The sequence below is a fragment of the Homalodisca vitripennis genome, chromosome 3, assembly GCF_021130785.1.
Source record: "Homalodisca vitripennis isolate AUS2020 chromosome 3, UT_GWSS_2.1, whole genome shotgun sequence".
NCBI lineage: Eukaryota > Metazoa > Arthropoda > Insecta > Hemiptera > Cicadellidae > Homalodisca > Homalodisca vitripennis.
This window is the reverse complement of record NC_060209.1, coordinates 148,610,773-148,682,861: the sequence shown is the minus strand read 5'-3', so window position 1 is coordinate 148,682,861 and position 72,089 is coordinate 148,610,773. Positions and strand designations below refer to the sequence as shown.

Below are 72,089 nucleotides of genomic sequence, written 5' to 3'. Positions count from 1 at the left end.
TATTGGAAATATTACATTGTTTTCATTTATCACTTTAGCCCTTTTTTTCATTAATATACAATAATAACATTATATGTCAAATTACAGAGCTTTGACTACCAACATGAATCATATGTGTAAAAAATCTCCCAAAATCTCAGACCGCCCCCCCCTCACAAAAATCCTGGATCCGCCCTTGGCTAGGAGCATGAACCAACATGAAAGGATTCTGTTGAGACAAAATAGATGAGTCATACAGGCTGTGTAAATATTAGTGCTTATAATGTCTCTTTTATAAATCTTTGTCATGTCTTAGTTCTGACCCCTTGCTCTATCAATAATTAATTGATTTTAGAAATAATTACAAAAAATAAGTAGATATATAAAATTTTAAACATTTCATAGTTGATACAAACACGATCAGTAGTACGGTAAATAATTTACAATTTATCTTCATAAAGGTTTTGTAAATACTTTTAAATTGAAAGTGACTTGAGTACTAAGTTTAATTGAGTATTTTTATTCTGATAACAACTTAATACAAGAAAAGTTAAAATTTAACTTTAATTTACTTTCAAACCAAATGTTTCAAATTGTGTATTCTTTTAGTTGGTCTGTAATTTTGTTACTCATAAATAATGTTGAATATCAGTCAAACATGTGAAAAAGCCATACATCTTTTTTGTTTATCTGTTAGCCTATGTATCTAGGAGTATGAAAAAAAATATGAACATTCTACCAGGTCTGAAACCTGAGATATTGCAATTTTAGTAAATCCCGACAACGGTTTTCAAATAAAAAAAAATTCTGATTATAATATTTTTATTATTTTTTGGAGTTGAGATAGGTTAGTGAATGTATTTTTTCTTTATTTTAAATATATTAATTAAATATTATGCAAAGTTTCATGGTGATATTTCAAATAGTTTTCATGATATTAATTTTTTATGCTACAAGTTACATTGCGAGACGCGAAATCAGAGGCCTAAAATCGCGTTAAATTAAGAAAATTAAAAAATTTGTAGAAAAAAACTATAAGAGATAGAGAAATAAAATTTTGTATTTACCAATAGGATATCAAATGCATCAATTGTGCCAAGTTTCATCAAAATCTAAAGAGGTGGGTGTCATGACCTGGTTGACTTGACATGGAATGACCCTTTACTTCATGGTGCAAATGTGGCGAGGGTGAAAACAAAACGGTTGGCAACTTTTTGTCTGGACTGTCCAAATAACCCAACGATGTGTCTTCAGTGTTTTAATAAGCATAAGGAATAGCTATAACAAAACTATTAAAAAATAACACCAAATATGTATTTATGAAAAACTTAATTATTCAATAAAACTCATTGCATTATATTGATTTTGTTTCTACCTTAAAAATGGGACGATTTAGCTATAATGACAGTTTTTTGTAAGAAGAGCCTTCCTAGATGCCACAACAATTTGAATGGTCTAACTATAATACTTTCTTTTACAGAATAATTAGAAATAGCATTATTGAGTGTGCCACCGGTGGTACACTACGCACTTTAGAAAAGTCTGCATGTACCACCGGTGGAGCACTACGTCATGAACGTGTTGATGCCTCGTGAGGACGTTAACAATTTCTCATTTGTCTACCAGAATGCTTCCATTATGAAGTTTCCTAACAGAAGACTGAGAGCCGCCCATTCCGCTAGAGCCTTAGTAATAAGGAAGGAGCTCACCTTTGACAAGTGTTGATTTTCATCCTTGGGCTTAAACACAAACAGGAGAGGTGGGGAGATTTTGGACATTCGTGTTTTTATCTACAATTTGTCTATTTTGATTCATCCTTTTCAGATTCTGAAGAAAAAATACGCTTCTTTTCCAGATCCATACTAAAACCCCTTTACAGCTATATTAGGTTTATGCAAATGAGGAGTCGCAATAGCCAATCAATATTTGAACCTGCGCATCGTAATTAAGGTGCAGACCGAAACATCGGGAACAAGTATCCTCGGGAACCTGTCAGCAATAACTTGGCAGGACACCCTACCCTTAGTTCTTCAGGGTCCAATTTTATCTCATTTAACAAAGTCGGGAATACACACACGACTCTATCTCACACGTCGCAACATAAAACTGTGATATTTCTGACTAATAATCACTTCCTGACCAGGGACCGAAGTGACTGGCACCAGGATACATACTACTGTTTACTTTGGAAGAGCAAATTCACATCAGCTACATCTTCTTAAAAGTGCAGCATTTCAAGCACTCCCCGGCAAACAACAGTACGATTCATTAAGGAGAGGAAGGAATTAGGACAAGATAGGATATGTGGTTGAGACAGAGGGAAGTGCTAGAATTACAAGTGTCTAGCACTAGATTGGGGTGAGAAAGGTTGCCGAACTTTTAACGTCTTCCTACGGTACGGGAAGAGGGTGGGTAAGAATGAGGATAATGATTAGGGAGAAAGAGGCAGTTTATCGTCATATCCAGGACGGTAGTCTGCAACTTAAGCCAAGTGATATCTAATTAGACATCTACTCTAGACTAGTTTCCATTCCCATTACTATTACATAATTACTTATGCAGACACCTACGCCAGGTGATATAATGTATATATCAAGTGTAAGCCACGTTCCAATCACATTGTAACTTTAGCCAGGTGATATAAATTTACATGTTTACTTTAAGCTAAATTCTAATCCCCTTATAACTTTATATTACTTACTCTGTAACCTAAGCTAGGTGATTTCTAATTATACATCTACTCTAGACCAGTTGCTACTCCCATTACTACCAATTATTACTTATAGATACCTAAGCCAGAAGATATAAATGTATATATCAACTAAGTTAAATTCCATACCCATTATACCTTTTTATTACTTCACATAACATAGCTATTGTAGGAAGGGTTGATTAAATTTATATTACTTACTCTGCAACTTAAGTCACGTGATATCTAATTAGACATATACTCTACACCAGTTGCTATTCCCATTACTACCAATTATTACTTAAATACAGACACTTAAGCCAAAAGATATAAATGTATATATCTACTGTAAACTACGTTCCAATCCCATTATAACATTATATTACTTTCTCTGCAACTTAAGCCAGGTGATATCTAATTAGACATCTACTCTAGACCAGTTGCTACTTCCATTACTACCAATTATTACTTATACAGACACCTAAGCCAAAAGATATAAATGTATATATCTATAGTAAGCTACGTTCCAATCCCATTATAACGTTATATTACTTACTCTGCAACCTAAGCCAGATGATATCTAATTAGACATCTACTCTAAACTAGTTGCTATTCCCATTACTATCAATTATTACTTATACAGACACCTAAGTTAGAACACATAAATGTATAAATCAACTATAGGCTACGTTCCAATCCTATTATAACGTTATATTACTCACTATGCAACCTAAGCCAGGTGATATTGAATTAAGCATCAACTTTAGACTATGGTTGCTTTTTTCATTACCCCCAAATATTATTTACACAGATACCTGGCCACGAGATATAAATGTATGTATCAACACTGTAAGCTACATTCCAAACCCATTATATTGTATTACTTGCTCTGCAATCTAAGCCAGGTGTTTCTTTTTTCCATAACACTTCCAGTGTGTACCAATTAACCGACATCTTAGATTTAGCATTATTTTTACAAGTGACAATAGGACATTACATATTAAAATAATTAAACTTAACATAAACGAACACTAAAAGTACAGTATGTACATCAATAAACTATATATACAGTTCTAATCAATAAAACTAAGGCTTTGGCTTAAATCACTAATCTTGTCATTATTTATTAGATGTTTATCATGAGAAGGCCTATCATACCTCCTAATAAGAAATAGGAGATAATTACCCACCGTAGTACCCACCAATTGTGTTTATAGTGAAAATATGAATTAACCCATTTAAAATTTTATTAGTTTATCAATGAATGTTAGTGCCACTGGAACAAGTTACTGGAACATAATACCTCAACATGTTATTTTGTAATATGATTAACAAAAGTAGCCTCGGAACAGGTTACTGGAACAGCGGCCACTAGACCTACACAATTACCATTTATTATTCAACTTTGTTTGAATTAATTTGGAACCATTATATCGAACTTAATTATGTTACAGACTAAGGCTATATTACAATGAAGTTATAATACTACTCGTAAAAAAAAATAAAAGCTTTTCACATTGTAGAAAATAAGAAAACTTTGTTTGTTAACTAAGTTTGAGCAGAGTAGTACTTAAAATTACTTAACAGGATAAACATGTCCGACAGCACATAAATCATTCAAATTGATGACTTATTATCGATCATTAGAGTGTTGGACACTTATCATACTGCTGCCGATAATTTGGTATCCTGATTTTATTGTGATGGTGGCAACTTATGGGGAGACTTTGATAAACGGCCTACACTTGTTCAATTGCTATTATCGAGCAATTCAATATATTATCCAACTTGGAATCTCGTACATAACATATTTAAAACAAATTTTACAATAACATTACAAATCAACAAAACCAACTATGGTCTAGACTTAGATATCAAAGAAACCATACAATATAAAATTGTATATTATACAATTTTCCCAGTTTGATATTAATAAGTAACTGCTTTCGTGAAATGGGAGGAAAGAATTCTCCTCATGAGTTACCAAAATCCAAACTCACATGAATCCACTTTTATCAAAGTCTACCCATTTAAAATAACAAATAATAATAATAATAATAATACTTTATTGTCATGGACATATATACATGTATTGACAATTGTCAGAATTGTTGAACGTTACATTGTTCTTAGTCATACTAGAGCAGTAAAAAAAACAAAACTTAGCGGTATAAAATAGTAACAATGCATGTATTGCGTGTAATGTAATAAATGTAACAATTTTAAAAACAACGTAAAATTGATAATAATAAACTAATTAATAAATAAGTATATAAATAGATAACATCACAAAAATTCAACAAAGTTAACAAAAAAATAAAGACTATTAGTAAGAACAGTTAACAAGAACAAAAATAAACTATTTAAAGAGTCAACAAAAGCAAAAAAGGTATTGATCAACGGACAATATATTACAGAGTTATGCCAGGGGTTGTTCTAGGAATTCCTCAATGTTATAAAAAGGATTTGCTAACAGCCAGTCATTGAGTTTTTTTAAAGAAAAACCTTACAACTATACAATTTAACAAAATAACTTAACTTATTATAGACTTTTTTGCACATGACAGAATGGCTATTTAACATTTTACTTAATCGGCATTGTTGAAAACTAATATTATCTTTATTACGTGTATTGTATGGATGTAGGTCTTCATTAAGTATCATTTCTGGTAATTTTTTTAAGGAGTAAGCAGCAAGTTCAAAAATGTAAAGATTGACGACAGTGTTAATTTTTTAAACTAATGAATATAGGCTTTGCAATGATCTAATGGGGCTGCTGAGCCATTAATTATTCTAATAACCCTCTTCTGCAATTTCAAAATCTCAACAATCCTTGGAGAGTTACCCCATACAAGCAAACAGTATTTCATTATTGACTGAAAGAAAGCGAAATATGCCATCCTAATATAATCTGTCGTTACACAATGTTTTCAGACGTCTCAATAGAAATATAACTCTAGACAATCTAGTTTTAATGTGGTCTATATGTGTTCCCCAGGTCAGCTGGTGATCAATAAAAATACCAAGAAACTTAACATTATTAACGGTGTCCAACTCTACAAGTTCCTGATTGTATGGCCTTAAGCTAAATATTACATTTTCAGTTTTACTTTTATTTAAGAGATAACCATTGGCTCGAAACCACACACACCTGCCTCTTCTAAAGAGCTCCTCACCAAATCATTCAGCTCTACAATATCATTTGAAACACATTCAAGAAAGTTGTGTGTCATCAGCATAAAGGAAAGTTCTACTAATAACATTTACAGGCAAATCATTAATACTTATTAAAAATAACAAAGGCCCCAAAAACCGAGCCCTGCGGCACTCCATATTTTAGGACAACTTCTTGAGACCATTCTCCATCGATAAAAACCACCTGCCTTCTATTTTCTAGATAGGACTTGAAAAGCCTCAATGAGCTACCCCGAAAACCATAAAAATTAAGTTTTTCTAATAGGGTCCGAGTGATCAACACAGTCGAAAGCTTTGCTCAGGTCACAAAACGTTACCTGAGCAAAGGCCCTGCTCTCAAAGGCCTGCAAAATTTCAAAAACCAAACTATCTATGGCATCAAGCGTGGCTTTACCCCTCCTAAAACCAAACTGAAATTTTTGGTCAAAAATGTTTTTCTCTTCCAAAAAAAGTAACAACTTGTTCATAAATTATAATTTCAATCAATTTGGATACAACAGGTACAATTGAGACTGGGCGATAACTTTCAGGTTTATCTCTCGGACCTTTCTTGTAGATAGGACAAACTCTGGAGATTTTAAGCTCTTCAGGAAAATTTCCTTCTTTAAGTAACAGTTTGACACATTTAGTAATAGGTTCGACAATAAGAGGGTAGTATTTGCTTTCAAAAGAGTATTAGACATGTAATAATAATCATTGCTGTAAGAATCACTCAAAATGTTTTGCGGCCTTAAGAAACATCATCTGTTGACACGAATTTCCACTCAAAATAAGCTAATATTACTTAAACTAACTGGGCAAACATTTTTAAGGAGAGCTTTAGTAGTAACAGCAGGTTTTTCGATGGCTTTTTTTTTTGCTTCAACAACTGCTTCTATACAATAATTGTTAAACATATTTGGTGAGATCAAGGGCTCTTGGCCCTTTTGCCATGTTACAGTTTTTCTTTATTAAGGACCAAGCTGCCTTACACTTGTTCTTGCTAGAATCTATTAGCTGACTGTTATAAGCTACTTTGGCAGCAGAAATGTTATTGGTGTACTCCTCTCTTTAGCACTTTCAGCTGATTTTTAACTGTATTACTACCAGTATTCTTGTACAAAAAATCAAGAGACAACAACCTATCCTTTTAAAGTTGCCAAGTCAGTTGTATACCAACTATTTCTCCCTTTCACACCATTTACTTCAAATTTAGGTCGTTTTAAAATCAAAAAATAATTCAAAATATTAATCAAAAATAGTAAAAAAAACATGTGAACATTGCTGCTCCATTACAAAAACACTGTGCAGAAAAACAGGGACCAGTTTAACAAGATTAAGTCTATCAGTTAAACAAGACATACTTTTTCTAGGCAGGACAAATTTGTAAGAGGAATTAGCCTTAAGTATACTATGTTGTTTAGATGAAGCTCCCTTTGCCATCGATCTATTTATGACCTTCAAATTAATAAGCATGCCATCATGGTCAGTAAACGGAAAATTTTTGACAACATTACAAATTTACATAGTCTAAACTACAATTTACAAAAACATTATCAAGACAGTTGTTACCTCTAGTAGGTGCAGAGTTCAAACAGTAGCAGTTAAATTGTCGAAGTAGATTAAGAAACTCAACTGCTGTGGTCTTTGTAGTAGTTACATCGAAATCAGCATTGAAGTCGCCACCTGCTATGACTGTGTAGTCATCCCATTTTGTCAGGTGTATAAAGGAGATCTTCCAATGTACTGAGAAAATGTTTAGGGTCAGACCCAGGCGAGCGGTAGATGCAGATGATGATAAGCTTGAAATTGTCCACAATTGCTGCCGCTGCTTCAAAGTTCAACTCGGAACAGAATGATCCTAAATCTAATTCTCTGGTTTCCAAGTTATTTTTCACAAAGATTGCCGCGCCACCTCTGATATGATCAGTTCTGCAATAATTTGCCGCACAATAATAATTCTCTGGGTGAGAATTCAAAAGTTCATCTTGACACAACCAATGTTCTGTGATACATATAAATGCGATCGGGGATAAGTCTAAGTTTAAGATTCACTATATAGTCCTCAAGAACGACAGTTTTTATTGTTAAGGCCCTGTATATTTAGGTACAAAAAAACCAAGCAAACAGTTATCATTATTTGATTTCACGAGGCTAGAGTCATCTAACCTCTGCGATTGCCTAAAAAAATTGCCTCTGAATTGCCTACGCAGTGGCACATACTCCTTAACGAGTATACCTTCTTCCCAGAACTCGGGATCCATGACTTGATCAAACTGTGAGTCCTTTACACCAATTTTAAAAAAGACTTGTATGTATCATATTTTGTCTCCAACTCTAAACAAACAAAGTCCTCGATTTTAGAGTCTTTCAAGTATGTTTCAATATTTTCCTTGGCAACACTTGTATCCAAACGAGAGACAAACACCCAAGATCTCTTACTAGCAATTTTTAGTTTACTACTACCCCCCTGTTTTTTATCCCAACAATAGGTCTAGCTGTAGCTTTTTTCTTGATAAGTAGTATCACCACTGTTATCTCTTTCTTGAGCATACTTCATAGCAGATTTTCTCCTTCGTGAGATATAAACCTCAAAATCCTTGTCACTTTCATTATTTTTTGAGACTGTATCATTTCCACACCCATCTTAGCGCCAAGAGCACTGTTTTTAACTACTCTGGAATAGGTTATGTTGTTTGAGCGCGGGGTAGCGGGTAGTATTGACAGCATCAGGTTTCGTCTGCTGGCTCCTGTCCGTGTGGCACAGAGTACTAGATGCAATAGAGCTTTCAATATTATTAGTTACGTTGTGATTAGTAGATCGACCTACACATGTTCGAGTGTCTATTACTTGAGAATTACCGTTTTATGCGCATAATCTCATTCAAAGTTACATGGTTTGTTTTAATTTCACGAAGTTCGCTGTTAAGTTTTTGATATTGGGAGGAAAGCATATTGATTCTCTCACACAGTAAAACATTGTTCTTGCTTTGATTTTCAAGTTCTGTTAGGACTACATTAATTATACTCGGCCAATCACAACCGTCGTCAACTTTCGATGACTTGCGGAAAAGCATATTCAGTTTACTGTTACATGCCTCGCAATACCATTTAACCTTATCGGCTATGTCATTGATCACAGCATATATTTCATTGTCAATGTCCACACAATCAGGGTGGTACCATAATTGACAAAAACCATCACAACCCCATAGCCATTTCATTGGAAACTGGCACATTGCACTTTCCACACAAAGATTCTTCTTCATTTTCTATAGTATTTGCCATACTGATTTTGGCCTCAAGATTATTACGACTACGCGTATTCATAGTTCAAATATGGTTGGCTGCCTGTATAAAGTATGAAGAAGGAAAACAAAAATTCTTCAGTATAGGTAATAAACCTACAGTGTATTATGAAGAAAAGTATTTTCCAAACAAATTAACTTTCTTGAAGTACAGATAAAAAATAATCCAATACACATAAATGTGTTTTATTCAATAAAAAGTAATTTTCTTCATAAGCAAAAATATATTGCCAATGGCGAGAATTGAACCAGGAACCTCAGACCCAAGAGCTATCTCACTAACCAACTGAGCTATCAAACCATACAGGATATTGCTGATAAGCTCTACTTGGCCACAATCAAATCAGTTGCTTTGCAGGTAGAAAAACTGTTATCAACAATAATGACCTCAGTTCAGCCTAGGCCCAACTCACCAAAGTGTAAATGTCAAAATCAGCTGTTAACTGTTGTTTACAAAATTTTATTTCACAAAACACTTTCAACTTTCTTTCAGTTTTAATTGAAAAAATTTATTATTTTCACAAAAATTACTTGTGTTGCAAAAATAGCTAGTAGAGGTTAGTTTCTAGGCTAATAATTTAAACCTTTCAAATAAAATGAACTCATGCTCAGTAGTAAAAGTTGATTGTTAAGAAGTTTACCAATCTTCCAATCTCGAGTTTAAACAAAAAAAAGCGATACCAATATTACAGAATAATAAAGTTTTAACCAAATTAAACAACCAGTCACCAAGACACTACATCACTAGACACCCAAATGTATCAATAACATTAATAAATATAACTATAGCCTAGACCTATAGGCCTACCGGTACATCAAAAATATGAATATGTTAAAATATTGATAGATTATGCAGATAGTAGTGGGCTTTTGAGGGCAGTAACCAAACCCTCACACAATTTCCTCATATTCACTGCCATTGTCAAATCCTCAACAAATAGTAACCTCTAGCTGTTTTTTTATCTTGTTCACAAGACAAATGACTGTAACTACTAAGTAGGAATCATATGGTTTGTAAAATAAATTGTAGTATACCTAGAATTATTCATTCAGATAAAAACAATCAAACCAGACAGAATAAAGAATTTAGGCCGCTTATTAAAGTCTACCCCAATTTACTACAATGCTGCTAATTTTGCTATTGTGTGGTTTGTGACCATGTGAAAATTCTTCCTACCAATTTTATAGGCCAAATATAGGCTACAATTTTCAGAATTGTTGTGGTTTTACATCGTTTTAAGTAAAGTGGCTGAACATTATTCCAAACGACCTTACATTACCCTAATCTAACACTACATTATAATACATAACATTCTACTTAGGCTTAATTCATAAATCAAACTTTCGTGACTTGCTTATACTACCTCGTGCACGTGCAAGATTGCGTAATAATGTGTTTTATGTCCAACCCATAATATGGATAAATTCTATACATATATCATTATACTTAATTTCACAATGGTAAACATTTATCAACACTTAACAGATACACACCACATCAAAAAACCTAATTCACTTTACTCAACGCGTTGTTCATTCCATAATTTTATTAGTTAGACTTAGATCCTTTAACTGCCATTATCCAATTTCAGTTTCAGAGTACAGGATTACCAATACCACATAGAATAGAACATACCCTAGTTTTCCCGCTAAGAAATAATTCCCCCACAAATCCGCAAACAACTAAATTTTCAACAAACTTGTATTAATATATGTTTCTCTTGTGGTTGAAGTTGTATTATAGTACATTAACAAAAACACCAATTTTATTGGAGGCTGGGTAAAACCAACGAGGAAGATGATTTACTTATTTCGAAAATCTGCTCCTAAGCTGAAAATAAAACTAAAATACTAGTACAGTTAATTATTGATTGTACATAAAACAAAAGCTTATTGAAAAACAACGCTTAAGAAGAATTGAGCATAATTCAAGAAATAATATTGATGAAAATGTCTAATAGATCTTCAAAACAATTGAAAAAAATGTTAAAAACATAAACAGTATGGTGGCGTATGAAAATTAACGCACAACTTTTCATAAATATTTCAAATTGAAATATTTATATATATATATATATATATATATATATATATATATATATATATATATATATATATATATATACCCACATAATTTATTGTTTTGAAAACAAATTAATAACAGTTTCAAACTTAATAGACCTTATAAAGGCTTATAACGGTTTAGCATTTGATATTTTGTATGCTGTTTTTTAGTATTAGAGAAAAACGGCTGAAGTTAATTAGGGCGAACATTTTAATACATACAATAGGCAGTAATTTTAGGCCTCTGTATCTATGAATTGGTCAGTTCTTACCCATGACTCGCTTAACCATATACTTATTCTTTGTTCTAGCAATTCTTTGTTTATAAACATTATAATAGTTTTTAAAAGTAAGTGGGACAATATTTATTTACTAACCTAATAATCTTCGTTAATCATATTAAGTAGTTAAACAGTGTTAAATGTTGAATTATGTAGGGTGCCTTAAGTTTTATTGCAAGTTAATCACAAATAGCTTTATGCCTACATACATTATAAGATTGATGAATTCTACCTCATGTGTTGTTTAAATACAAATCATGTATGCTACGACAAAGCTAGGAACTCTTTGTTTATAAAAATACGATAGTTTAACTAATATTAATGAAAGTATTGTAGTCAAACTATAAACGTGCCGCTTAAAAGAGATACAATTTACTATCAATAGCTATATTATTTTAGTCATATATTCAGTAATTACTAGCTAATTTTTGTTGCTGAAATGAACAACATTAATTAACTAGGTAATCACTAATAATGCAGGTTTTCTCAATTTTTACTATACACTATACTATTACTATTACTATACACTAAAACTGTAAAACATAAAATATTGCATAATATGTAAAGCAATTAAATATCACGAACAAATTACATAATAAATTTTACTTCTAGATTTGATCCTGAGATATCTCTCATTTGCTTCATCCTACAAACATCCGTACATGGTGATGTGTTTTATATATTTAACTATTGATTTTGACATTTAAAAATTAAAACAAGATTATATACAATAATAAACCCTTTAACGGTTTTGATATAGTTTTTTTTTTTTATTTCGTACGATGTATATTTCAAATTCCAAGAATTCATCATCACGTAAATTTTTTTATTTTCATTTCAACTGATATTTTCCAATTGTTCTTATGGCAGCACTACACCGAACACGACCCCTCAAGCAAAAATTAAATTCTATGCTTTGATGAATCTATTTCCGAAAAAAATTAAAATTTTTCATGAAAAAGGGAATTAGGTAATTGAATCCTTCCCCTTTTTTGTTAGTTACAGCAAAATTACCTGATATGCAATTAGTTGTATACTAACTGTCAGTGTAATAATTTTGTTTGGCAACAATATTGTATTTTTCGTTACGTTCTTTTTACTCTATGGTTACGTTCAGTTCCAGTTACGTTTCTTTCTTCCTCATCTGAATCTGAGTGTTGGTATAGATAGTGAGCAGTATTATTTATGTCAAATTTTCTAGTATAACAAATAGGATCTTACAATATTGTAGTCTTAGCAAAAATTTAAACTGAAAGGTCTAAATGGTGTAACATCAAAAATGGGCTGTTGTTTTAGCTGTAAAGAAGACAGTTCTTCTCAGGTATTCACTTGTTTCATTGTCTAACCTTGTTTTCACCGGTTGAATCTAGGTGACAATAGGGTTTTTTTTATAATTTAATATAGTGGATTTTAACTTGTAATTTATTGTAGGTAAAATATAGAATTAATCATGAAAATGCTAAATGTGCATGTATGCCTTCAGTGCTGAATTTTTGTAGAATGTTCCATCATTAGGCCTATATTATTTTTTAAATCACCCTAATAGTTATAACTTGAGCTTATTATGAGGGCATTGTAATAAGCAGCCAGGGAAACAATCAAATTATTATACCTGGATTATGAATTATAAATAATTTATGATTGGTCAGTTGCTGAACCCTAAAATGTTTACTCTATTTTCAGAAACCCAATTCCTCCTGGTCCCGCATATTGATTGACTAATTAAGATATAACTCAAAACTTAAACACCAGTAATTTATGTGGGCTCCAGCGTCCAGCTCTAGAGTGATTGATAATATCGAATCATCAATTAGAACAATTTAAGAGGAGACGTTAATAAGCGGCCTACACTATTTTTCCGTTGTTTTTATTGAACAATTCAACATATTATCCAACTTCGGTATTGAAAAATCGTAGACAATAAGAGTTATAATAAATTACCATAATAAGAAGAATCTCATAAATTACAATTATTTTAAAAACAGAAATTTAACATTAACATTAAAAAACAAACTGTGGCCTAGACTTAGATATCAAAGAAACCTTTCAATAATTATAACAGACAATAAGAGTTATAATAAATTACAGTAATAAGAAGAATCTCATAAATTACAATTTTAAAAACAAAAATTTAACATTAAAACATTACAAAACTAACTGTGGCCTAGACTTAGATATTAAAGAAACTGTTCAATAATTATAACTTGCCCAGCTTGATATCAATGCCAGCCAATTTGTGAAATGGAGGAAAGAATTCTCCCCATGGGTTTACCAGGAGCCAAATCAAGATGTTGAAGCCAATTAAACAGTCACTTGTGAGAAATATCTCACATATTTTCCTCATATTCATCGCTATTTTCAAAGTTTACAAATTTTAGTTACTTCTTGCTGTTTATTGTTTACATTCATATGCAAAGTTTAATATCGAATTATTCGTACGGATAAAAACAATCAAACCATTCGATAATAGCAATTGAATAACGAGTGTAGGCCGTTTATTAAAGTCTAACCCAATTTAAATGTCAGACATGTTTGTTTACCCTACTTAGTATAAAGAAGGTTGTATTATTTTATGTAATCTAAAATGCATACATCTCTTAGACATATAAAACTATAGCTTCACTATAATACAATCTTAAAAGCCTATAACGTAATTCAGTAGATATAGGGTTTCTTCAAGATTAGGGGTTAGAAACATTAAACTCTGTTTTATGAATGTTCAAAATGTTTGAAATTTCAAAACTTAACTAATACAGTGATGGGTTTTTGTAGTTATATATTGACAATAAAGTACAATTCAAAATGGTATAAAAATACAAATTTACTTTAGAATAAACTAATCTTTGGTAAATCTTAAGCTCAGCGACTACCGCTCCGATCGCCGTAATTTTTTGCATTCTAACACAGGTTAACGTAATTTCACCGAAAAAAATAGTCCCGATTATCGCCGTAGCCGTTTACTCCCCCCCCCCAAAAAAAAATTTTTTGAAAAAATTAAATTAAAAAAACCTGACTGACAGTGCATTTATTCGTTTTTTTGGTGTTATTAGTTCGTAGGGCACGTAATTTCACCGAAAAAAGTAGTCCCGATTATCGCCGTAGCCGTTTACTCCCCCCACCCAAAAAAAATTTTGGATAAAATAAAATTTGAAAAACCTGACTGACAATGCATTTATTCGTTTTTTTGGTGTTATTAGTTCGTAGGGTAGTAGTCCATGTACTAATTCTAGTATAAACTCGTCTTATCTTATCAGTAATAAACGCGCGTCGCATATCTTTTGCCTGTAATGAAACCTGCGTTAGTTCTGTCTGAGTGTTGTGTGTGTAAGCAGTTATGCGTGATCTGGGCTTGGACTTTGCAAGCTCGAGTTAATTTTTTTTCTAAAAGAGCAAGCAGCGCGAAGCGCTGCGCAGCGGGCAAGCATCGCGTGATCTGAATTTTGAATAGGCAAGCTAGGGTCTTTTTAGCGTGTGACAAGAACCATCGCAAGCCATGTCAATAACTTCACTAATTATTCCTTGTCCATGTGGGTTCGTTTGTGTACGTCTGGCGGTCAATCGAAGCCGTCCTATAGGTCACGTGACCCGTCCGGCCAATCGGAAACCTTCCTGTTTGTCACGTGGCTACTGTCAATTCATCAAAACGTCCATGGTCGGCCATTGTTTTTAGTTTGATAGTCGAAAATCTTGTTATTTATGTGTTTTGTATTGCCAACATTGTACTGCCGTAAAACTGGTTTTTATATGTTAGCGATAATCGGGACTATTTTTTTCGGTGAAATTACGTTAACCTGTGTTAGTACGAAAAACCTTACGGCGATCGGAGCGGTAGTCGCTGATCTTAATATTTACCTAATCTTTTTACAGTACATTTTACAGAATATTTAAAATTCAGATCTTTATTTACTAAAAAAGTAACCATTCCATCCCTACATGTTTCAATGCAAATTTGAAAGCTCATATAACACCACTGATATCACAGTTTCACCAAGATCGTTGTTTCTAAGAAATAGTGTGGGGAAGGTTTTTTTAAGAGGAAACAGTGCTTCCCCCCCTTCTCTCACCCCTCTCTCGTCACCACTGACCATCTGACTTTGGAAGATAGACTTTGACCTTAAACCTGTCTGACATTCCTTACTGGCCAAGATTGGAATTATTATTTATAATTTTATACTCAATATGGAGGTCCTTATGGAAAAATCTACTAGATTCTAATGAACAATTCATTAGCATCTATGTATGAAATTCTCACTAATGATTGAATTGATTCCAGACACTGAATATAACAACGGCTGCTTTTAAAAATAACTATTTATTAAACAAATTTAAACCATTTGTAAGTAAAAATTATGTTTAGTTCCAAAGTTTGAAAATAAATATCAAATTTCTAGTTTGGATATTTAAAACAATTCTGTTTCAAATTGGATGCTTTTTTTATAGTAGTTACAAAATCACATCTCAAAGTATAAAGGAAAGTCCACTATTCTCCATCCTAATAAATATAAGTCCTATTAAATGTTTGATTTTGGATATTTCCATAAAAATTATACAACCTGTATAAAGTTAACATTTATATAAACAAAGATGTTTGTTATTTACAAAATACTAACGAATTTGAAATAATTAATTAGCCAATAATAAACAATATTATCAAGTATGTAAATATGGTTGCTTAAAGCATTTTCATATTGAATAAAATTGAGTATTTTATTTTATAAAAAGAATTTAATTTCTTTTTGAATTGAATTGAAAAATTCAATTCAAAAAGAAATTTATTTCACTTTTTTTTACATAATACATACAAATAACAGTAAAGTACTAATACTAAAAAAAAATTAAGCACAGCATAATTATTCTAAACAATTAAGTACAATATCCTAAAAAAACTAAAATAATTAATAATAAAATAACATAATTTTGTAGTGAAATAAATTAGGTATATCCCAAAGGCAAGGCCCGTGTGGGATATCCATCACTTGAAAAAACACTTAAAAACAACACAGAAGACAACAGCTGCATTTGTGCTGACTAAAAAAATCAAAATACATCTTTTTTACGTAAAAAAATTTAAAGGACATTTAAAATAAACATTTATTATTTCTGCCTTAGACATTTTTGCTATTATTCATAACAAGTAAAATAAAACAATAAAATATATCTAAACATTTATTATAATGAGCTATACTTAGAATTGGATCAAATAAACAAAACTTAATTGATAAATGAGTTAACTGATAATATTTATATATGCAATCTAGTAGGAAACTAATTTTAGATAGACCTATATTAAAATGTAAAAATCATTTATCCCCTTTGTGAAAGAAAAAAGAATAAACTATTCAATAACGCTAAATAAATTTTCACAATCAGGAAACGTGAACAATAGTTTTTTTAGGCCAACTAAAAATTGTGAACTAGTTTCTTTTTTCTGAATTTTGAACGAAATTAAATTAAATAAGCGTGGTGCATTAAATGTATAAAACTTTTTATAAAGAGTTAAGTTAGGCTTCGGAACTTCCACTAGTAGATTTCTTAATTGGTAGGGCCTATCTGATATTTTCTCCAAATAAATTTGATGTACTTCTGATGTAAAATAGTTTTAAAATTTTAAAAATATATAGATTTCTAATGGGAAGAATTTTGAAATTAATAAAAAGTGGCCATGAATGTTCCGTTCTATGAGCATTGGATAGGATGCGGATGAAGGTTTTCTGGAGTACAATGATAGGATATAAAGTAGTAACATATGTACCTCCCCAACATGCCAAGCCATAGCTCAGTCTGGAACCTACTAAAGCGTGATATACTTTCACTAAAACTTTTGTAGGGCATATACTTCTTAGTAAATAAAATATTCTTACACTCTTTAACATTTCTGTTTTCAACTTTCCTACGTGGCTTTTCCAAGGGCTTAACCAGGCCTAAATACTTAATTTTTTTAACCTTACTAATTTTTAAACAATTTTTTGTAAGAAACTATATTCTTACACTCCAAAAATTGTAAAAAATTCTATAAATGGTGATAATTATGTGACTTTGTAGGGTGGAGAGGCAAATGAGCACACCCGCTTACTTGTGGATCCTGTCAGTAATAATGCATCCTCCATTCAGAGAGTCAACAGGTAAGGAAAACAGTGCATTGTAGTATATAATAATGTGATTCTGTAGAGTAGGGAGGCAAATGAGCACAATCTTACTTGTGGATCCTATCAGCAATAATTCTTCCTCCATTTAGAGAGTCAACAGGTAATGAAGAGTGTGCATTGTAGTGATTATAATATCATTTTGTTGGGTAGATACTATCCTGTAGAGCGCCGTGCAAAAACGGACTAATTTCCCTTTAGCGCTCATTTATTGAAAAAATCCAAAGTTAATTTTTACATTTTTTAAATATTTGTATCCTAGGTATGAATAGATGCTCCCGCTATAAATAAATGCAGCTGTGCGAAGCGACATCTGACCGGGGTGTTGAACTGCACTTTAGTCTGTGAAGATTACAAACGTGGAATAACACAACATAACCACTCCGGGTAACCATGACTAAATATACTGCAGTATCCTCATTTTCTATATCTCCTTCACCTTATAAATAAAGGTTTACACCATTCCCTTAAACAAAAAATTATTTGATATAATTTTTTGAAAAATTACAAATGTTCTTTCCTGAATTTTTAACATTTGATATTGTCATTTGGAAATGTTGACCGACCCATTCGGTGTCGTTCAGGCAACTGCCAAAGCGTGATCGGCATGTAAAGTATACTTATAAAAGCATTATTACTGGTCACAGACCTTTAAATTATACATCAATCAATGTATATTGTTTTTAATGTTTAGTGACCTTCGATTTTCTTAAATCCATTTTCTACTTGTCAGTCTGTGTGGTTCCCTACAGGTGATTTTATTCTTAACTTCTATGGAGTGTAGGTGTGTAAATAAATCAATTTTTTCTTTGTTCAGATGTTTTTTATTCTAATTTTTTATTTTTTATTCTAGTTGTAGTATTAAAAGTACACAGTTGATTATAGTACTCCAGAATAGGTGATCCTTGTAGATCAAGTGATATTCATGACATCATAATGAAATCTGACATGACCGACTCTGTTGAGTTTGAAACAGAAGTTGTTGCAATGCTATATTGTTGTCTTTTTTGTTAATTTTGAATTAAAAAACTGACTTCTATGATTTTATTATGATATAGATTAACCCTTCCAACGCGGCTAACGCCTATAGACGCGGAACTGCCGATGCTTTAAACGCGGATAACGTCTACAAATGCAAAAGCTTTACTTTTGAAATGGAGAAGAATTAGTTGTTAAAACTTCCGTAAGAGAACAGATCGATGTTCCTTTCGACTGTCGGGACTAGACAAAACGCTTTGTCACCGTTGGTGGACGTTGTAACGGTATCTACTCGGGTTGAAAGCAATCACCGCCATTTTTTGTAAGACCTGTGACGCGGCATATGCCTACAGACGCGTTCGTTTCATTCAGCTGTTTAACTACGTGTGTGTTGGTCGTATGTTGGTTATATTGTTAAACAAAGTGTTTTGAATCAGTCCGTTGTTATTCTAATAGTGTTTTAGTTTGTTTTACTAACATTTAGTATAATTTTTTGTTATAATGGCTAATCCAACTTTTATCATGTTACTACGAACAACGTAGTTTGAGCGCATTTTTGGTATATTATGTGTAATATTTTTTCCCTATTATTTGTTTTGTATTTTATACCAGTTTCACCATACATGTCCAGTTTATTTATTCTAAATAAATAAGGTTTATAACTACAATATTTGTTTCATTTCCCTTGTAGGCTATCGTATAAATAAGTTTGTGTTGAATTTCGTATTATTACATTTCAAAATTTTATACTGAACTTATTTATTTTTATGTACTAATTATACAGAAACTTCAGTTACAATTTACTTATTATAAATAACCTGTATAAATGTAATGTAATCTGTCAAATATTGTTCCTATGTACATTATCCTGCAATGCAGTTTATTCAAAATTTCAAATGTTTTCGTGCGTATAAAATTCTCAAAAATATGTAATATTACATGTTTATTATTTTTTCTTATAAAGGTAATACCAAGGAATATGAAACAAAAATTAGCATTGGGAAATTTAAAAAAAAATATTTTTTTATGTCTTAGCGTTTGACAGTAATTTATGTAAATTAGCGCTTTAAGGGTTAAGTAATATATTAGACATGTTAAATATAATACACGCTATAATTTTTTACTTAAACCTAAGTTCATTTTATTCTCTAATTTTTAACAGGAAAAATTATATTCAACACTTTATACATACATTACATATAATATTTTTCATGAAATTTACAAAGAAACCCTGTATCACTTACAAAAATTAGTACAAATTATAGAATTTCTGAAAGACACTTCCAGCGTTAATGAACAATACCCCCTACCTAAAATATTTAGCAAATTAAGTTTCTTGTATATCAGCTTATTTTGATAGATCGTTTGTATCAAGTAGTGGATTTAGTTTGGGTAAAAATAAATCGGCACAATCGTACTGAAAAGACACAGCCTACATATTTTAAATGAGCTCAGTAATATTTAAAGATGGCTACGTTTCACAACGAAATTGGTTCCAATCTAATAAATTAGTAGTTAGATATAAATTAAATTAACCCTTCCCACGCGCAAACGGATATATCCGTTAGGCTTAATTTTGACCGAAACGCGGTAAACGGATATATCCTTCAAAGTCTATTTTGTGTTATTTCATAAATTGTAGTTGCCGTGGAATCCGCTAGAGTTCAAGGGAATGTTGAATACTTGTTCAGAAAAACAGATGTTTCAGTTAGAACCTCATTGGCGTGTCGCAGTGGTAGGAGGGCGTGGCTTTGTCCCTCGTGGTGTGATTTAGCATCAGTCTGCGGCGAACCATTACGCGGTAAACGGATATATCCCGGCATGGCATATTTTAGTATTTAACGCTGTTTTGGCATATTTCCTTATTTACTGTTAGTGTTCCTGTTGTATTTAGCCTTATATTATCTTTTTATTTTGTTATTACTTTATTTGTTGTGTCGTTATAGGCCTATATTGTTCTATGCAATGGCGAAACCTGACAATTTTTTGTAAAATTTGAAAATTTGTTACAAAATATAGGGGTCTGATTATTTTGTGATTCTGTATTATTTTTTTATTCCTAATAGCCACCACTAACTAGAAAAAAAATTAAGAGTTGGTAATATGTACAAAAATTTTTTTTAGTTAATTACGCGTTATGAGTCAAAATTGAAAGATAAATTCTGTGTGAAGGGTTAAAATTCAGGTAATTAATTATTATTACTTTATAATTTAAATTTACCTAGGAATTATTTCTGTTTTAAGTGATGACTTCGAGTCCCAGTATCCTAATTCACTCCCAAAGAAGACTGATGAGCAGTCAGCCTTAAACAGGATTCTGCAGGAAGCTGCAACGTAAGTGTTTTGTTTGTATTAGGATATAATTACATTTTAGGATATATATTTAACCCTTTGCACACCAAGTAATTACGTATATGTTTTGCCCTAGCGCCACAGTACTGAATATTTTAATTTTTTGAAAACTGTAAAGCCATTTTTTTATTTGTTTAAGTAATTGATTTAAAGAATAAAAAACCATGAAATGCTTTTATGGGCATTTTTTAAAACGAAATATAGATATTTTTCTATTTTAAGTACCAGTAGGTATGAAATGAATGAAAACGTTATTTTGATAAAACTGTATAATTTTTACAAACGTATACCGGTACATGAACTAGATATGATGTGTGATAAGTAAATAAATACACATTTTTGAAAACAGTAAAAAGATATTTTACAAACTGTTTTCGGTTTTTTTTTTACGAATAATTGTCCAAAGTATGAAACGCCTAAAAAAACATGAATAGAAAGAAACAGCTGTTACTGATTGATATTCCTCAAACGTTCAGTTGGCACGTTGGCTAATGGCACTAGGCAGCAAAAGTGACTTTCTCTGCCATCTAGCGGCAAATTCGACAACTATTAAACTATTTAATGTTGTAAAATGTAGTTTGCGGTATAACTCGCTATGGGCGCTGTACGGACTTTTATGCATGCGAAGTAACTCGCTTATGGCGTGCAAAGGGTTAAGTATTCATTTACTATACACAAACATTTATTATTTCTTGTAATAATACATGAATTTGTGATGAAGGTCTTAACAAAATATTCTATAAAAAGAGTAGAAATTCTCAAAATATTGTGAACGGTATTACAAATGTTCACTATTATAGATTAATTAAGTGATATAACTACTTATTTTTGTATATTTCATAATTACTGGTGTTGGAAAAGTAATTGGCTGAGCTTTAGCAAAAACTGAGTTCGATGATGGTGCAGGCCACTCCATGAGATTTGGCTGAGCGTTAGTGAATTATTTTTACTTCGGTCCTATGGGTAACCCTGTTGGCAACAACAAAGAGCAGAATAAATACATTTGCAAGCAAACTGAATCTATTCATTTGATATTTCAGCATTTGACTTTTATTCTTAGAGTAAAAAAAATTACTGGTAAGGCAATGTTTAAACTTGGTGATAAGATTTGATCTCAGTGCACTCTTGTGTTGTAGTACCCTTCTCAGCTCACTGAAACTTCTAAATTTGAAAGAAGTTTGTTTTTGTTATACTTATTATTATTTATATTGATATTGTTAATATTAATATCTGTGTTGATTCTACATTTGTTAAACTTTTGTAAAAAGTGGCATTGTCCTAGAAAATAAATTAAATTAAATGAACACTGCTTTGAATTGTCATTTAACCCTTTGAATGCCAACGTTCGATTTTACCGGATGTCAAAAGTTATCTGAAAAGTGCCAACGTCCAATTTTACCGGATGTCAAAAGTTGAGTGAAAAGTGCCAACGTCTGGTTTTACGTTCGGGAAAATTCACTAAAAATCGAAAACAATATTTTAAAACTAATATTATATTCAAATTCAATTGTTTGTGAAGAACGGTTTTTTTCAAAATAAATTGTTATTGTACACTTCTGATCAATTGACTTTAACGTAAATCAATCTAGAACTCATATTTAAACATTTTTGGATTACATGGCTACCGGAAACAATGTGACATTAGTTTGTTAAATGTTGTTTAACTCACTCATTATTGAAGATAATGATATACATTTTTCAAGATTTATAGACAATTGAACACCCTTTCCAGTGATATGGACAAAGAAAAGGATATGATTTTTTTTGGTAATAATAATTAGGTTGAAAAATTAAATTTAACCCTTAAAGCGCCGTAAGCGCATATGCACGCGAGGATCGACTTTGCTCTAAACACTGTAAGCGCGTAGACGCGCAATATACTTGTTTTTATTATTTTGCACTGTTAGTTCAGAGTTTGTCCGCTAGACTGTGCGGGGTGTATGTTACAGTAGTGTAGCCACATCACGTGACAACCTTTGTGTTTATCGATCGATACTGGACTGGTTTTTGTTGAACAGCTGGCAGTTTGGTAGTACTGCTCAACGCCGCAAGCGCATTTATGCGTACGTCACTGCCTCGCCGGGCAGCTCTTGTGTTCTTCTTCATATCCTGTTGAAGCAGTGCGAATAGTTGATCGGTAAACTACTGTGTAGTTTTATGTGTTATATGAAAATCTTTTTATGAAAGTTATATATTTATAAACTTTTGAAATAAACAGTTTCTTGAATGGCGAATCCAGATGAGGCTTTGAGGCCTTTCACACCCTGCCCAACTTTTAGGATATGCATATTACCCAGTATTACATACCAAATGTATACTTTTTTATTTGTTAACCCTACATTTACTGTATAAAAGTCTTTTTTCCTCGTAGAAATATTTTTACTCCTTATATTTATAATTATGTATTTTGGCTCGTTGTTCCGAAATTTTACATTTATTTTTATTATTTACATTTAGGCTTGTTTTTACTCCAATAAGTGTTACAATCTTTTATTTATTTCTATAAACATCTGAAAACTATTTTGTAATTAGAAAAATAACACCCGTTAGAGGACTAAGAATTTGGAAAATATTTGGTTTTCATATTTATGGCATGTAAATTTAATTTTGTATAATAACTTTGTATTAAATATATAATATACTTATTTTCTAGTTCTATTCTAGTACATATAAGCACGCAATGTCATCATTTATATACATAATTAAAAAAAGGAAACAGTAACAGAGTTCTTTAAGCATTGGGTAAAATTTATAAAGGAGCTGGAACGCTAAATAGTAAATCAATTGTATTTTGGGCAATAAATATGATAAAAGATATTTTTTTACAGTTTCTGTTTTATTTTGTTACCTAAAAAAAATTTTTAAATTAGCGTTGAGAAAATCTAATTTTAATTTTTTTATAATAAATTATATATAATAAAAGCGCTAATCCAGAGTTAGGCTGAAACTGTTTGGCACTTTAAGGGTTAAATAAATTCTGGAATTTTTTGACGTAAGTCCATTTTTTATATTCCTAAATCTAATTTTAATATGGTAAATTTGTTATTTTATGTTAATTAGGCAGAGTTTTCAAAGAAATGTTACAAAAAAGTATGTTAAAAGCTTATTAAATAATCAAACTGTGAATTTTTTTACTGGAACCTTGCAAAATACCTTCAAAAGGGCTGGCACTTTTAGGTGTACCCACTAGAAAAATACCAGGCACTTTTCAGCACACCCACCCAATAAATACTTGGCACTCAAAGGGTTAATGAACGAAATTGGGAATGCATTAATATGGTAAGATATACCTGTTGACTTTAAATTTGACATGAAACTTGCTATTTGGGGATGAAAGGATTTGTATATTAGAAAGTTTGCAACATCAGCGAAGCCTGTTGTGCCACATGGTGAGGCATACTCCTACCTTGTAAAAATATACATTCACTGTACACTGCTACTATAACTCCTGGTATCTGACTAATGAACACCTAATGAGCTGTTAATAATTTGTATAATTTCGCTTTATCTCCGAGATGACAAAAACATTTTAATAAAGTTCAGAACTAATTTTGTGTTTAACTATGTTTTAAAAAGTAAGCCCTCCATCCCCAAAGTAAGACATTTCAAACTAAAATTACTCTTTACTGACAAAACTGTATGTGGAACATGTGTCAGAGTGTAGTACAGGTCTCAAAGTGCACATTTTGTAGAAGTATATTGTTTCCTTATTAAGTACTGTAGCTTGTCATCCAAACATGCATTTGGAGGTCCCTATAAAAATGTCATAATACATCATTGTATATCAAAGTATTTTGTACCATAACTATATTATTATAGTATTATACATATTATTTTATTTTGACTAAATCTGGATCAATTTATCTGTGCTGGTCATCCTCGTTTCCCGGCTTTTGGTTAACAATCAATCTTGTCAGTAGCAAGAGATTTCACCATGGATGTTGTGATAAATCTGTGACTCGGAGGCTGTTTATTGTACGTATTAAATCATATTGGCATTTATTATCTTGACTTCAAATAGCCAAAAACATATCGCAAATACTATAAACCCAAATTTTGTTGATAATTTTCCTTTGAAAATTACGCCACTTGTATCAATAGTGACTTGGGGTATAAAACAGATTGCTATATTTTTATATGTTGTAAAAGAGGATCAATAAAAATCTCTTTTAAATAGCATTATTTAAGTTGATGTTGACTTGTCATTTTCAAAAATTCTGTTTGTTCAATGTTACTGGAAATGGAACATATCCTTATGGCTCTGTTTTAAAGTACGAGTATGACTCAATTGATGGTAGCAGAATAAGCTCCATGGGTTTATGACTGTTTCTTTCAATTCAACAAGAGTCATATTTTTCCACTTTTTATGCTAGCAAATGTGGGTTTGTATTTGTTAGTCACTTAGTTGGTATACCAGTATGCCTTTGTGCATATATGAGTCATAATATATATATATATATATATATATATATATATATATATATATATATATATATATATATATATATATATATATACAGGGTGATTCATAAGAGGTGTGCAATATTTCAGGACTTGATACAGGTCATCAAAACAAGGAAAAAATCTCCATTGCACATGGGTCCGGAAACGTACCGTTTACTGTCTGTCTGTTTGTGTTTTTCTTGTAAACCATCATAAATAAGAAACTACAAGAGATAACGAGTTGAAATTTGGTACACTTACTTTAGGTATCTTTTTCTAAAATGGAACAAAATAAACTTAATTTTGCTCATTTTGTTAGAAAATGGTGGACAGATAAATTCTTTAAATAATCATAACTTGTAGGGCTTTTATTTAAAATAAAACTTTGAAATGAAAAAAATGTGCGCTATTTTCTTATAAAAACAACAATATCTTTTTTGCACCGATATTCATATTATTAACAAAACTGAGAATTTTTTTGTAAACCTATTACAAGTCTTTTTGCAAAAAGGCTGCTGAGTCTAGACTGGACAGTTATTATGAGTGGGCAGTGCATTCAAAAATTCAGAATTCAAATCAAAATTTTTTTGAACAAACATAACAAATAAAAAACACCTTTACTGTATATTTGTAAAATTCTTGTAACACCGGATCAGAAATATTGGGTTTTTAATCAGCTGCTAATTTAGAGGTCTGCTGTTTTAGTAATCAGCTGTTTTAGCAATCAGCTGTTTTTACAAGTTTTGTTGTAACAATGGTGTTTAATTATTTCAAATTGTCTCATAAGGATTTGCCTACAACATGGCCACCTTTGGAGACCTCTGGGGATTTCATACATGGTGTACTGATTACAGACTGGATCGAACCTGAGCAATAAAAGTTTAGAAAATATCTGTTATACAAATCAGGATAAGACACAAGGTTGGCTGATAATTACGACTCCCCCCAAAAAGGCTTCTAGCTAGCTACACCTTTAATGTCGCAGTCGTAAATGCATCAGATAATTTTTTTAAAAGACATAAAATACTAAACATTAATGAAATTTTATGATTCATTCCATGACGTTTTACCTCCATTGGCACTTTGAACTGGAATGCAGGTTTCCTTATGAAGACCTGATCAATTGTTTTTGGTTGTTTGCAGAACTACTGAAACTGTAAACTGCCAGGATTTATTTCCTAGTTCCGGGTTGTGTAATATAGGCTATTAGACTCAGGTGTTTGGCAATAGGTTATCCCTTAGAAGAAAAAGAATACAATGAAACATTACAATGGATGAGACTTAATTATGAAAGTGAGGCGTAGACAAGTCTATAGTATGAGGTAAAACACAAAGCCCCCACACTAAGCAGAGATCAAGATATATCTTGCTTTTAACCCTTGAGCTGGCGGTGTCTGCTCCTGTACTGGCTATATTTTTAGCCGTTTGTAAGAATTACATTAAACTGTTATATACTCTCTCCAAATTCTTCAGTTATACAACTTATGATATTTAATTGCTTTCAAAATATTCCAAATAACAATAATAAATTATAAATAATCATTAATATTTTTTTTATTTTCAAAAAGATTTCTGTGCTTGAATGCACTAGATATGAATTTTTTAAATACTTTATAACTTTGCACTATCTTATCATATATGTATAAAAGATTTATTAAAAATCCAAAATATACAAATGAAGCATTATTTTATCCTTTACGCAAAATAAATGTAGTTTTAGTGGCTTTACTTAAAAAGTATTAACTTTTTTAGCACTTTTTAGCGCAAAATCCACTAACATTGTATTTTCAGCATTTTGTACAATTTCTTTACAACACTGAAATTCAACCTATTTATGATTTATTATGCATCACTGTTTTCAGAAAAACTAAAGGAATAATAAAATTGGCATATTATTGTTATTATAGTTTTATTTTATTCACAAACAGTTTTATCTTGATAAGGCCTGATAGCCTGATAAAGATGCTGGTTCCAATTCAGCTTATAGTTCTCTCAAATAAAATAGATTATTCCTAAAATTAAGTATGACTTTATCAGCCATATTACTAATTACCAAAACAAAATATAAACTAAAAATAAATGAATTAGACAGACACCAACACACGACGACAGCAGACGTAACTAATAAGACAGTCGGCCTGGTCAACTGGTCACAGTCAAAACAGTTGCTTGCACGTTTCTTCTAGCCATACAAAGAGGGATAGAATTTGATTTATTGAGTATTAATATACCTCAATCGAAAGTTAGATTATTCTGCCATCAATTGATATTCAGTTTTAATCCGAAACATTGAAAATACGCAAATAATAAGCAATTTTCGAAACGTCTGTTTACTGTCATATATACGGCAGTGCCAGTACGTGAACGGCCTAACTGCGGTATATACAGCAGTTGCCAATTAGAGGGTTCATCTTTATTTGAAAATACTAAAATTGATCATTATTATTAAAGAAGCGCAATAGTGTCACTTGATTGTTTTTGTGTTTATAGGAATGTAATAGATGTTGCAGCGATGGGAACTCATAACTTGGAGCAACACGAGTATATGGAGCGTGTGAAACATTACTCGTTGAAACTACAAGGCGTGGCAGGCCGTTACACTCCTGCCCCCAAACAGTCGTGTCTGCTAGTCGACATCCCTGCTCCAGACAGACTTTTAGCTGTCACTCCTGTCCATGAGTCTGACATCCACCAGGTATGAGAATATACGAACCTGCTGTAGAGAAAAACAGTAGTAGGACAAGTTTTGTATTTAAATTAGGACTTCAAGTTATTATAACCCGTTATCTTGTCAGCTATAATCAGCTGATAAATTAAATTGTTCTTAAAAATACAATTAAGTTTGACAATGACAAATCTACTTAACCCTAGAAGTGTGGCAAGCTTATATGGTATACACTTTAAAATTCAAACAAGAATGTGTCAGGTAAATTTTGGCGCATATTGTTTGTGTGTGTTAAAAAATATTTATCTTTCTAATAGCCAAATTTTACATGTGTCAATGAAGCTGGAAGTTAAAAACTGTATTTTTCAACATATTTTATGCTCCTAGACATGTAACATACCGAATTTAAGGAATAAAATTTAAATCTGTTAGAACGTAGTTGTTCAAAAATAACAATGATCCAAATAAAATAAAATCTCTACTTACACCATTTTTTACTAATTGCTGTAACGGATCCATTGAGTGGAAATGTGTGAAACTCAGACGCTAACCTGACCTGGAATCCACATATTGACAGCCTCTGCAAGAAGCTAAACACTGCCATCTATGTAATAAAAAGAATAAAAGATGTAAGCAGTTGGGAAACAGCGAAAATCGCATACCATGCACTTATGGAAACCCACTTGAAGTACGGAATCATTGAATGGGGCAGCACTTTGGCAACAAACCTGAAGCAAGTGCTGAAAATACAAAAATCGGTTGTAAGATCTCTAACCAATCTGGATATATATCCAAGAACTCATTCCACACGTAGACAAGCTTGGACTTCCCAAGGTAACACGACCACATTGCCACAATACCCGGAATGTGTCTCTGATACCGCCAGTCAAACATCGAACTGCCCTTCATGACAAGAAACTCTCAACAATGCAAGCACGACATGACTTTACAATCAGCTCCCAGCTTCCCATGTATCATATGTGTAATCTGACGCATAACTGTTCTCAATATTTATGTTAATAAAGAGATTATGATTCTGAGTGTGATAGATTTCAAAACAATTCAGTATAGATTTTCATATAATAAATTTTATATTTAATAGAAATTATAAACAATTAGTATTAAAATAAGATATAATAATATTTTTTACAATTCCTTAGTATCGAGAAGTTATAGGTTTTTAAGTTAAACATTTATGGATTTGAGATGAGTTCTTATTTATAACTGACTTTTAAACTTTATGCTTGTGTTAATCTGATCTTCAGAAGTGCGGCTGGCAGCTAATTAGTATACTATTCAATCGTATTTGTCTTGCAACGCATTCGTTCAACTTTCCATACATTTGCAAGCATGTGCACATTCGTACAATTATTGATGCTATTTTCGCCCTGTTTGTTAGAGAAAAAGTCAGTAATAGTAGCCTGCTTACGTGATGTGACGTTGATAATATCCAATGAGCAATCCAATTCAGTTATAGATTTTACCATACCATCACTTAAACCACTTTAGAACACCAATTGGCTTCACGAGCCTCTTTTAAATTCGGGTCGGGCATTACACAATCTGGTTCATTGTCATCTTCGGCAGCCACATTTTTGTCCAGAACAGAGATCACAGAAGAAAATGGCGTCCGTCAACTCCCCACACATAGCCAAGTCGTCATCAAAAATAACAAAGTCTTCGAACTCTGCATCCTTCTCTAGCTCCAATGTTTCTTTGACTATTTCCCTACCCTCCGCAGTATCAATTTCTTGTGTAGGAGGCTGGACTGAATTGTCATCCTGAGTTGTGACAGTGAATCCACTCTTCTTGAAACAATTACAAATTGTAGTCTCTGTAACTAGACTCCACTCTTTTGTGATCATCCACATGACGTCCAAGACATTGATATTTGTAGGTAAACGGATTTCCATGTCTCTAAGGAACTGTTGTACGACCTATTTTCTATAACTTACTTTAAAACTTTGGATAATGCCCTGGTCAAGCGGTTGCAGTTTGGAGGTTGTGTTAGGAGGAAGGTACTCGTCCTTAATGTTACTTAGCCTATGAATGTCTCCATGAGCCGTGCAGTTATCAATGAGGATGAGAATTTTCTTCTTTTTCTTATTCATATCTTTGTTAACACTTTGAAGCCATGCACTGAAAGCGTCACAATTCATCCAAGCCTTTGTATTCGCCATGTAGTCTGTAGGAAGTTCATTCACGTTTTTAAAACAACGTGGTTTTTTTCGCTTTTCCAATTACTAAAGGCTTTAATTTATGAGTCCCTGTGCAGTTTGCTCCCAGCATAACTGTGAAACAATGTTTACTATTTTTCCACCATGGCATTTATCACCCTTACATGACAATGTTTTGTCAGGTAAACATTTTAAAAGCAATCCGGTTTCATCTGCGTTATAGATGTTTTCTGGTTCATATCCCTCGGTTAGCTCCGGAAGTTTATATTTCCACTCAGTACAAACACCATCATCGACTTTAGCACTTTCACCGCACACTTTTTGAAAAATAAGTTCATTTCATTTTTTAAAGTTTTGCAGCCATCCATTGCTAGCTCGGAAGTTCTCGTGTCCCGCTTTTTCTGTTGCGCTTTTTATTTAAGTATAGGTCCACTCATTGCAATATTTTTGTCTCGGCACTGCTTCAACCATTTAAGCACACACTCCTCTACGTCCTTCAGCTCACACAACTTTATCTTTCTGATTTTAGAACACAGTACACTCCGTCATCGAACTTCTCTTTCTTTTTCTTTAAATTGTAGCTAAAGTGCTGGGCGGAATACCAAATTCTTTCGCGATGTCCAATTTTTTTCGTCGGATTGTCTTCAACGCATTTGATAATTTTTCGTTTACACTCTACGCTTATAGCGTGCCGTTCTTTTTGTTAGTGGCGTCCATCGTCACTAAACTATTGTAACTTAATTCCGAAGCACCACACAATCCAAACTTTCCATGACAACTGAATAAACTCGTCTTGCAATTCAGACTGGAGTGGCTGTGACTAAGCTTTCATGTCGAGACATGATTGTTTGTTTTTTGTCCTTTGTTGCCGTTGTGACGTTTGTTTATGTTCATTATAACAAGGTGCAGTCGTGGAACATTCGTTATATAGATGTGAATTTCACTACAAGAGATTCTAACAACAAAAAATTCACTATACCGAGGGTGATTTATTTTTCCCAGGATTACTAAAAATTCGTTATATCGAGGTTGTGAGTATGCTTTATTTGTTATGTAGAGGTGAAATTTGCATTGATTATTATGGAGACTTCTAGGGGATTTAAAAAAATTTGTTATATCAAGGAATTTGTTATAATGAGGTTCGTTATATTGAGGTTTGACTGTATTCCTATACAAACATAACATGACAATACAAAAGCTGTTTACCAATTATGTCTTAGAGCCTTTGAATATTATTACACTATTTTATATAATCATTATTAAATATAATAATAATATTATTGAACTGTATTTGATTAAATATTCTGATAATTATTCGTAGTTCTTATTATGTATGATTATTTCTTATTGTTTTTATAAATAAGATCAAAAGAAGAAACGTTACATAGGCAGAAATTTCTTAGGATTTTTTTTTTTTTTTTTTTTTTTTTTTTTTTTTTTTTTTTTTTTTGTTAGCTGTAGGCTATTGTGAGTTTATATCTTATATTGGCTAATGTCAATATACTTGTAGAGTGCAAAATGTGTAAAGATAGTGTTGTCCTCATCGGCTGCTGCTTCAAGGTCACGTGCCAAATGGACTCCTCTCTCAACTGCACTCTCTGGTGGTCCCTACTGTAGAATATTATATTATATTATTTGCTGTTGATAATATAGAATGATGATGGCAAATGTTCGAAATCCTATTATCCTTTAAACCATCAATTGTCACTAACAATTTTTAATCAGAGAATCAATTCTTTTCTTGAAAAACGCCATCCGCCATTATTTTTGGAATTTAATCAGAGTCCCACTCATACATACAGAAGTTGGTCTAATTTGCCTTTTCATGATTACTTTTGAGATTTGACCAGGAAATTTTGAATTGAGGAATTAAGATCGATGAATGTATGAATCTCCAAAGAATTTGTACGTGTACAGTGAGTAAAATCAGTATTTTATTTTTATTTATTTTATAATAAGGGGAAGTAAGCAATGATTTCTTGAATTTTCTTTTTGTTAAAGATAAAATTAATATATTATGTTATATACAACGAACTATACTACTGAAACGCACACTGCCCATAAGCCGCATGTTGTGGTTTCCGGTCGCATACAGCTATGTGTTGCGGGCGTATTCACGGCCTCACAGGCACTTAAAATGGATGATAGAGCATCACGACTGTTTATGTTGAAACACGTATCGTCGTTTAACACAGGATTTTGCATTCTTGGCTACTCTTCATATTCAGTACGTCTGCTCTGAGCAACTCAACTAGTTTTTTAATGTTTTCTATTTAGTTGTCTATGTTGGTAATATTTGTTATTTTGTGAATAATTGCGCTGCGTACAAATGCACGTTGAAATAGACAAAAGGTCTGAATTGACATTAAGAGTTTGTAACCATTTTACTGGTAGTGTTTTCAAGGGACATTTAACTAATGACGAATTCACTGGAAGCCACGAGTTATTTTTGATTAAAACGGAGACTTAACTATTTAAAAAAAATAATATCTCACCACATTGCAAACAAGAAAACTTTGGACATGAAAAAAATCCAACTTAGGAATAAGGCAGAAATTGAACAAAACAATTTTATTTTCTAACAAGTAGATTAAATATGTCATGCTTATACATTCCATGTTGAATATTTTGAAAGAAAATACAGTAAATGAAATCGGGGTTTTCCACCTGGTACGTATTGTAATGTCTGTAGTCTTTGTTACCGACTTTATAAGAAAAATACCAAGTCAACATCTCAGTTATTTTGATATTGTAACAATATTCTGTTTTCTATAATAAAAAATAAAAAATCCACAATAAAAAGCAGCTACTAAAATTTGTAAAAATAAATCAATTGCTGAATCAATATTATTAAGTCTAGAACAGCGTTTTAAAGTGCTGTTAGATCATTACTATAATGCCTGCCATGTGGGCGGAGTGAGTTCTTACTCATTTTGAGCGCCTGCAGATCCAGGACGCAACCCCTGATTCCGGCCTGTTTCTGGGCCCATAGTGCGTTCCATTAGTATAATTTGTTGGTTATATTCTATGTAAATTGATTTAACTATGAGGTATTTATTATTAACCATGCCCATGATTTATGAGATAAGTTTTAATTTAACAGTACAAAAGAGAATCTCATGAAACAGAAACATATTATACCCTCAAACCTCCAAAGAAATTATTTACAATTTTAAACCCAAGTTTTAACTTTTCATTTTAAGTTGTGAATGTTTCCTGTTGTTTTATAACTTGCTCAACATGAAGATTTATTTTTTAACTACTTACCCAGTTTTTATTTGTTACAATTATGAGAGGAGTCACTTTGTAACTCAGAGGAAAATTTGACCTAGTGACAATGAATGGTAATTATTTTGAAAGTTACAATAAACTTTATTATTTTCCCAAGTACAATTTCAGTGAGTAAAATTTCATATTTTGGTCTACATATTCTGAATGATATACATCCATTGTAGATAATACCAATTTCTTCCCTTACCTCAATACCTCATGAAAATTATTTGGTTAGCAATCATCTAAATAAAAGGTATAACAGAAAAAAGCTGGTTTACTAAAGAAAAAATAAAATTGTGGCCAGATGTAGGATAGTGCTTACATTTGTGAGGTACATTAATTCCCTTCTACATTTTGAAAAATTTTCTCATGTGACTTATTTGTTGGTGTGGTTAATTCTTTGTTCATTACCTTTTAAGAGTCCTGAAACTTTGAAATAAATTATTTACTCCCATAACTGTAATACTTAACAAAATTAAACCTAGTAGTTGAGTATGTTTATTTAATATCAGTCACTCATATAACATGTTGATTGTGGTAGGACGCAGCTAGGGACTAACTCAACCATCTTATGTTAACCACAGACTGTCATTATCATGTTACAGATCATGTCAGTATGTGAGACGGCAACAGCAGCCTTGGCAGAACTCAAGGTGGAACACAAGGAGGAGTTGGTCGTACCCTTCAGGATTCCTTGAGAGTGAGAGACAAATATACAGAGTGTCTTCTATCTATTTTTATATAAGTGGTTTTATAGCTTCAACACTGAATCAACATTACCCAGCTTTCAGTGTACAGTATCCGGCTCTGTTTTAAACTATATTCTTTTTCCAGTTTCAGATTTTGCTTATTACTGTAAAGATTAATTTACATTTTGTATAATGGATAACCGATTGTATATAATGTATTTATTCCAAACAATTATGGAACAGAAGTAGAGAATGACAACAACTAGCGTATTGTGTATTTGCACATATGTTTAAAAAACTTTTGTCAGGCTAGACTGTTTAGTTTTGTATAAAATACCCGTTATGTTATTATTGTATAGTTAGTGAAAACATGCCTATTACTTAAGTTAGTAAACTATGGAAGAAAGTGCCCAATATTACATTATCATATATGCTATGATCGTAGCTTGTTTCCTGTGGTCTTGCCATATAAAGATTGTCCAGTTCCATATAACCTTGAAAATTTATTGAATTATTAGATTTATGTTTTATAGAATCTATTGAAATTATTTTATTTATAATTGATGTAATTTTATAATAAGATTTTCCAAGTTTTGATTTTTATTGAATGTGTGCAATTTTTATGCATTCTCACCTAAAATAGATTAAAACAATTTTTTAGAAATTTCCAATAAATTCATTCGTCCCCAAGTCTTGTGGGATGTTTAAATATTTTGTTGTGGATTACCACATTAAAAATTTTGAAAATATTCACAACAACAAAGGTGTTAAATATAATATCTCTAATTGGATCTGACAAAGTCTTCTTTGAGAACAAATTAAGCCCTAAAATTAAAAAACAAATTGTCAACCTGTTCCCAATATTTTTTTTTTTTTTTTTTTTTTTAAATAAAGTTATAGAAAAATGAAAAACCTTTAATTTAATTGTATCTACACCTTTTGTTGTATGAGTCCCAAAAGTTAATACGGTATGTTTGTTATAAGATATTGGAAATTATTATATGTTTGTTATTGTTGCCTGGTTATTGTTAGCAATCTTTTGTCATTAAAATACTTAATTTTCATAGTACCAGATTTTAGGATAGTATTTCCCAAATAATTCTATTAAACTATGTCATTTATCCATAATCTGTATATTAACATGTGATATTTTGTAGATGGACCTGCAGTTCTTTTTACAGGTATAACACTTCAATACTGTTTACTGTTTAAAAGTGCTCATGGGATTTCTCGTACACAATATTTATCTTACTGGAGTGTTCAGTTGGAATGAAAAATATCAAATGTGAAAATTAGGTTGTTTGTAATCACATTTGATGTAACGTATTGTACAATAGATAATTTATAATGTAATATTTTAATATAATTTTATAGACATTAAGTAGTTTTATATTTATATCAACTGTTATTGCCTTAACTAACTAATCGAAGTTAATTAATTGATCTTGGAGTTTTTAAATTTACTTATATAATATAATAGTGTTGTGCTGATTTGTTGTGAAGGAAAGTAGGTCAGAGTTTGGTTTTAACAATACCTCTTTATATTTATAGCCCAATAGTAAATAAACTGTACAACAGGAAAACTTAAAATATTATTTGTAATCCATAGTTCATGCAAATGTAAGCAAATTGTTATACTCAAATGAAACTTTAAAAAGCACAAAATATCAATTATGATAATGTATGTAATAGACTGTATGGGCATTAAAATTATGTTATCGTATTGCATGAATATTGTACAAAATTTATTTATCTCCTTAACAAAAACATTCATTTAACAAAAATATACAAAAAAATCTTCATAAGATGTATTCAAAATATTGTACTTACTTTACATTAGATTACTTTCTGATGTTTCAAAATTTTTATGTACAATTATATAGCAGGTTTGATTTGACCTAAAATACTTATTACTACAATTTCACTGAATTAATCTAATGTCCGCAGTCAATTTTGTATTCCTGTAAAAGGGCATTACTTTTCAATCCTTATTACTCACAAACTGTGGTGTTAGTTAAGTTTACCTGGTTTTTATTTATTTATTTATTGAATCATGTAAAATATGATATATCTCCATATAACACTAGAACAGCACACACAACTTAACAGGTATTAAGCAACAATGTTCCTGGCATGACCACAGTAATGTATTAACAATACATATATATTTGTATGAAGGTTCTTGGGGTTTCATATCACCATGTTTAAATCACCAGTTTTTTTTTTCAACCCCTAGATCAACAGTCCACTCTAGTCCTGTTATTTGTATATAAATATTCATAGTTATTAAGCATTTTGTATATTTGATTCATTCTCATTAAAAATGTGATATATTATTATATACAGTCTTTATCCACTCTTACTCCTGTTTTATAATTAGTTTCTATAAGTGATGTAGTTCTCATCACTAAGAACAAAAGTGATTTTTTTTGGAAATTGTGTTTTACGAACAAGGTGAAGTGGTTATATAATAAAAACTCAACACAGTAACACTTTCAAGTTTACATTACAAAACAGGTGTCTTTATGCATTTACTTATACTGAAATAATAATGAAGTTTGAGATAAGTGCATTAAAAAAAAACCTGAAATGTGTGCCAACTAATATATTAGATTTTTGTTATAGGTCAACGATAAAAAATCTTTTTACAGACCAACTTGGGCATAAAAAAAAGCTGTTATTTGTTTGGTATGATAAAAAAACCATTTTTGAAATCTATTTCTGCCTGTCATAGTAAACCAAGAACATATTCAGTACCTCACATCCAGTAGTAACTAGCAATATTGACAAAATAGATAAAATAAACATTTAATAAAATAAAGAAAATTATCCTCCATTATCAAACACCATCTCCCAATATTAAACCAATATTGTGTTCTATTCATCACATCAGCACATTAGATGGGCACTTACAAACCGCATCACTCAAAGATCTTGTTCAGTGGCTATAAAAATAGAATTTTGGATAAAATTCAATTGAAAGCATGCTACATTTATTTATACAAATATTCCATTTTCAGCTGGTATTTATGGTTTTAACTTGTAAAAATTATGGTTTTATTTGCAATTGTTTAGATTCACACTTGATCATTTCACTTTTGATGTTGGAGAGGCCTTATGTAATAAATTTAAAATTATTAGAAAATTGTGTAAACTTTTTTTCTACTACAATAGTTTTTCCACTAAGAAGTGCTTCTCCTTCAAGTAATTTTTATATCAGAAATATGCTGATGAAACTACAAAGTTTTATGGTAACATGTTTTGGGTAGTATCCTGGTAAGCCCAAGTAACCAAAGTGCTATATGATGATAATAGGTAACACTTGAAGGATAAGCTATAGCAATAGCCCCAAGAAAAAAGCATGGCTTGGCATGGTATTTGCCATGGGCAATAGACCCATGTTCTACTGCCTATTGGCCAACTATCTAAATATGAATAAGAAACTGAGCTTTAACATTTCAGACTATATACTCAAAAATAGTTATGAAAATGTAAACAAAACCTCTGTTATATGCTTGATTTATGGGTAACGGAGAAGCCTTTATTTTTGTTTTATATTTCAAATGCAAGAAATCCTAAAAAAGTATGTTGATATGATCATGTATCATTTTTATTTTAGGAACCATCAATAAATTATTACTACTAAAAAATCAATAACAATGCATTAGATACAATGTAATAAATAATAATAAGAATATACATCAACAAAGATTAATGGTAAATATGCATTACAAAATTTGTCTACTGATATAGGAAATGAAAAGCGTTCAATATGAATACAATAAAAATTCTTTTATGTAATATGCAGAGAAAACTAATAAATATTCAGCAGACAACAATAGCATTTTAGTACATAGTATCACATGCTATTGTGTAACATACTTCACTGAGGTTGTATGAACATTTCACGCCTATAGATAAATGTGTCACTTAGTCACATGTTATGATTGTACTGAGTTTGTTTAAAAATTTAATTATTCTGTAATTTCTCATTGCCATCATTGGTACCCATGAGAACAATAAAAATGTTCAGTAACCCGCAGCTAAATCCCATGGAGTGGCATACACTATCATTGAACTCAATGTTGCCTTGCGTAGAAATGGAGATTCATGCAACATTTTTAAGTTGTCTAAGGACCAGTTTGTTTTTTAAATATTGTGCTGACAGATAGACAAATGAATTGTTTTCATCTCCAACATGCTCCACTTACGCTCAACCAATAATAGCACAAAGATGCAATTTAGAAAAAAATATCATGGACATATAGAATAAGCAATAATAAGACTACACATATAGCTAAATATCAGTTGTAGTGACATAATCTCTAGTATGATAGAGCCAACTAACTGAGAAGGTTCTGTGAACTAGCCCATTTAGCAGTGCAAGGAAAAACCATCACTCACACAGCACCTTCATCTTGTGATGTAATCCTAATGTTGAGGTCAGATTGGAGTGATAAAACAGGTACTTTTCTGCAAATTGGGTTCTTTAAAATATTTAAAAACTAAATTACCTGTGTTATAACAGTGGATTAAACATTCTTTTGACCATCCAAGTAAATTGCCCTAGTATATTCAAGGTGTTGGCAAACAAAGGATTAATACAGAGACCTCAGTGCTAAGGGAACCTTAAGCATGGCCCCCATATATGATTACAGGCCCTTATCCCAATATCAATGACAGGATCCTCCTATTTTCACAGTCGCTTGTTAAAGTATAATTTTTCAAGTATGAGTATTTTCCACATGCCTGAACCAGAGATCCACTCTTGTAGGGGCCATGGCAATCATTGTCAAATTAATAACTATATTCCGATTCTGGGATCTGCTTCATCCACAACATTTTACGTTTTATTCATATTCACAAAGAAATATTTAGCTCTCTATATAGTACCTATTCCCACAGAAACAACAATATCTAAAAGACAATAGATTTTTGACAGGGAGAAACCACAAAGTTTAAACAGAGAGAGGAAAGTACATTTTAAAAACCGATTTGAAAGCAAGATTTGATTTCAATGCACAAAATCCTTAGTTATGCGATCTCGTGTCGTTACCGGAAGTGAGCACCTTTCCAGAGGTCTAATTATCTGCCACCAGATTTCCTTTATTCAAATCTAACCAGCATTGATGAGAATATTATAAACTATTATTTTATATAAATTTCCGAACGTTCCCTAACTATAAAACCAGGACCTAGACGATTTCCATTCACTGCTACCCGACCTACTCCTCACAATAGTTGCATAACGACTCCGACACAACTTACGCTCCCGCTTGCCTATCGTTGGCAAGAATATGACTACCAGAACGTGTCCTGAAGTATACCAGATAGTAGGAGGCTACCATTGTGAAAACCAATTGATCAGCCCAGCTGACTGTCGTGTTCGCAGCGACTGATAGCTAACGAGCCAAATTCAAATCTATAGTGGCACCTGCCGCATCTTCCCCTCTCTCCGAGGAGTTTGAAGGATTTTTGGTTAGCTATTACAAGTGGCATAACGGGTATGAGGAATATCATCTGGATAAGAGTGAATCGTTATAGTTAAATAGTCATACTCCCTAATCTAGAAAACAGTGCTTGCCATTTAAAAAATACTACCTGCAGATTATCTTGCGCAAGATGGCGGCAGGTGAAAGTTTAACTGACTGTGGCTCGTGCAATTCTAAAGTTAATTCAAGAAGTAAAGCGTTGCGGTGTGCAGGAAAGTGTAGTAAACCTTTCCATATAACGTGTGTGAATATTTCTGACACCGATTACAACAAATGTAAGGATATTATAGACATATCGTTGTGGTTCTGTGATGCATGTAGATTGTGGTTGGGAACTGTGAAGACCATGCCGGCGAGTAATCCTCAGCAAACTAATTTAGATATCTCAAGTGAGAAATTGTGTTGTGAGTGTTTTCCCTATATTAAAATTTTGACGGAAGAAGTTACTAACCTATCAACGAACCTTAAGGCTATGTCAGAGAATGTAGCATCAGTCAGTAGTGAGCAGACGAAAATGAAATCTGTGTTGAACACACATTCAGATATCATAAGTGATGTTATTCTCACTGAATCACCTAATCTGAACTTGGAACGAAAAAGCTACAAAGCAGCCCTTACTGCTGGTAATGGGCCTACTCCTGGTCCAAGCAATGAAAATTTATCTAGGCTCATAGTTGGTACTGATCTTGGTCTCAATGGGCCTAGGCCTGGACCACAGGGTATGCAGCATGTGAAAAGCTCTGGCTCTATGGAGTTGCCTGGGAGAAATGAATCAACTTCTAGCTACAGGCCTGGTGAAAGCTCTCTTGAAGATGTTATCAGGGAAGATTCCATAAAATCAGACACTATAGGCTCAGAAAATGATGGCTGGAAAAGTCAATCCAATAAGCGGAGAAATAAATTGCCTCGTACAAATAAACCAATCAGGTCGAGGAACAATGACAATTCCAATCACAAATCGATTCTGGCAGATAATAAAAAAACTTCCAATCCCTCTTTTGATGTTAAGCCTAGGCCTAAGCTACGCTCGAATTCCAACACAACAAAAAACATCGTAATTGGTGATAATGAAAACTCGGAACTTACAGCAGGTGACAAGAAGGCCTGGGTGTACTTGGGTCGCCTACGGAATGACACAACTACGGATGCGGTCAAGGAGTTTATTGACAAGACCTTTGTAGGGTCAAATCCTACAGTGGAGAAATTAGACAGCAAGGGGACAAATGCCAGCTTCAAAATTGGAGTAGAATACAGCATGAAAGACAATCTATTTGAAAGTACCATCTGGCCTAAGGGAGCCATAGTGAAGCGTTTTTTATTCAGAAGAATGAAGAGCGAAGCTGTACGGTAACCAATGCTGTATCCAACACTGAAGGTGAGAACGTGCATCAGCCTGATAATCTAGGACTGGGCCTAAGTGTGAGTGACACTACGCGTAGAACTTCAAATCTTCAAGGTATGTCAACATCTACTTAATCTACTGGGCCTAATTCTGGTTTAAAAATAGCCTTTGCTAATGTTCAGTGCCTCAGGACTAAATACAATCTTGTTTCACTATTTACTAACGAAGTTAAACCAGATATTTTCTGTATCAGTGAGCACTGGCTGACTAGCCAAGAGAGTGAATTCTACTCCACTATCAATACTCTAGAGCTTAAGGCAGCCTTTTTTAGGCAATTTCATAAGAACGGGGGTTCCTCAATATATGCTAATAGCAGTTTAAGTTGTAATACACTAGACTTAGGTGTGTTCTGTGATGAAATGCATATTGAGCTCTCTGGGATCGAGATTATAGTCAACCGGGTCACTGCTACTGTGGTCTCTGTTTATCGCTCGCCTGGCGGTGATAGCCAAAAGTTCTTTGACAACCTTGACAGATGCATGGCTGAACTAACCAGACAACATAATAGGCTAGTCTTTCTCGGGGGCGATTTTAATATACACCTTAATGAAGTAAATGAACTGTCAAATCGTTTTCTATGCTTACTAAGAAGCTACGGCCTTTACATAACATCACAGTCACCAACTCGTGGTCAATACTGTCTAGATGCTATCGCCACTAATCTAAATTCCTGGGAGCATTCAACATCAATTCTAGACCCTGTAATTGCCGACCACTGCCCGGTGGTCCTAGATGTAAACATTGAATTGGTGAGTGGCACTGAAAGCAGGCCTAGTTGGCATAGCACCTACAATCATAGCTTTAGGCCTATAAATGTCGAGCAATTTCCTAATTTTAGACTAGCCCTTATAAATACAGACTGGTCTGCTATTCTTGACAATGTCAATCCAAAGACCGCTTTCCAATTATTCTTTGATGTTTTTTATGGTATCTTTGACAGGATATTTCCGGCTAAGTCCATTAAACCAAAGTATTGTGCTAATCTCAACAAGTCGGGTGGGCCGATCTCTAAGTCCCAAAAAGACTGGTACACGCCTGAACTTCAAAATATTAGGAAATTTGTTGTGGCGTTGCATGACAGGTATAAGGTTGCAGCTGGTCAAAACAGGGATTTATTGTATAGCATGTATTTAAGGGCCAAAAGGATCTACAGGAGACAGGTTGATATAGCTAAAAAGAATTTCAACATGTCTAAAATTGAGTCAGCCCCAAATCCGTGCAAAGCGGCATGGGATCTGGTAAATAGAACCTGTAAGACTAAGCCAGTACTCAAGTGTAATGCCAGCCCTGATCAATTTAATACTACAATGTTAAATGAAGTAAAACATATAATCAATAAAATATCTTCATGTAACCAGACGGATCCGCTGGCCTTGGCATCTGGCCACATGAGTAATAGGCCTAGGCCGTTTCCATTCTCAACTTGGAATCCGGTCTGTCCTGCAGAGGTAGAGAGGTTAATATGTCATTTAAAAAATTCATCAAGTCAGGATATTTATGGGTTGTCAACCCCTGTGCTAAAGTATGTTTCAGATGTCATTGCTGCCCCTTTAGCCAAGGTTCTGAATTACTGCTTGGAGAATGCTGTGTTCCCTAAGGCACTTAAAGTCTCACGTACAATACCGGTCTACAAGAAGGGTAATCCTGAGATCATCGAGAGCTACAGACCCATTTCATTGACTCCTATTATCAGCAAAATTATTGAAACAGTAATGAAGAAGCAACTAGTCGATCACTTGGATACGAACCATCTTTTTTCGGCATCACAGCATGGTTTTAGAGGCCAGCACTCAACTACAACTGCTATGCGTCAACTTGTGGCAGAAGTGTTGGAATCTTTTGAAGCAAAGCAGTCAACAGCGCTGATTCTTGCAGATCTCAGCAAGGCCTTTGATTGTGTTTCCCACAGTATACTCTTAAGAAAACTTGAGTTGTACGGAGTTTCAGGGCAGCCTCTTCCATGTTCCATTCTTATCTGGAGGGAAGAGAACAAATATTTTCTGTTAACGGTGCTTCATCGATGCCGCTGCCTGTTATGCACCGTGTGCCTCAGGGCTCGGTTCTCGGACCCTTGCTCTTCTTGGTACTAATTAATGACCTAGAGTTGGTGGGTGATGTACTTCTGTTCGCAGATGATTCTACATTCTTTAAAGCGGGACCCACACCTGAAGATGCGAGAGCTCAAGCGCTCCAAGTCTATGACAGAGCTAAGGAATGATTTTCAGCCAACAAACTCAGTCTAAACCTTTCCAAAACGCAGGAGTTAACATGCACCTTATCTCTAGCTAACCATACAGTGGGGAGTGTTAAACTTTTGGGCTTTACTCTTGATTCCAAACTTACGTGGAACGGGCATGTGGCAGAACTAAGTAAGAAACTGTCTCGAGTGACCTGCTTGTTGCGCAGACTGAAGCCTCTATTGACGGAAAAACATCTTGTCACTATATATCATGGGCTGTTTCATAGCCACATTCTCTACGGTCTGCTGCTCTGGGGTCATTCTTCTGGATGTGCCGAAATTTTATTGCTGCAAAAACATGCTGTGCGTATCATCTCATCTGCAGGCTTCTTAGATCACTGCAAGCCCTTGTTCAACCGACTTAAGATCTTAACGGTTTTTAGCCAGTATGTTGTCGCCAGCTTGTTACATGTCAAGGAAAACCTTGCAGCCTTCGGAACTAGGGGTGAAGCTCAGGATGCCTACAGGCTGAGGAACGGCTCACAACTAAATACAGTCTCCTGTAGGCTAGGCAAGACAAGAGATTGTTTCCCCGCATTAGCAGTAAGAATGTACAACTGCCTCCCTCAACATCTTAAAGCTCTTGAGAGCAGGGACTTTGAATGCAGGCTTAGGAAGTGGTCCCTGGCCAACCCTCTCTACTCAATCAGAGATTTTTTCGAGAACGCGAGCAACATAGCCTAGCCTTGCCGCCACTTGCATTTGTAAATAGTGTAAATAGTAGAATTTAGTTAGTTATTTATTTTATTGTGACGCTTTCAATCCAGCAACGCTGGTCAATGAAGAAGACATCAGGTATCAGGTAAAAGGCGGTGCAGAAACCGTGCCGATTCTCGCTGTACAGCTCCAGTCCAAAGACAATTTCAAACCACAATTTAAATTCAACAAAGCTATCCATCACCAATATGTCATGCCTGCTATATACTTATTACCCTGTCATGGTTATCATCTTGTTTCTTTTACAAGTGAAATGAAGATTTATGTTAATTAAATTTATGTAAAAAGGATTTTGGAAAATGTGTTGGACTAAGAATCACGACTTTCTTTCAGTCCCATCACCAGACTTTGATCTTTCTCCTAAAAGAGATCGAATTGGAAAGGTGACATGAAGGATTCATTATTCATTTTCGTTATTGTGTTACCCACTAAAGTTTTCTCCCTTTGTAGCTGGCCATAATCAAGTCATGTTCCCCTTACTTCCGTCTCCCCCTCACGCAAACGGGAAACAAGCCTGCTACCAACATGCTAGTCCACCGGACGTAAAATAAGTGGGAGTAAAAGTTTCCTCATGACCTCTCTGGAAGAACCCAATCGTAATATCTAATATCTTGAGTGAGTCGATTTGTAAAACAGATTGTAAACTGAAATCCGCTCAAGAATAAAGGCCTTATTTATTTATTTATTTTATCTTCAATCTACATTACTACATATTACAGCAACTCCTCTTATCTCTGTTTTTAACATAGTAACCTCATTTTCAAATTTTTATTATAAGACAAATAATAAGCATTTTTTTAATCAGCAGATCAGCATGAAAAACAGATATGGAAGACAAATCTTGTACGTTGCCAGAGTTCCTTTTTCTTTTCTAAGATACAAATTCAATATAACCTATGAATAACACACGAGACAACAAAATATGCAACAACCCTTATCTATATGTGGTGCAGTTTACAATTATCAACCGAACATTTTAAAATATAATTATAACATTATAATGAACAAAAATGAGGACGTTTTTGAAATATTGAAATGAATTGCAAATAAAAAATTGATTTTGTTTTGGCATAGTAATTTGAGTCGGGCGTTAAACTGTAGTATTTTGCACTTTATATCATGAAACCATGTGAGTCTGGTGTCGAATTATAGCCATAAATATAGAATGATATTGCATAGAAGGATTTTTTTGTTGTTTAATCCGACTGTATTACAAATATAACCTCTACGATTGACCTTGCTTTTTGGAGTGCCGATTGCCGAGCGGTCTAAGTCGTTGGACTTTGGGTCTGAGTTAGAGATAGCGCAGGTTCAAATCCTGTTTGTGACCGTTGCACTTTTTATCAGTACAATCAACCTCGTACTGTATCGACTTTCCCCTTTATTCTGTTTGATAAGATCCGCGCACAGGCCAGTGGCCCATGAGGTCGGACAGAATAAGGCTTAAAAGGGGATAGGCCTCTCAAAAAAACCAAAAAAACAGTCAAAATAACTTTACTTTCACATTTTAAACCATTTTCCAATAATGTGGGTCTGTCCTATTTCACTACGGGACATTTGGAGAGCCTTTTAATTAAGGATAAATTTGTGTTTTTTTTTTTTTTTTTTTTTTTTTTGGCATAAGTGGCGGTGGTGGTATCTGAGCATTATGGCAAATCAAATGTAAAGAGAACGATAATGGAGAGAAGGATACAATTGCACTTTGAGGAATCCAACTCTTGTTGGTTTATGTTTACTGTAAGCTTATGCATACCTCACTCGAAAATCTGTCACAAAACAAGAGTTTAGAATGGAGTCATTTAATAGTTGATGCAAGGAATTTAATTTAATCTATATGAAATTCCTTTGTGCTATACTTTGTTGAATACAGAATTAGCATCGAAAATAACCCCCGATGTACCATTTTTAGTTTATAGTCCACAAGTTAAAAAGTCTACCACTCTTTGCAGTCAATTAATAGTGCAATAAGCTCTCCTGAAATCAAAATGTTGTTCAGTTATAATGTTAGGAGAAAAAAATGTAATCAAGCGTGTAGATATGAATCGTTGAAACAGTTTTTTTAAAACAGATTAAACTGATCTAGGACGATGGGATGAAGTAAGGAAAAGAGAGTTTTATGGTTTTTGAAAGACGATTGTTTAAGTAATAGTTGTATAGAGAAGTATTTGGTTCTTATTTAATTCAACGCTTCTCTAAGAAGAAGGGTTCATTCGTAAAGCAATTCTAAAAAACTATTCTCTCGAAAAGTAAAAGGTTTTTGGTGTGATACGTCTTGTGCTTCAATTTTATTTTTACTGTATGTCCCAGTCTCATTGAGAATCTCGAGCCGAGCTTTGCTGAAAAAAAAAAACATTTCAACTGACTGTCAAAAAAGTGTTCTTTTGATGTAGAAATGTCAGTCAAGTCAAAACCAAGTGACTTATTCTGATTGTTGATGTTTTATGGAGAGTAGAGGTTATCTAAGATAAATGAAGTGGGGAGGGAAACTAGGTTGGATGATATCGAGGTCAACGACCAGTGTTTTTAGCCTTAAGTTGTTGTTGGCCTAGGCAGTGTAAATATAAAAAATGGTGAAGATAAGTGGAGAAACTGTACAATTTATTAATTGCAATATTTTGAGATACCACAGAATAATCAAAGAGGATTTGTGGGTAAGGAATGGTAAAATTATAAATCCCGAAAATGTATTCTTTGATGAAAAAATACAATCAGATAAAAAGGTTGATTGCCATGGATGTTTGATTGCTCCAGGTTTTATTGATGTACAGATAAATGGTAAGCATTACCTATTTCTTTTAATTGAGATTTTAATCTTGTACCAGATTTATTTAATAATGACAGAGCTTTAACTGTGTGACTCTCTCACACCTGGCTGATTTTAAGTAGTCTTATTTTCCTATGATGTAGACTAATAAGCTTACTACACTCTTTATTTGGCAATTATTTACTTTAGCCACTTCACACTATTTGTCAAAATTTCAACTTTAAATAAGGAATTGTATAGGATATTAGTGTAATAGATATAAAAGGAGGAAAGCCCACATAATAACAGAAATGCCCCTGGCTATCGGGCTTTGGTGGTGTCTCCCCCACACTTCTTGCTAAATAAAAGAAAAATATCCTTGAGATAGTACCTACGTAAATTAAAGCTCAGATAATACAGTACCCGCCCTACCCTAAATTCCTTATCCCTTTCCGAGCCAATGACGTTACTAGACGTCATGCCTAAACTAGCGCTATTTTTATTGTAAAGTACTTGATCAGTAGTGTAATGCAGGTTGCATAGAAGACGTCATTGCCTAATTTTAAATTCAGATTGCACCAATGATCAATAATAATATATAAAAAATGAATGTTTGTGTGTTTGTCCTTTATAGACTCAGAAACTATTGGACCGATCACTATGAAAATTTGTATTTATTTGTATTTTTCTATGTAGAAGGTTTATAGCCTATGCAATGCCCATTGATGTAACTCACCACCAGGCTGTACTGCAAGATATAAAAGTTATCAAAGCGCTTGCACATTATAAACTGCAATTACGACACAGTTACGTATATTAAATAGCCAAACACTATTTGAAGGCAAAGAAATATACGGGCAAAGCTTAAGAGACGCGTGCGAAGCCGCGGGAAACAGCTAGTTCCTTTATAATTTAATTTTTAAATCAGGTTATGAGGATATTACATCCCTTTTCAGTTACTTTGGAGGACATATATTTTTTAGCAACAATATATTCTAAAAGGATTGAAATTTTTATTTCTTGTCTAAGACTTGATGACTTTACTACATGAAAAGAACATTAATAAGAAAACAAGGCAGATGCAGTCTCCAAACTGTTAAAGAAACTAATTTCATATGGCAAGCTGTTTATACAAAATCAAATGTGTGTGTGTGTATTTTGATGGTGAATACTTGTATGTTTTGAGGCAAATGTAATTTTAAGCAATAAAAGTCAAATATATCGATTTTACAACATACATTTTGTATTCAATGTGTCACTCAGAAATCTTAACATTTATAATCTACACATATTCATACTCTTTCTATGTTATCCCTTCTAGTTTGAGCCAGATATATTACCCGCCTCCCAGTTGTTAGCAAGGAATTCCCCCACCGATTAGAAGACTGCAGAAGCTAATTGACGTTCTAACCAAACTTTGAATGCTTTTGGCGTATGAGCTCTCTTCAGAGAATCAGTGAGAGTGTTGATTAGGATAACATCGGCCTTAGAGGAGAAGTTTGTATAAACCACCATCCTGTGTTGTCCAATTCGTAGGTTATCCCTGCCTCTAGTATTGTTAGTGTATATGTCTAGCCCTCATATAAAACTACCTTTATTCATACACTATAGAGTATTTTTGAGTATTATAGATGCAGGGTAAGGTCAACAGCATCAGCTCTCTGAAAGCTGGCTTCCATGACTCTCCAGGATTCACATTTTTAATGACCTGAGCAGCTTTTAACCTTGCGAATGCAGTGTCTGAACAGCCTCCCCAAAGTGGAATCCGGTACTTTGGGATTATACCGACCACACCAGTATGAAGAACACGAAAATATAAATTTATAGAAACAAACATGATAGAACGAAAAAACAACTCTTTAATTACAAAATTACAAACTTACAAGCATTTCCAGGTATTGTGATCGGTATTGTTGTCGCTGTTATCTTATCTTTCTCGAGAATCCCGATTACGGCAGGCCGCGCGGCATCACATGATTTACACGGTACATAATTGCCTTTGCATTACAATTCAATTTATATTTCTAATCAGCCCCTCTAGAATTTGATATTTTACTGATAGGTACTATCTCGAGGCATGTTTTTCTTTCGTCAACATCAGCGCGGGGCCGGAGGCACTCGCATTTTGGGTGGCGGAGTGTGATCAAGAATAAAAACAAGTTTTGAGTGTTTTTTCAATAAAGAGTTTAGTTTTAGTTTGGTAATGTTTATTTTTATTGAATTTTTGTGTTTGGAGAAATGTAGAGCTAAACCACGGAAGTACAACAAAGCGACGCACCAGCTGAATGGGCGGCGAGACTCTGCAATCACGTTATCTACTAGACCGCTCGACTTTGACCTCTGTCTGAGGATGGGGAGGGGTTTGCGATAAGACAATTCCTGTTTTATATTGACGAAATATTGTTCTACGCTAATCTAGTAATCAGTAGAAGCAAAATGTCAAATAACGATTCATGTCTGGGTGTGGTCGGTATAATCCCAAAGTACCTGGAATCCCGTAGGTAAAGTTGATATATATATAAGGCAGAACTTGGAGAGCTTCCTCAAGACAAATATACCCTTAGAAACTTTAGCACAAATACTGTCCACATGGTCGTTTCAAGTCAACCCTATATTCAGGTGAATGCCAAGGAACTTGACTAGTCATCTATCATTACAGTTGGACCACACTTGAGTACAATATGAGTTCTCTGATTGACAATAGATATTAAAGGGATCAATTTAAACACAATTGGAGATTATCGGCTTACCTCTATTGAACTCGTCAATCAGTTAAGAGCAAGATGATTAATCTTTGTTGGTACCATTAAAATTAAAAAGAAATATCAATCTTCATTTTATGTATTCCATGGTGGTACAACTGTACTTCCATATGTCACTAATAAAAACAAGGCTGTTCTTCTGATACCATGTATACACAATGAGATTGATTAAAATCCATAAGCTAAGAAACAGGAAGTTATAGTTTACTATAATAAGAGAAAGGGTGGTTAGTACATACTAGGTATGGAAAGTTATTGTAACCTTTCAGTATACAAAGGTGTATTAGTTTATAATACAAATAATATAAGAAAACTTAAATCACATAAATATATTTAACCCATCAATAGACAGACCTAAAAAAATTCACATCATTAGTCGGGTGTGGAGATTTTTGTCATGTTTGCACATCACAAAGTAACTTTTACTAACAATAAACATAATTTAAAGACTAAACACAAAACTAAACAATATTTTCAAGGTATACAATTAATTGAGAATAATATTTTAAGTTTAGTATGGAGTAGTTTACAAATATATTTCTCTTAAGTTTAAAAAATTATCAGACAATTAATTTACATTCTTTAAAAATGCTTTAGATCTGTAAAACAACTTCACTACAAGGTTCTAAAAAAACAGTACTACTTAAAAGAAAAGAAGTTTTATTCATATTATTGTAGGAATAAACAAGTAGTAGGTATCACTATAAATAAAATAAAGTATTTTTAGCATTATTGGTAAAAAGTCTCAATTTTCTTCATTTATAAGAAGGTAAACTGATCGATTATAACTTACTCACTGTCACCTCGGTTGCTACAGTCTGTACACACAAAGGTGGTTGAAGCAACATGCTCCTTCCATATTACTGGAATTGTTGCTAATGTATCCACTTTTTCTTTTAGAGCAGTAATTACACTTTGGAGGTTTCCATTAGCCGGTTCGACAGACTGTGCTTCTACGTATTCTAGTTATTTCAGCATCGCCAAGACAATTTTTAATTTTCTGTTTGGTAACAATTGAAAATGTTTTGATTAGAACTATTTTGAGTAATTTAATTTTTATAAACTCTGCCTAGTTCCATCAACAAGATTCTTCTTGAATAATCAAAGGTATCATTATTTACCTTTAAAATTATAAAAGCATTGACTGCACCCATGATCAGATTACTGTTAAATATGGTAAACGGCCATCTACAATTATCTGGAGAACACAATATTCAGTATTCAGGTGGTCGATCACATCTTTATCCCCTTTTGTTGTGTTGTAGTATGTTATCTCAGGCTTTATCAATAATACCTTTAAGTGCTCTTATCAATAATACCATTGACATAGAGTGTAGACAGTAACATAAAAGTGTTTTTTGTCTGGTACATAAGATACCATAGAGCAATAATTTGGGGATCTTGAAAAGGCAAATAATGGCGAAAACCTAGATCTTTCAGAAATCTCGAGAAGCTCGTTTGGTATTATTATTTTTTTGAAAAGTTCCACCCGCGGTCAGTTTGTGGTTAGCATAGAGCTCATTGGCAAGGGATATTGAGGTAAAAAATTGCCTATTGTCACATTACAGCCAGTACCATCAATAACTCGAATACAGCATTTTACCACACTTGACACATCATAAGGTATATCAAATGACTATTCTTTGGCCGCTTACTTGGATAAACTTCCATGTATGCCGTGTAGAACGCTTTAGAGTCCACAAATGCATAGATTATTTCATATCGACAGGGTTCACTTTTCATATAAACTAGAACAACCCCCGAATGGTTCCATTATTTCTTCTTTGGTTACCCTTTCACCAGCACAATAACTTTACTGCATCTGCTCACAAATCCTTTGAACATTTCATGGATGGGGACCAAATTATTATGTTTTTTACTTGCAACTCGTGTAGTAGTCTCATCAAATCTCAGTGCCTGTGATAATAAACTAAATTGTCGCTCGGACATAGTGGAAACAAACATTTCAAGTGCTGTGCCATGTGTACACAAAAGCTCATCTAAATGGAAGAGACCACTTTTCTTGAACCTGATTATGTACAGTACATGAAACCTAAAAATGCTGACAGCTTTGTTTCATCTGTCAGCTGGCAGTCTTGGTGATTCCTTCGGTATTTTCTGCTCATTTTAGTAAATTTTTGGTCGGTTAACTTTACTATGTCGCTTACCATTGAATCAGGGAAAAAATCTTCAAACAGTCTATTCATGTTTTGTGAATTTGGGCTGCTTTCATTACACCTGGTAATTTTGTAATGATAGTTTGGAGATGGGTTTTAGTCGCAGTGGAAGTGTGGTACATATTCAAAAATACATCATATTTTACCCCAATATAACACATTGGAGGACACTAAGGAACAGAAAGTTGGTTTTGGCTCATTCTTTGATTAGGTATGGTCCTATAACCAGGCAATATGTGACATCCTCAAATGGTATTTGTATGAACAGGAGCATGTTCACAATCTGTACAAATAGAAATTCGCTAGTAATTGGACGCCCTCGAATAAGATTTAAAGATACACAACACTTGTATTGTCAGCAAATAAATCAATATCATTTTGAGAAGTAGATGGTTCTGATACCAGAGTTCTTTGTATTTATTTTATGGCTACTTGGTTTTTCTGAATCTGAAGAAGACATTTCTGAATATCTGTCATCGTCATCATGTTCACTGGGACTATCAGAGTCACCATTAGTCTCTTGTAGCCAACACACTTCATTTTCTTAGTTTTCATCCATTTTTTATGGCACAATTTAATGAGTAAGGAAACATACTGATAGATCAAAACAGATTGACCGAATAAAATTGTTACTAAAAGAAAATCCTAATCTAATGAAGTGAATGGATTATGGGTTTTTACAGTAATAAACTGTCGGAAGACTATTAAAACCATGATAACTCATGTTATCTCATGTTAATACTTTGATAACTTGTTTTGTTGTGATTGATTGCAGGTGGTTTTGGAGTTGATTTTTCTCACAATACTGATACCGTTGAAAAGGGTTTGCAAAAAGTAGCTAAAGGAATTCTTTCCCACGGTGTGACTTCATTTTGTCCAACCCTAGTAACGTCATTTCCAGAGACATACAGGAAGGTAATGAACATAAACATATTTAAATTAGTGGTGATATATTTAATTAACAAAATTTAGTTTATTGACAAAGTGTCTCTGATATCTGTTGAATCTGCACTTTGAGCATATTACTGCCATCCCGAACTTCACTGATCTGTCCATAGTTCATATGTACTTTTCAATGCTTCATCAGCTTGCTCAACCTTTAGTGCTAACATCTTCGACACATTGCTGCCCTACAATAAGTGCTTTCTGTCTAAAGGTAAAATGTTTAAATTGTGTCTCTTGAATGCTTGAACTCTACCCAAGCCTTTGATTTATGATGGAACACCTTATCTTATATTATACATTCCAGGTTCATCCTTGCCACAATGCTTACTTGACCATTTTTTCATTGTAAGTTACTCAACAATTAGTGCCAAGCAGCATTGTAGCAGTAATCAAACAATTCCTCGGAGCCACTTGCATTTTATTGCAAAAATTTATATCATCCCACCAGAAATGAAGCTTGTATGACGGGAATATTTACTTTCCATCCTTTAGACTGCACTGCTTGCACCCATGTCCAGGATCTCAATGTACATCTCATAAATTTCTAATTACTCCATTCACCTTAAGAAGACACCATTCTGGGTAGTGATACTTTCCTCTATTACATCTCAACTCTAGACTATATATCATGCTTCTAAACAACCTACTGTATTGTTTAAAATAGTATTATTAATCTAAATTTTGGAAGAGTGATTAACAATCTAAAGATTTTAACATGTTTTTAAAATTGTTTTGAACTTTATGTCTTATTTAACATTTTTAAAGGAAACTAATCTAATTTATACTTGTATTGTTAAAAACACAGCAAGTGTATAAATTTTAAATGTCCATGGTTTATTTTCCACAACTATAGGTGATTCCAAAGATAAAAAAAGCTACTGGGGGAACTCACGGAGCAAATGTAATTGGTATACATTTGGAAGGACCTTTTATAAATCCAGAGAAAAGAGGAGCTCACAACCCTGATGCCATCCATAGCCTGGAAAAGGTAATATTTATGATTGAAAAAGTTTATGTATTGCAATATAATACTGATTGTTATTTTTCAAGTATAACTATAAAAAGGGGTATCCAAAAGATAATGTTGGAATAGTGCGGTGGGGGCATGGCTTATTTAAGTATGTAATTTCCATGGTAGGCGTGTGTAGTACAGCTCATTGACAGTTCAGTGCTGCACGTACAACGGTCTAGTTTGTTCTATTAATCTGTTGTAATTGTTTTTCCTAGTGCTGTTTAGCTATTTCTTCATTTCTTAAAATGTTAAGTTTAAGTAAACATCGTACATCTCTGAAATTTTGCTTCCTGCTCAGAAAAAATGCTGCTAAAAGTTTCATTGTTGAAAACGGAAACAAAGATGACTCAAGGAAAAAATAAGTATATAACTAGTTTTCTGGTTTAAAAATGTTGACATGTTGATTGAAGACAAACCTTATTCTGTACAATCTTCAACTGACCAAACAAAAATATTGAGAAAATTCTAAGACTAGCACTCACAAAATGACTACAGAACATTGAAAAATTATTAGAGATAAATGAAGTACTTGAGCTCAGTTCAGCAAATTCAACTGAAAATTCGGGAATGGAAAGGATTGCTGCCAAATTTGTGCTTTGGGTTCTGACAATTTAAAAGAACATGGAGTTGATGGATATCAATCATGCTTTGAAAGCTTGAAACTGATCCAGATTTCCTCTTGAAGATCACTATTGACAAATAAGTCATAGTACTGTGTTTATGATTCTTAATTATAGCAACAATCAAGTTTATGAAAGACATCATTGTCCTCCATTGAAAGAATGCTGTTAAGTCAAATCAAATATCAAAATAATGCTCTTGTACTTTTTATGTAGAGTGAATAATTCATGCGTTCCTTCCACCAGTCAAGACTGTAATCGAACTTTTTATTTGAATGTTTTTACTTAACGTTTTTACATAACAACACACACCAACAAACAACCATCTGTTTGCCAGTTTTTTTACAAAAATGGCATGGTACTACCATCTTATACACCATACCCACCTGATCCAGCTCCTTGTTATTCTTTTTTCCATGTACGAAGAGGAATGTGAAAGGATATTGATAAAGATATTAGAGCTGTTATTCGTGTTTGAAGATGAGTATAAAAATGTTCTAAACAATGGAATCACCAATTGGACAAATGTACCCCAAGTCAGTGTAATGGAGAGTATTTTGAAGGGGATAAGATTTTTTTTGTAAAAAAATATAGCTTCTTTAAAAAACTAATTTTAGTTTCTTTTGGATGCCCCCTCACATACTATACAAATAAAATTAAAGAGATTTTCTCTACTATTAAAAAGTAGGCCAGCTTTAATTTGTGGTTGTGTTAGATACTGAAGGGAATATTGTAGTTATACATCTTAACTATTTATTTGGTTGAACTTTTTTATAATTTAACTGTTTAAATACATTACACACACACTTAAACAATTTTTTGGACAGGGTATGGCTGCTGTAAGGGATGTCTATGGAAGCTTGGATGATGTAAAGATTGTAACCCTAGCTCCGGAGATTCCAGGGGCCATGAACGTTATACCTGCCCTGATTAAGCAAGACATTACAGTTTCCTTGGGTAAGATCTGTTATAACTGTATACTTAGTTAACTGTGCATGCCATGATCACAGATCATTTTGTTGTGATTCATTTCATAATGCTTTCAATGTTAGCAGTCCTAGAATATATTGTTTATTTGAGAACATGCATGAAGTTTCATATACAAGTCATATACAGAATGTTTCCTAGCTTCAAAAAATGTCTTTGATTTTTGTCAACAATTTTTAGGTAAGCAAAAACAAAATTATGCCTCATTGTAAACTATTTTTAATGAACAGTTGCAGTCATGGATATGTTTACATGTACAGTATATTTCATTCATAGAGAATCATTCCTGCATTTGCTTAAAATATTTTCAAGATATGTTCATATGTTTTTAAACCAAGGCCAGAAAAAATCATGATTTTTAAATAACAACAATGACGGTACTTTTTGATAAGCATTTTTAAAACAGAAACCACATACGTGAATAATTAGAAAATAGTAGATTAGTAATAAATTTTATTTACAAGGACAATCCAGAAAGTACATTACGTTTTGATGTAAACAAAAAAGAAACTACAAGAAAAATTGTATACATTTTAAAGGGACACTAAAATACTATTTTTCAACATAGTCACCATATAAATTTAGGCACTTATCATAGTGGTGAATTAGTTTTAAAATTTCTTAGTCATAAAATTCTGCCACCTGAGACCTCAACCTGGTAGTCACCCCATTCTGCAGTTCCATGTCTTCATGAAAGCACTGCCTCGCAAGCCAGGTCTTCATTGCTAGAAGTAGGTGGTAGTCACTGGGTGTAAGGTCCAGACTGTAAGGCGGATGTGGAAACACCTCCCACTTAAAAGCATCCAGGACTTCTCGAGTTCGATTTGTCGTTTGTGGTCAGGGTACCCGTCATGCACAAAATTTATGGCAACCTAACTTCTACGTAACAATTTTGTGGTCCAACAAACTCTGTGAAATTTGAGGAAAACTAAGTGAGAGTTCTGTTATTGTAAATCAGTGGTCTTCTTTAATATTCTCGTTAACTTTAGAGACAATTTCATTGGTTACAATGCTTGGCCGTCTATTTCGTTCGTCATCGTGCACCTTAGTTCGGCCATTTTTAAACCTAATGCACAACTAACTAATGTACTCCACCTTCAGTAATCATATCGTTTCCATAAACTTCACAGAGTTGGTGATAAATCTTGGTTTATTGTGTATAGCCAACAAAAACCCTATTACTGACCGCTTTTTACAGCTTGGAGGATTTTCAATTGCATCACAACATTTTAAACTGCTATTGTAAAACAACAAGGAGCGACAGTAACCTCTCACTAGCATGGCTGGATAGCCACTGAACAGAGAAACGCCCTGACATCAAAATGGCCACGATAGTCCTGCCCGTAGCAGATACAGAGCGAAACATAATCTACTTTCTGGGTAGCCCTTATTACAATGTTGTTTAAAATTATAGTTTAGCTTTTTTATAGTGTTAGTTGGTTATTTACTTATAGACATTTTTAAAAAATTAAAGTGCTCTGTTTTCCATAGTCCAGTGTTTTATTATAAAGAGTAAAAACAGAGATGATGAAATGAAAATATGAAATGAAATGAAAATATCTTTATTCCTTCTGCAATATTACACTTCATGCATCATATAATGGTAGGAATATACTCGACCATCCTACACAGTTTTGATGGCCGGCAATCAAACAATATACACTATTATAGTGTATAAGACACATTGTATATAAGACACAATATATGTATATTGTGTATAAGATTAGTGGACGAAGTAAAAAAATCAAAAGTATGGAACAGTTATACAATAGTGTACAGATTATCCGAAACACTTGTGGTGCTGAGGGTTTTCAAATAATCCATTGTTTTGATAATAGAACATTTCTGAAAAATATTTAGATTTTTGTTCAGGAAAGTGGAACACAAATGTAAAATGTTATTGCACTAGAATACATACTAGAATATTTGTAATGACATACTACAGTACAGTATTACTGTTTATGTACAGTACTGTAAAGACACACTTCACATTGCACATGGGCATCCATTTGGTCATATATTACATTAATATCTGGAAACAAGCAAAACTGGATTGAAAAAAATATTAATGTTGCTGTTAACTTGCGTCATTTGTACTTAAAAAAAGATGAGTAGATCAGCATAGTTCTATACTAACATAGGTTAATTATAAATATCATAGTTTTGAGATGGTTAAGAACTCAGTTAGACAACTATTTTTTGTATTTCTGGATGTCTAGAAAAACTTGCTACTGAGGTTGTTCAAAATCACAGGTTTTTTTTGGGTGGAAAATTTTGCAAGGATTATGACAATATACGAAAACTTCTGAACTTATTCAACTGATTTAACTGTGACATCCTGACATTTTTTATCAAGGCTGCATTATATCTTATGCACTTATTATGAAGTAGTTTTATAACTTAATCATTACACCTTATGAAAGCTCTTTATACAGTGTATTAAGAATTTTGATGATGTCAGTTGTATTTATATATGTCTAAAGCAAATAAGAATCTTGATAATACATATAATAATCTCTAGCCTACGCACAGGCTGCTTGCCCATGTAGGCTAATTTCCATTTAGAATATATGTTAATATGTAATAAATAGTTTACTTAAATTATATAAATAATATTATCCAAATACTATACTTAAAATTAAATTGTTTTATTTGATCGCCACTTAGTAAGTATTGTAAAAGGGTAATTTACTATTTATCAAATGTAAATAAATGTAATGTCTATGTGTATATGTTTTTGGAAATAAAAAATGTTTCTATTTCTATTTCTAATAATAGAAACGTAAAATAAAATGTGAACAAATATGAGATAAGAGAGTATAAAACTATTTCTATAAGTAATTGTCACATGAACTTGTCTCAGGACACTCCACTGCAGACCTGCAGATAGGTGAGGATGCAGCCAGACATGGAGCCTCTCTCATCACTCATCTTTTCAACGCTATGCTGCCGGTATATTTCAGGTGGATTCAATAGCTTTGGTTTAATTGCTTCTTTTAATAATGTATTTCTTTCGTTCAAATCGTACTGTAGTTTAGCAAAATTACGAAAGAGTGTCTTTCATAAGAATAAATTAACTTAGTTTTGTTGTGAATGTTGAGTTCAGCTCCATTTCATTCTCTGCTTGGTGCAGCGTCTGAAATCTAATACTGTTACAGACTTTACTCCTGGAATCTGGAGTCCACGTCTGTCTGAAGAGATATAAAAATGTCTGTAATGAAGAAGCTCAAAACAAACTCTGTATCTTTTAGACATCAAACACACCTAGACTATAACATTTTTGATCCAGACTATGTGGACTCCAGATTCCAGGAGTCAATTTTGTCAGATTTCAGATGCTGCAAAGCAGAAGGTAAAATGGAGTTGAACTAAACATTTGCAATGAATCAACTCTTCCCATCATAGCCACGTCACTATTGTTATTGGAGAGTTAAGACAAGAATAATTTTTATGTTAAATGAAAAAAATTATTAGAGGTGATTTCTTTACCTGCCTTATTAGATGAAAAGCTAAAGGTTTGTCATTCTGTTACTTCCCACATTATTCAAAAACACCATTTTAAATGTTTGGTTTGGTACAGATTCTTACAGTGTAACTAGCTGGAGTACAACAAATGTAGATAATTCCATTTGGTGCTTGTTTAAGTTTCAAACCATGTTTCTGTTTTTGTACAATAAATAAATGTTTCTATGCAATGTTATAGAATAAAATGTTATATTTTAAAGATAGTCTATTAAAAAATTAAACTTTTTTAAAATATGATGAAGGTTTATCGAACAATATTTCAACCTAATTTGAGAACAGACGAGAATACACTATTGTCATTTAATAAAAAAAATTTGTTGTTTTATTCAACAAGATCAAACATTTTTTATTTCTAAAACATTAGCTAACAAAAGTTTGTAGACAATAAACAATAGACAATAGACAATCTTTCTTTATTTACACAATCATAGAGATCGGTATTGGCGTCAAAACAATGTTACATAAAAATGAAGTTCTATCTTGCGAGTGTTATCTTTAAGTCTTCCTCCATGAATTCCTTTTCGTTATAGAAGGGATAATCTTCAAGCCATCGAAGGAGTTTTCCCTTGAAGGTCTTTCCCGTGTCTTGTTTGATGTGGTCTGGTAGGTTGTTGAAATACTGTGCTCCCCTGAAGGTTGGCTTTCTTTCAGAATAGCTCAGGTGATGTGCTGGAAGTGAGAAATCTGAGGTATTTCTGGTATTATATTGGTGATAATCTCCAAGTTTTGGCTTGTTTGATGAGATTACTAGTAGAATTACCTCGTTTATGTAAAATGCTGGTACTGTAAGTATTTTGTGCTCCTGGAATGCTCTTCGACAGCTGCTTTGAAATCCAAGGCCTGTTACGCATCTTGTTGTTTTCTTCTGCTGCAAGAAAACTCTTTCCATGTTGGAGCTAGTAGTTCCACCCCATGCTGCTATGCCATATCTAACATTTGCCTCAAAAAGAGCAAAGTAGGCAATTCTTGCTGCAGATGTTCCGCACATTTCTTTTATCCTTCTTATGACATAGGTGCCCGATGCAAGTCTCTTGCACAGCACATCAACATGAGCCTTCCAATTGAGGTTCATGTCAAGATTAAAACCTAAATATTTTAAATTATCTTGTACTTTTAAGTCAGGTATCCCATTCTGTGTGTTTCCTCTTGCGCTATACGTCATCTGTACAGTTTTACTTTCATTCAAAGCTAGGTTGTTTGTCCTACAGTACTGTTTTGCTGAGTTGAGGATAGTTCGTGTATCTATTTCAAGTTGATTTTTATTTTTGTTAGCTAATGTTAGAACAGTATCATCTGCATACATTATTGTTTGGCAGAGGTTGGTCAGGTGCTGAGGTAGGTCGTTTGTAAGCAAGAGGAAAAGGACAGGTCCAAGCACTGTCTCTTGTGGTACTCCTCTATTCACCTGAAGTGGGGTTGAGTGAACCTTGGTAGTTGTTCCGTTTAGGTTGTGTTTTAGTTCCACTAACTGCTGTCTTCCACTGAGGAAGGTCCTGAACCAGTTAGCTGATGCTCCTTTGATTCCCAGTTGGTGTAGTTTTTCTAGGAGCAATGAGTGGTCTATGCAGTCGAATGCTTTACTAAAATCAAGGAACAAGCTGGTAACAGTTTTTCCACTTTCAATTTGGTCAATGATATACTCAACTAACTGTACGATGGCTGTTGTGGTAGATCGGCCCTTCAGGAATCCATGGTGGTTTTCAGTCAACAGATTGTTATTGCTTAAGTAATTAAGAAGTCTTGTTAGGATAACGTTTTCAATTATTATGGAAAATGTTGGAATAAGTGATATGGGACGATAGCTGGTTGCTTCTGTGGTTGGGCCATTTTTATACTTAGGATAAATTTTTGAAATTTTCAGTTTGTCTGGGAAGATGCCTTCTTGTAGTGACTTATTAATGATGTGTGTGAAGGAGACAATGATTTCCTCTTTACAGCTTTTTATGAGTTTTGAGGATATATCATCCAGACCTGCTGATGTTTTTTGCTTCATACTACCTATAATGGCAAGTACTTCTTTCTGTGTTGATGGTGTGAAAAGGAGCTGGGTTTTTGTTGAGAGGTTGTGCTGTGATTATTTTGCAAGTTTTGAGGTGTTCTGTTTAAGTGTTTCATCAACAATATTGGCAAAGAAGTAATTGAGATGGTTGGCAACTTTAGTGGGATTTTCTGTGAATTTCCCATCTATATTGAGAGCAAATTTGTTGCTAGATATCGTGTTAGCTGCTCTTTCTTTGATAATTACTTCCCAAAGTGCTTTTGATTTGTTGCTTTTGATGTATGTTAGAATGTTAGGATTAAAGTATTATATTGATAAACTATACAGAAAGAAACTGAAAATATGTACCATTTAAACCATTCAATTATTGATCTATTTATGAAAATATCTTTATTGTAATTTTGTGGTTTGTTTAATTTTGTATTCAAGATTTTCAAGATTTATTTATGTCATTAAACTGTAACAAGCAAGAGACAATGTCAATATAGTAAGTCAATCTGTTTCAGTACAGTATCATTGTACCTAGAACACCAATTAATATAGTTGCATAACAATGCCTACATGTCATAACTATTTACATACATGGTTGATTTGTCAGAAAGTTAAACAACATTTACAATAAAATAATCTAACTGGTTTAAAACACTAAAATACAGATCAGGCATACATGAAACATTTACAATACAATAAAATAGACATTTTAAACAACACATCAATAAAACAAGGTAGCCTACAGAAAAAATGGGCTAGTCCGAACTAAAAGCAGTAATGAATTCCCTAGATGGTAACTAAAAAAATTCCTTAATATCATAAAATGGCCTAACCACTAGGAAATTGTACACGGAAGACCGAAATTTGCAAAGGCTTACTTGATGAACACAAGGTGGTAACTTACTGAACATTTTAAGACTGACACTATCAAGCCAATTTTTTGTTAGACTTAGCCTACAGAAGGGTTCTTGCAACTGATAGTCATTTCTGGTGTTATGTTGGTGGTTATCACAGATCAGCTTAAAACTATGAATATTTTCCTTAACTTTACTAAGACATACATATACATACATATATATATATATATATATATATATATATATATATATATATATATATCCCTCAGCAATAAAAAAGGTTTACAATGAGCATTTAATGATGCTCTTCTCATAATTCTGATTGCTTTTTTTTGTAATAGCAATACACTTTTTAGATGGTGACTTCCACCCCAAACACTTATCCCATACAACAGAATGCTATGGAAAAAAGCAAAATAAGCATTTTTTAATAGTGGCTCTAGTAACTTATTTCTTAATAAGTACAGGGTGGCGCAAAAAGGATGGTCGGATTTTAAATAACTATAACTCCATCAGTTTTACAAATTAATTTTATTCAATTACGTAACTAAATGCTCCCAGGCACCCAATTACAAGAAATAACCTCCAAAATTCATGTACGGAAAATAACTTCCGGAAGATGGTGTCCTTCCTCGGTGATGCATTCCACAAGTCTTTCCTTGACATTTTCCATCACTTTCACTACAGTTTCTTCTTGAATTGCCATAATTTCCGCACTGATTGTCTCCTTCAGATCAATTAAGTTTCGGGGCTTGTTTACGTAGACTTTTGACTTTAGGTATCCCCAAAGAAAAAAATCACAGGCTGAGAGGTCAGGTGATCTAGCGGGCCAGTGGACATCTCCAAAACGCGAGATTATGTGGTGGGGGAACATCCGCCTTAAGACACACATGGAGTCATTGGCTGTGTGGGTCGTGGCCCGTCCTGTTGAAACCAAATTCGATCTTGATTTACACGTAACTCTCGCAGTTTCGGCCCCAAAAAGCTACGTAGCATGTTAACGTAACGTTCCGAGTTCACAGTGACTGTAGCGTTGTTCTCCTCAAAAAAATAAGGACCAACAATCCCCAATTTTGACATTCCACACCAGACTGTTACTTTAGCACTATGAAGAGGCTTTTGGTGCAATTCTCTGGGATTAGTTGCTGCCCAATACCTACAGTTTTGTTTGTTGACATAGCCGTCTAAAAGGAAATGGGCTTCATCTGACATTAAAAGCACAACATCATTATTAGAGTACAAAACGTCCAACATTGTTTCACAAAATCGTCTTCGGTGCTCAAAATCACGATCATAGAGCTTTTGCGTGATCATAATTTTGTATGGGTGAAACTGTAACTCACGGCTTAAAATGCGCTGCAACGAACGATGGCTGAGGCCTAAAGTTTGAGCACGACGCCTGGTGGAACGACGCGGACTGTAAAGCACTGACGCTCTAACATTCTCAATGTCCTGTGGAGTAAACGCCGTACGTGGACGCCCAGTAGATTTACCACTCATGACAGACCCTGTTGTCCGGAATGCAGTCACCCAACGTGATATGGATCTGCGATCTGGAATGGGTTCATCACGCGCTACACCAAAACGTTGTCGAAACAATCGTTGCACAGTAATAAAAGATTCATTATTTCTGAAAAACTGTTCCACAGCAAAAACACGATGCTCGACCGTCCACTGCGCCATCTCGTGGCAAACTGGGTGTAATGGCCGACTTGCAGACGGCCGGCAGTGGTCCCCCCTCCTCACCTTCCACTGGTACTACGCAGTTCAAATCCGACCATCCTTTTTGCGCCACCCAGTAGATTACTCTATTTAGTCTAGCACAAACCTTTTGGATGTGTGCACTCCAGTTTAGACAAGGGTCAAGTACAAAGTTAAGGAGATTTACATTACTGTAATTTTCGTGACTGACATGGGCTCTGCTTAGAGTAAAGTAAGTGTTGTGTTTTAGTTTGTTTCAAAGATAGGCCATTCGCCTTAAACCAATGTATACATTCTTCAAGAACGTTTGACATAAATAGGCTAAGATTGTTTAGATCCTTATTTGGCATACTATAGTACAGTATAGTATTGTCAGCAAAAACTACAGAGTTACAGCTTAAACTAGATGGTAAATCGTTTATCAGGATTAAAAACAGAAAAGGGCCTAGGACCGATCCCTGTGGTACGCCACTTACAACCTTCGCAATATCAGAGAGTGAATTTTGAGTATTTACTCTTTGTGTTCGGTTTGCCAAATATGATTCAAACAGTTTGAGCTCCACTCCTCTTACTCCATAAAAGTGTAATTTTGAAAGAAGTATGTCGTGCGGCACACAATCGAAAGCCTTGGAAAGATCGCAAAGGATGGTGTGTGTACTAGCATGATTTTCAAAATTTGTAAGTAGAGATCTTATAAGGCCCTCAACCGCGTCAACCGTCGACCTACCTTGTCTAAAACCAAATTGAAATTTTTTTGTATTTTTTCCTAACTGCAGTATACTTATTTTTGGTTTCCTCCACAAGCAAGCGGTAACAGAGGGCCCATTGTAGCTTATGAAACCAGCTTTCCACTTCTCTCTTCATTTTTTTATGTTTGTTAGTATACCAATTTTTGCGATGTAAGGCTGGTTTCTTCCTATTTATTTCTTTAATGGGGAAGCATTCATCCATTCCCAAAATAAAGATTTTTATGAATCAATCAAAGGACAAAGGTGGGTTTTCGACTATTCTATTCCAATCTATCATACTGAGGAAATCCATAAATTTCCTGATATTTCCCTGAGTAAAGCTGCGGGATTTAATTTTGTCAGGACTATTTTTATCCTCTTCTAAACAGTTTGGCTTACACAAGATCCCAGCTGCCAACGCTAAGTGATCTGAGATAGGTTCCTTAACCTTAACAGACACAGATTCCCTAGGAAGGTTTGTAATAACATTATCCAAGCATGCAGACCCTCTGGTAGGCGTATTGTTTCCAAAATAAAATTTACGCTTCGTAACATGTTTTGAAGCTTTAATGTTGCCGTGTCGTTTACGTTTAGGACATTAATATTTATGTCACCACAAATTAATATAGGCCACTTTTTGTTTGACATACTTAATATCAACTGTTCAATCGAGTCTAAAAAAAACTTCAAGGTCACCATTTGGTATGCGGTATACTGATACAAGTCTTACCCTGCAACTGTTGAAACACAAAGTCACAGCCACCACTTCACAATGACTTTCCACACAGAATTTTTCTACGTTTATCATCTGGAAATCAACGCCATGTTTAATGTAGATTGCAACCCCTCCTCTCAACTTGTTGCTTCTACAATATGCTGTTGCTTGAAAATAACCTCTCAGCTGTGCATAGGCTATGTTCTCAGAGGAACACCAGTGCTCACATACACAGATAACGATATAGTTTTCATTTTCAAGGATATGTTCTAGTTCAGCCAATTTATCAGCCAGTGACTGTGTATTAATTACATATATGTCATATTTTAATGTCTGGCCACTAGTACTATGCTTATCTACAGATAACGTCACTTTTGGACCTAAGTTCCGCTTTGCATGCGGGTGTCCTGTGAGTTTAAAAGCTCTGGTGTGCTATTTAAATTATTCTTTTTAATTTTGTGTTTATAAACAGCAATGTAAAATTTTTTAGGCCAGAACTTAGGATTGTAAATGTCTTCAAATAGGTCTAAAGGTACGCCTATTTTAAAAGATGAGTATTCATCAGGATACTTAGACTGTAATTTTTCAACTACATAGTTTGCCTCTATCTTACCTTGCATAAAAGATTTTACACTTTCACAACTTATTTTTGGTGCCATGCGGGAGACAAACAAAAACTTTTTTCTGTCAGATGAGGTTAGGTTGTCATCAACATCTGACTGACCAATAGTAAAATTTTCCCTCTTCTTCCTGGGAAATTGCGTTAAAGAAGGCCTATGTCTAGTTTCTACATTTAAGCTATTTTTTTGCTCTTGATACCGATTTCGTCTCATTTGACCTTGTGACTTCACCAATTGGAAAGGAGGTTTACCCAGTGATTCTTCATTGTCTTTGTCCACAAGAGTAGGCATAATTAATTTAGCATTGAATCTTGCCCTAGGCTTACCAGTGTTTAAGTTTGCATCTGGTAAATGGCTTGCATTGCAATCAATGCACTTACTAACCTGCTCGACTTTTTGAGGATCCACTGATTTCACATTCAGAGCATCTGCATATGATTTAAAGTCTTTATCATACCGATTTTGTATCATGTCACTGATAACCTCTGCTTGGGCATTAAGAGCTGATTTTAGGTTAACATTTTCGCCTTGAAGACTGACAAGCTGTAAAATCAAGTTTTTATAGTTTTCTGAAAGGTTAAAAATTTGATCAGTAAGTAATTTTAAGTGTTCTGGATTTATAAGTCCATTGTCATCATTTGCTATTTTCTCATTCACACTACAGCACAAACTTACTTCAGCAGTCGCCGGTAGACGACATCTGTCACATTTATGTACAAAAGTTTACCCTTGAGGGTTTTAATTAGTTCATACTCTTCATTCGATATATTTATGCAAGTAATATGATGCCAAGAATCACAGTTTCCAGCACATAAAAGCGCTTTGCTATTCTTGGCAACATTTTTATTACACGAACCACACTTTGACTATTTACTATGTGCTGCCATCTTGATGTGATATGTCAGGCATAACCAGTTGTTATTGTAAATAGAAGCAGCTCTTCTAGGTGATAGTCAAGTTATCAGTAGCAGCTTATAGCCAGGTCCAAAGGTGAGCACTGTCTTATGGACAGAGAGAGCCCTTCTTATCTATGACCCATCTAATCTTGCTTCCAATAATTATGCCAATATTTTCAGAAACTTATTGTGAAAAATATAAAACTGTCAGATATTACCTTTAAACTATTTACTTGTAAATGTTCCTGGTGTCAAACTGAACACTAAGGTGTAAATTTAGTTTACAATTTCTTTAAAAAACTAGTGAAATTTCTTCATAAATCAGAGAGCACAACATGACCACAAACATCACATGGGAATACCCCCACTCACCCCCCACACTCATACCCCCACTCAAGTTAATATAAGAAGCATAATAATTTCAAGGAAAAATAACATTTATTACAGAAATAATTGCACAGTCAGTGCAGAGCAATATAATTACCAAAACGTGAATACAAATGTATAAAAACCATGTATGCTAAGACACTGTCACTGCATGTAAGGATAGGTAGAAATGAATGGAAAATATATATTGTTCAGGATTGTATGAGCTTCCAAAATTTCATTTAGACTAAATAAATTGCTTGGATTAAATCTATATTCTTGAAACCTTACTTGAAAAACTTGCAGAGTGATGGCTGGGAACCAATTAGTACAATAATTTAAAACATAAAAAAGAAATGTTTTACTAACCATTAAGCTACAATAGCAGTAGGAGTTGTTAACACAGTAAAATAAACAACATATAGATAATGTAAAACAACTTAATTCCTTGATAGAATAAGGTGTAGTAATGATTATAAATTTAGTTAATCTTGTCTTGAACTCAGTCAGATATATTTATTAGTATTATATATGAAAGTAAGCATTAAGCATATTAATTTGCAAGCACACACACACACACACACACACACACACAAATACAGCTCTTTAAGGTTGAGCTTGCATAAGTATCGCAAACTCTGACTGCTAGATCGCATGAGCAACATCGTTTCCTGTCTTTTGTGATAAGCAGCCTGCTGGCCCATTCCACCTCCACTCCAAGTACCAGGAATTAGTTATCTGCCCCATCTGTTTATCTCTCTCTCCCTCAATCTTCCTGAACCCTAGATCTGGTGTTTCTAAAGTAGAACTGTACTATTACATGTTTTGCATTAATTCTTTTAGAAATTCATAACAAATATTTTTATACTCAATCCACCAAGTATCAGTATTGCTGTCTTCATAACAATCTGCAGTTTATTTATGTACCTATAAATATACACTTGTCTTGTTATACATTAATTTTATGAGGTTGAACGTACAAATATAACATTTGTAAACAAAACCTACAAGTTTGGCAAACCAATGTGGGATAGTAAAATTGGTTTCTAGAACGTTACAAATAAAACGCAGATAAAAAACATATATAACCATTCTTTTCCCAAATCATCAATGGCCGTCAACTTTAAAGCGTAAGATTTGTTGACAATTGTAATTGTATTGAACTTTTATAGAACTTGTCATTTATTACGTAATTTTAATGTGTATTAAAAAAAAACTAGTGTTTGTGTCTGTATTGATATATAATTGAATTAAAATGGTGCGGTGTTGAATAATCTACAGTAATATTGCAAAAATGGTGGTGAAATGTCATAATTTGTAACAAATTAAAATGAAAATGTTTTACTATGATAATACACATGGCTAAGTTACAATAAATTACTCAGATAAGCTCTCTACCAATAGTCTATCAACCAATAGAAAGTTTCAAAATGGTTACTATCCGCGTTTTACAAAATCATGGCATACAATATATTGAGAATTGTTGTAATGACGGCTATAATACAATTTTTGAAACTACATCAAGAGATAAAATTTCTCGAATTATTTACAATTGGGTGGGGGGGGGGGGGGGTGGGGGGGGGGGGGGGTGGGGGGGGGGGGGGGTGGGGGGGGGGGGGGGTGGGGGGGGGGGGGGGTGGGGGGGGGGGGGGGTTCAAGCCGTGAGAACAGATTTCGTATTAACTCCTAGAACAACCAGCGATAAAACTTTGAAGGTTTTTGTCAGTTCGCCTGGCCCATTTTTATGTGCTTTAAGTATTTTAAACTGACACAATAATTTCAGAGTGAGAAGTTTTGTTAACCCTTTTATTCTTTGCTTGCTTATGAGCTGGTCGAGCTTATGGGCCTCGCGCATACTAAACCTGTGTTCTTTTAGGTCTGGGCCGTGCCGCGAGACTCCGGGCGGTTAAACCGCTGTGGATCCGACCCTGTTTAGGGCTTACCTATACAACCGTAACAGAATAGTTGGAACACTTATGCTGAAGTTAGTTTATTCGAGGAGTGCAGAAGCTACATGTTGACTTTCAGCACTTGTTCAAAATCAATACAAAGTTCACATGTGATGTATGTATGTAGCTTTGTCAATAATACTATCCCAGCTTTCGTCATTGCAAAGAATTTTTAGGGATACTAAAATAAAAGAAGGGCATCAAAGGGTAATGAATAGAATATGAAATTGGTTTTTATATTAATAATATGGTAAGTGATTAATTAGTGTTTATAACTGTCAATAGAAAACTTCCTTACATTCAATTAACTTTGGAACTAAATAACTGTATATTACTCAAAACTTAAATCTATACCTATAAAATCCAAATACCACTGACTGATCCACTCACTCACTCATTCACTCACTCACTCATCGCTCTAGTCTCAACAACGACAAAGACCCAGAATCCCGAAATTTTGGCATGGTGGTCGTACTTATGATGTAGATGTGCAATAAGGCAAGGGTTTTCAAAAATTCATCTTTTAAGTGTTTATACGTGGATAGTTCGCAAACGAATTTTTGGACTCAATTTAGCCACTTTGAGCACTCCCAAAGTACTTTTATAGTTATTTCTCGAGTTTGGGAACTGTAAAACCTACTAAAATAAACAGTATACTACAGTAAAAGTTAAAGAAATACTTGGGAAAAGCAAAATTAGTGTTGTAAAACATTGCTAAAAGTAGCCAAATAAACGTTAGTTGGATAATATTGGTGTGGCTATTTTTTAACCATGCAACTTTAAAATCTACTAGAATAAATAGGAATGCATGGGAAATTTTAGAAAATATGTTAATAAGAATGCTATTTATGTTGACGTAGATCACTGAATGCTGCCAAATAAAACGTTAGTTAAATACACTCTATTTGAATGTTTTTATTTTATTTTTATTTTTTATTATTTCAACCGGTATAACCATTTTAACAAGTAAGTTTAAATTTTATCTAGATACATAAACAATTGACCATAGAAACTAATTAAGTAGACAAAAAACAAAAACAATAGAATAATGCAACCAGTAAACAAAACAATAGATACATAATGAAACAAATAGATATGAATTGTAAGATGCATAACAAGAAAGTATAAATAGATAACAAGTAATATGTAACAATAAAATAGATAAATAGTATAACAATAACAAAGAAAGATGCTTAACAAGAACGATGCAAAACAAGAAATGAACTATTACGTAGGTAAAAGTTTGAAAACAATAATACAATAAAAGACTGAGACACAACACAGGCAGGGTAGGTGTAGAGACGAGCCAATAATAATAACAGCTACAGTGATGCAAGCCGGCTTTTGATTGCAGATTTGGATGCGTTAAAGATGTCGAGGGTGGATGGAATGTTGTTCCCTAGCCGCTGAATCCTCAGCATTGGGCCATTTGCTGCATAAGAGGAGGAAGCTGCGACCTTGGTGAAAGAATTCATGGCTCTGGTTCCAAACGATGCCTTGAAGTTGATTTTTTTCTAGAAGGTCAGGGCATCCCAACTCAGCGTTGATCAAACGGTAGAGAAACATCACATCCTGAATACAGCGTCTACAACTGAGTGATGGTATGTTTCAGGAAAGTAGCAATATCTTGTATGGGGACCTCTGTGTATCTATAACCAAGACGAACCCCAACAAGTCGCAAGAAACGTCTCTGTAATCTTCCTCAATATCATCCACAAGGTAGTGCTGGTGCGGTGACCAAACGACGCTGCAGAATTCGAGATGGGGTCTGACATGTGCATAGTACAAAATCTTCAATGAGTGAATGTCGTTAAAGGACTTGGTGAGTCTCGGTATCAAGCCCAGGATGCGAGCAGCCTTATTGCATATATTCCTGATGTGAAGTTCCCAAGATAGATTAGATGATAAAGTCACACCAAGATCCTTGACAGATAAGCTTCTATGAAGTGCATGACCTCTGATTGAGTAGGTGTGTAAGACTGGAGAACTTATTGCGGTTGAAAGTGATGCAGCTGGACTTGTCAAGGTTGAGAGTCATTGAGTTAAGCTTGAGACCATACATCTACGTGTGTGAGATCGTTCCTGAAGGAGTACAGCATCTTCAGCGGTGCAAAATCTTCATGTAAAGCTTCAAATCGTCTGCAAAGAGAAGATGTTTGCAGCGAAGACGAGATGTGACATCATTTATGTATAGGTTAAATAATGAAGGGCTTAGGTGAGACCCAGAACGTACCTACAACAGACGTAGCAACAAATTCTTTTGAGATGTGTGATCTGTATCGCACTTGAAGGATTCTGTGTGTTGAAGGTAACTCTCAAGCCAACGGAGAGAGTTGTACTTTTGCCCTCTGAAAGTAAGCTCATCAGGGTTCTTGGGATTTTAATTATGTTTGTAAAATATTGATAAGTGTGGCAAAATAAACATGTTCGCCCGATACGCTCTGTTAAAATACGCTACTTTATACCCTCTGAAAACAAATTTGTCTGGGCTCATTGCATTATGAAATTGACATTTCTATTGGAATAAATTATATTCATTCGGTAAATATATAAAGTACTAAGAAATAAGTCATAGTTATGACTATTTGGCTTAAAAAACCGTCCAATAACAATGCTTTCATTCACGACCTTTACACAGTTTACTATTGAAATCCATCTTTCTATAATCTATATCAATACTACAAATGCTTAATAAACCTGGTTTTCATAAAGGTACCAAATTAAATGGCAAGGAAGTCTCATTTTAACAGAGCGGACCAAATCAAAGGTGACTTTTGAACACAACCAGTTGTTCTGACAGGGGTGGGGGTGGGGTGGAGGTACGACAGGATGGCTCAGTTGACAACTCATTCATGGAAGAGCCTCTCCGGGTGCGCCTGAATTAGCACCCCCTGGACATAGCACCCCCTCGCTACTGACGTCATTTTGACGTCACGAAAGGGGGTGCTAAATCAGCACAGTGGCCGTGTCCAGGCCCTGAATAAACACCCCCTTCCAAAACGGGGGTCCTAATTCAGCGCCTTGACCGTGTTCATGTGCTGATTTAGCACCCCCTTCGAATAGGGGGTCCCTAATTCAGCGCCCTGACCGTGTTCATGTGCTGATTTAGCACCCCCTTAAATCTGGGGGCTGCTAAATCAGCGCCTATACCTTATTGATGAGATGAATAATCACCCCAACGGAATAGAATAATAAAAGTTGAACCATATATATATATATATATATATATATAATATATATAATTTAAATACATTGCAATGAGTATATTTACTGCATTGCTGTGGTTTACTAATATTTCAAAAACAATTAGTTTATTCCCAATTGTAAAAATACTATGCACCAAATATACTTAAGTAAAAAATTAGGTTCTAGGCATTCAAATACAGCTTTATTTTAAAGTTAAATTAATTTGAAACCATGGTACGAACAAC

At 33.6% G+C, this 72,089-nt stretch overlaps 2 protein-coding genes across 2 annotated transcripts; both read left to right on the top strand.

The window, feature by feature from the left end:
- The first annotated feature begins 12,620 nt into the window (after nucleotides 1-12,620).
- Nucleotides 12,621-36,556, top strand: LOC124357643 (ragulator complex protein LAMTOR1). Its single transcript, XM_046809619.1, has 5 exons — nucleotides 12,621-12,816; nucleotides 17,538-17,617; nucleotides 20,861-20,950; nucleotides 27,902-28,106; nucleotides 34,132-36,556. The coding sequence occupies exons 1-5, from the start codon at nucleotides 12,775-12,777 to the stop codon at nucleotides 34,222-34,224; spliced, it is 510 nt and encodes a 169-aa protein (XP_046665575.1). The 5' UTR covers nucleotides 12,621-12,774; the 3' UTR covers nucleotides 34,225-36,556.
- Nucleotides 36,557-46,427: 9,871 nt separating this feature from the next.
- Nucleotides 46,428-58,302, top strand: LOC124357642 (N-acetylglucosamine-6-phosphate deacetylase). The gene is made up of 5 exons (XM_046809617.1): nucleotides 46,428-46,840; nucleotides 52,523-52,662; nucleotides 53,546-53,680; nucleotides 55,152-55,281; nucleotides 58,175-58,302. Exons 1-5 carry the CDS (start codon nucleotides 46,633-46,635, stop codon nucleotides 58,285-58,287), a joined length of 726 nt encoding a protein of 241 aa, XP_046665573.1. The 5' UTR covers nucleotides 46,428-46,632; the 3' UTR covers nucleotides 58,288-58,302.
- The last annotated feature ends 13,787 nt before the right edge of the window (nucleotides 58,303-72,089 follow it).

What these genes read in the sequence shown, in the direction of transcription:
- LOC124357643 (XM_046809619.1), top strand. Translation starts at nt 12,775, where the DNA reads ATGGGCTGTTGTTTTAGCTGTAAAGAAGACAGTTCTTCTCAG. An exon ending in TCCATTCAGAGAGTCAACAG is followed by an intron (nt 17,618 to 20,860) that starts GTAAGGAAAACA and finishes TTCTGTTTTAAG; the next exon opens with TGATGACTTCGAGTCCCAGT. An exon ending in ATGAGTCTGACATCCACCAG is followed by an intron (nt 28,107 to 34,131) that starts GTATGAGAATAT and finishes ATCATGTTACAG; the next exon opens with ATCATGTCAGTATGTGAGAC.
- LOC124357642 (XM_046809617.1), top strand. Translation starts at nt 46,633, where the DNA reads ATGGTGAAGATAAGTGGAGAAACTGTACAATTTATTAATTGCAATATT. An exon ending in TTCCAGAGACATACAGGAAG is followed by an intron (nt 52,663 to 53,545) that starts GTAATGAACATA and finishes CCACAACTATAG; the next exon opens with GTGATTCCAAAGATAAAAAA. An exon ending in AGACATTACAGTTTCCTTGG is followed by an intron (nt 55,282 to 58,174) that starts GTAAGATCTGTT and finishes AACTTGTCTCAG; the next exon opens with GACACTCCACTGCAGACCTG.